This window comes from Sphaerodactylus townsendi, unplaced genomic scaffold, assembly GCF_021028975.2.
Source record: "Sphaerodactylus townsendi isolate TG3544 unplaced genomic scaffold, MPM_Stown_v2.3 scaffold_25, whole genome shotgun sequence".
In the NCBI taxonomy this organism is placed as follows: Eukaryota; Metazoa; Chordata; class Lepidosauria; order Squamata; family Sphaerodactylidae; genus Sphaerodactylus; species Sphaerodactylus townsendi.
In genome coordinates, this window is record NW_025950418.1 from 423,587 (window position 1) to 492,295 (window position 68,709).

Sequence of the window (68,709 nt, forward strand, 5' to 3'; positions counted from 1 at the left end):
TCAAATTTCATCATAGAACGGGCAATAGAAGAAAATGTGCTGTACAGTTTCGAAGCTGCCCAGCTTACGGGGGCCAGCAGGGTAATTAATGCAACTTGAGAAGACAAAGGAAGGGTCTGTTCACATAGGGAGTGATGGTCAAAAGGGTTTATCTCCTTTTCCCATCCGGCCTGTTTTTACAAAGGGATTTGTGGGAAGAACGTGGCTGCCCATAAAGACTGAAGCAGGCATGGTTGAGATTCCAGGAGATTCCAGGAAGCACTTGGTCTGAAGAACGGTGGCCAGCCCGCTAGGACAGTGATGGCAAACCTTTTCGAGACCGAGTGCCCAAACTGCAACCCAAAACCCACTTATTTGTCGCAAAGTGCCAACATGGCAATTTAACCTGAATACTGAGGTTTTAGTTTAGAAAAAACGGTTGGCTCCAAGGCACGCGTTAGTAAGCTTGGTGAAGCAACCGTGCCATACTTTAAATGGGTGAATCGCGACCCTAGGAGGCAAACCCCATTGCCAGCAACCGAGCTTACTCCCAGGTAAAGGATCATGCCCAGGCTAGCCTAGATGTGTGTTTGTTTGTGTGTGTGTGTGGGGGTGTGATTCCCCCACACACACATGATGAACTTTGTGCACGTGTGCCCACAGAAAGGGTTCTGAGTGCCACCTCTGGCACCCGTGCCACTGCTGCGCTAGGAGAAGTCAGGAGCAGAGTCTAGAATCCCTGAGTTTTTTTGCCAATCTCTCTAACATCACAGATATAAATCTGTGGTCTTTTGCTGCTCAACTGTATTTATCCATTACCATTGTTTGCCTGTATTTTTTTAAAAAAACTCAGTTTCAGGGAAAAAAGAATATAATTTGAGTCTGTAATCTTAGAAAAGCTTACTTTGGCTCATGCTCATCAAAGTATTCGAGAGAAGCTGGGGGGACCTGTTAATTTAGAATGTCCCTTAACAAGTGAGGTTTTAAGAATTACTTCCCCGCCCCACCCCCTCCTAAAGGTTGGTTGAATAAAAGGAATTCTAATGCAGTTGAAGAGCATCTTATTGCAGACCTGCCGTTGCAATGCAGTGGCGTAGGAGGTTAAGAGCTCGTGTATCTAATCTGGAGGAACCGGGTTTGATTCCCAGCTCTGCCGCCTGAGCTGTGGAGGCTTATCTGGGGAATTCAGATTAGCCTGTGCACTCCCACACACGCCAGCTGGGTGACCTTGGGCCAGGGGCGTAACGAGGCAGCCCTGGGCAAACTGTAGCCCTGGGCAAAACCTGAGTTGGATGCCCCCCCCCCCCATGGGCGGCCACTCCACCACAACCAATTTTTTTTTTGCACCAGGACATTGGTGCCTACAAGGGGTGACGTTTTTAGACATATCAGCACCAAAATTTCAGAATATCATCAGGAGACTGTCCTTATTCTACCCCCCAAGTTTGGTGAGGTTTGGTTCAAGGAGTCCAAAGTTATGGACTCCCAAAAGGGGTGCCCCATCCCCAATTGTTTCCCATGGGAGCTAGTAGGAGATGGGGCTACAGTTTTGAGGGTCCTTAACTTTGGCCCCCCTGAACCAAACTGCACCTAACCTGGGGGGTATCATCAGGGCAGTCTCCTGATGAGATCCTGAAAGTTTTGAGACTGTGCCTTCAGAAGTGTGCCCCCCCTCCCCAGCCTGCAACCCCCATGGACAGCAATGCAGAAAACTCAATGCAGAACAAAGATTCTTGGGCAAATTTCTGGGATGTTCCTGCAGGGGGCGTATTTTTGGATGTATCGGCACCAAAATTTCAGGGTATCATCTGGAAACTGTCCTTATGGGTCCCCCAAAGTTTGGGGCAGTTTGGTTTAGGGGGTCCAAAGTTATGGACCCTCAAAGGGAGTACCCCATCCCACATTCTTTGCTAAGGAGATGGGGGCTACCCTTTTGAGGGTCCATAACTTTGGACCCCCTGAACCAAACTGCACCAAACCTTGAGGGTGCCATCATGACAGTCTCCAGATGATACTCCCTGCCCTCCCTGCAAGAACATCCTGAAATTTGCCCAAGAATCTTTGTTCTGCATTGAGTTTTCTGCATTGCTGTCCATGGGGGTTGCAGGCTGGGGGGGAGGGGCATTTCTGAAGGCACAGTCTCAAAACTTTCAGGGTCTCATCAGGAGACTGCCCTAATGATTCCCCCCAAGTTTGGTGCAGTTTGGTTCAGGGGGGCCAAAGTTATGGACCCTCACAACTGTAGCCCCCATCTCCTATTAGCTCCCATTGGGAACAATGGGGGATAGGGGCACCCCCTTTGGGAGTCCATAACTTTGGACTCCCTGAACCAAACTTCACCAAACCTGGGGGGTAGCATAAGGACAGTCTCCTGATGATACGCTGAAATTTTGGTGCCGCTAGCCTAAAAACTGCGCCCCCTGCAGGCCATAAATGGAAAACCACTAAAAATACCCCAAAACGAACCCAGCATTTTGATGCCCCCCCACAAGGTGATGCCCTGGGCAGCTGCCCACCTCGCCCAATGGGCATTACGCCAGTGCCTTGGGCTAGTCACAGCTTCTCGGAACTCTCTCAGCCCCACCCACCTCACAGGGTGTTTGTTGTGAAGGGGGAAGGGCAAGGAGATTGTAAGCCCCTTTGAGTCTCCTGCAGGAGAGAAAAAGGGGATATAAATCCAAACTCCTCCTCCTCCTCCTCCTCCTCCTCCTCCTCCTCCTCCTCCTCTTCTTCTTCTTCTTCTTCTTCTTCTTCTTCTTCTTCTTCTTCTTCTTCTTCTTCTTCTTCTTCTTCTTCTTCTTCTTCTTCTTCTTCTTCTTCTTCTTCTTCTTCTTCTTCTTCTTCTTCTTCTTCTTAATGGCTTGCTGGTGGTAGTAAACTGCTTTTAGGTCGTTCAGGGGTCCTGAACCTCTTTCAGCCTAAGAAGGCCTGTGGAATTCTGATCCAGGGACACAAAATGGCTGCTGCGGAAGAAGCACAAAATGGCTGCCGTGAGAGGCAGAGGCCTCAGAGGTCCCATGTAGTTTGACAGCACATTGTGTTACCTTCAGTTACACAGCTGAGATCTGTGTCCTACGGGGGCAGCTGCAGCTGAAACAGAGTTTTGTCGGTTTTTAAACTGTACAGCCAACTGGAAGCCCTACTTGGCAAAAACTTCAGCTGGCTTAACCACTTGATAAAGACATTTTGCAGGCATCATTGGGTTCCACCTAGAGGGTACCTCAATAGATAAACTGGAAGAGGTTGACTCTTTTTTGTGGGTGCAGAGATAGAGGCCTGTGCTAGCTTAATCCATTATTTTCTGTAGTAAAAACAAAAGGCAATAGGGGTTGCTTTACCACAAGGGTCATCAGTGGCTACTAGCCATGGTGAATAAATATCCTTAGATGTCATCACAGGTACCTGCAGACAGTGCTGCTACCCATATGTAGTGTCAAGCCGCTGAAGACAGTTGAGCATGGGATGCCATTTTGGTGTAAGAGGGAGGATAGTGGTGTGCCGTTCTGTTGTCAGTCTTATACGTGGTGTTGTCTGGTTGTCTCTGTGTTTCCGTCTGGTCCAGAACCAGGTGGGAGCTCATCCCTGGACTTGTTTGAACTGTCCAGATCCAGGTGAGAGCTGGTAAATGGGCTCTACTATTTAGTAATGGTTAATAGCAGGTTAAGTAAGGGTAAGGGACAGTAGACTTGTGCAGGCAGCTGCTGTTCCTGAGTATTTTTCCAGTCATGGTGATGCTGGTGACCACATTATACTAGTGGGCTATTGTCTCTTACTTCAGATTCTACGCCAGGGGTGTCGAACTTGCGGCCCTCCAGATGTTCATAAACTACAATTCCCATCAGTCCCTCCCAACATGAGCATTGGCTATAGTGGCAAGGGCTGATGGGAATTGTAGTTCATGAACATCTGGAGGGGCGCAAGTTCGACACCTGTATTCTACGCCATTCACAGGTAAAATAGCAGCCATCCAGGTCTTAATTTCTGGGTGAAAGGGCTGACCGCATGTGTATCACCGAAGCTTGACTGGGGGAGGGGGGGCAACGAAATCCAACTATGCCCACCCCCCATCCCCTGATATTCTGTGATGCATTAGAAGAGGTTGGGCAGGTGGTGTTACTGTAGCCGCTAGGTGTCAAACTCGCGCCCCTCCAGATGTTACGGACTACATTTCCCATCATCCCCTGCCAGCATCATGCTGGCAGGGGATGATAAATAGTCCATGTCTGGAAACGCAGTTTGTTACCTGTCTTGTAACCTATGCAGGATTATGGCCTCCTGGATTATGGCCTCCAGGATTATGGTCAATGTGCTATCCTGTACTCTTCTGGTTTTGAGAGTGTGTATTCAGTTCTGGAAGTGAGTGACTGGATTGACACCCCTCATTCCTTCCCCTCCCCCTCCCTCCGCTAGGGTGGGTGGGCCATGTCCAGATGTTGGGCCACCTCCCCTTCCCTCCCCTCCCTTGCATGCCACCCCTCACTCCCTCCCCTTCCCTTGCATGCCAAAAAAACCTGAAACTACTGGAAAATACTAAAAATATGAAACGTACCTGATAAAATTACCCTTGATGTTTGGAATGTCATGAATTCATTAAAATATACATACTGGAAAAATACTGAAAATATAAAACGTACGGCATAAAAAATACCCTTAAGTATTGCAAATTAATGAATTCATAAAAATAAAGATCCTTTAAAAACACTGAGAATACTAAAACATAGTGAAAATACAAAAGTTACCTGATAAAAATACCGTGAGAGTTTCAAATGTAATGAATTCATAAACACTATTAACTATTTACAAACGGTAGGAAGAGTTTCTGTCGCAGGATAAAACATTAAAAGGCAAATAATCACCACCCCTAGCTTTGTGGTCTACGTAGCCATACTAATAACTTGTTCAGCATGCAGTTTTCATTTCTCCCTCAGATTGAGTGCTCAAAACTTCCCTGTAAACAATATTCTTGGTTTTTCTCTCTGGTTGAAGGATGACTAAGCTGTCAGGTGAACTAACTCTGGAGCACTCTGAATGTCCCTCTCATTGTTATCACCCCCAACAAAGTATATCTGAAGAAATGACGGCTGCTGCTGGGGTCCCATCATGAGGCTTCCTATCCTGTGGTAGACCTGTCCCTGCACTTTGAATGTTGGCATGAAATTGCTCTCTTTCACCTCTCGGGCTCCAAAAGACATCATTTGGAAGCATCCATTGTATTTCCGGGAAGCAGAAAGGAAGTGTTCTGCCATTGGATGCTGATGAGTGAGAAGGCTGTGAAGAGGTTCAGGGTAGGGTTGAATGGCAGGGAGCTGAACTTTACCGCCACTGCAGCACATTCCTGGGGACTCACCCCGCCACTTCAGAGCATGACACCAAGCACAGGGTGATCGAAGTCCGAGAGCAATAACCTTGTCTCCACAGTAATCAATGTGAGAGCCGTATTCAAAACCCGACAAATATTTTTTTAGTCCAAGTGATAATTTGGTTTGTAATCTTTTTTAAATTGTATTTGGCTGTAGCGGTCTGGTTAACGTGAGAGTTGTTAGAAGAATACATTTTTCACAGCCTGTCTGTGAACTTCGGGGTGACTTTCAGCATACTTTTTCACAGCCTCTCTATGAACATCCGGGTTGGTTTTCACATATTTTGCAGCAGCTTCCCTTATTTGTCTTTTTTAAATCGAATCTGTAATCTGCATTTAATCCCTCTCCTCCTTTTAGAGGTTCCAACAGAAGGAACAAGTTTGTATGCGTTGAGGAGGTCGGTGGTAGAATCCAATTGGGCCACCAATGGCTCAATTGTGCTTGCTGTTTGGTGGGCATTATCAGAACTTGTCAATTCGACAAATGGAAGAAGAACGTCAAAGTGCCTTTCATTAAAATCTCCTGTGAAACGAATCATTTTTACTCCCCGTACTGCATCCTGAAACTTGGCAAGTAGGCTTTTGACTGTCACCTTTAGAATGTTCGCGCAGATGGCCAGAGTTCAGCAGAAAAATGCGTAATAACTCGAGTAAAACTGAATATTTTGAAAAATCCTTTCTTAGCGAGCACCTAAACCATATAACGAACCGGTGTGCCAAAATTTCAACTTTGCAGGTTCGGTGGTTTTTTAGTTCTTTGCATGAGTCAGTCAGTGGTATTTAGCGTTTATAGATATAGATATAAGACAATGTGTGCTTTAAAAAATAATTACAGTTCTGTTCTTTTCTTTCAACAATAATATTAGGTTTTTCTCCTGGTTTGGATTTTCTGCTACTTTCAGAGCTGCACTGAAGACCCTTTAGTTTACACTTCAAAAATCTTGCTCAAAAAAGAACAAGGCATTAAGCTGTTGGTAGAGAAGATGGAGTTGGGGAGCATGGAGGAAATGGAGTTCCGTGCCAGACTCCCATTAGATGAGGAAATAGATCAGATTACTTTCCTGAAGGTAGGACATGCTTTGTCTAACAGATAATATGTAAGACTTGAGTAAAAGCCTTAGAGTGATGTAAAGACTGAGTAAAAGTTTTAGGTAACTCTTCCGGAGGAATCCCCTGGGTTTGGTGTAGTGGTGTTTAAATGCTAGGGAAAGGTGATTGAAAAGGACTTAGCCAAGATACAATTGCTTGATTAACACCGCTTGCAGCTAGCTCGCAGATGTAATACACACCAATGGTTGTGAGCTCTCAGTGGCATGGTCAGCTTTTATTTCAAGTCTGGGACTCTTTAGTTTGGAGAGGAGACGTCGAGGGGGAATATGATTGAAGTCTATAAAATTATGCATGGGGTAGAAAATGTTGACAGAGAGATTTTTTTTTCTCTTTCTCACAATACTAGAACCAGGGGGCATACATTGAAAATGCTGGGGGGAAGAATAAGGACTAATAAAAGGAAACACTTCTTCCAAGTAACGTGTGATTGGTGTTTGGAATATGTTGCCACAGGAGGTGGTGATGGCCACTAACCTGGATAGCTGTAAAAGGGGCTTGGACAGATTTATGGAGGAGAAGTCGATTTATGGCTACCAATCTTGATCCTCTTTGATCTAAGATTGCAAATGCCTTAGCAGTCCAGGTGCTCGGGAGCAACAGCCGCAGAAGGCCATTGCTTTCACCTCCTGCATGTGAGCTCCCAAAGGCACCTGGTGGGCCACTGCAAGTAGCAGAGTGCTGGACTAGATGGACTCTGGTCTGATCCAGCTGGCTTGTTCTTATGTTCTTATGTTCTTAAGTCACCATGGCAGTTCTCAGAATATTTGTACTTAAAAAAAGCCCAAAATCATTGTTTACGTGGTGCTCCCGAGTGCCTAAGATATTTAAGTCATTGATTGTACATTAATTAATTTGGTGTTGCGATTAATGCCGATAAGTTAACTTACTTTTTTCAAAAATATTGTAGTTACTTGTGTGTGTTTTTTCATACAGCACTACCTGCAGGAGATGGTGAGAACTCTCCAAGAAGCTCCTCCTGGAGAGAAGTGAGTAGTGGAGCGCGACAGGGTTCTGTCTTGGTCCCAGTGCTATCCAATATTTTTATCAGTGACTTGGATAATGAAATAGAGGGCATGTGAATAAAATTTGCAGATGATACCAAATTAGGAGGTGTAGCTAATACCCAGGAGGACAGGGGCAGGATTCAAAATTATCTGGACTGATTAGAGAGCTGGGCCAAAACTAACAAAATGAATTTCAGCAGAGATAAATATAAGATTCTACTCTTAGGCAGAAAACATGAAATGCAGATATAGGATGGGTGGCAACACTGCACATGAAAGGGATCTGGAGGTCTCAGTAGACCACAAATGGAACATGAGTCAGCAATGTAATGCATCAATAAGTCTATAGTGTCTAGATTGAGGGAATTGTACCACTCTACTCTGCATTGGTCAAACCTCACCTAGAGTATGGTGTTCAGTTCTGGGCACCAAATGTGAGGAGGAGGAGGAGGAGGAGGAGGAGGAGGAGGAGGAGGAGGAGGAGGAGGAGGAGGAGGAGGAGGAGGAGGAGGAGGAGGAGGAGGAGGAGGAGGAGGAGGAGGAGGAGGAGGAGGAGGAGGAGGAGGAGGAGGAGAAGGAGAAGGAGAAGGAGAAGGAGAAGGAGAAGAAGAAGAAGAAGAAGAAGAAGAAGAAGAAGAAGAAGAAGAAGAAGAAGAAGAAGAAGAAGAAGAAGAAGAAGAGGAGGAGGAGGAGGAGGAGGAGTTTGGATTCATATCCCCCCTTTCTCTCCTATAGGAGACCCAAAGGGGCTTACAATCTCGGTGGAATTCACTGCCTCGGAGAGTGGTGGAATCTCCTTCTTTGGAGGTTTTTAAACACAGGCTGGATGAACGTATGTCGAGAATGCTTTGATTGTGTGTTCTTGCATTGCAGGGGGTTGGACTTGATGGCCCTTGTGGTCTCTTGCAACTCCATGATTGTGGTCTCTTCCAACTCCAACAGCCGCAGAAGGCCATTGCTTTCACCTCCTGCATGTGAGCTCCCAAAGGCACCTGGTGGGCCACTGCGAGTAGCAGAGAGCTGGACTAGATGGACTCTGGTCTGATCCAGCTGGCTTGTTCTTATGTTCTTATGTTCCTTTGATTCTATGATTGAGCTGCAAGTGGAAGCATCTTTCAGAGTTGCCCTTTCAAAGGCTTCCTTTTCCACAAAACGGTTGGGTTCACTCTTTATCCCTTGTTCCAAATTGAAACCAAATCAAACTGCACGTCACACTCGTCTACTTTTTCATCTTCCCTCTAACTTTTCTCCCCTTTTTGCCTGCACTGTGAGGGAAACCACATCGTCAGCCCTCCAGAACAGCAGCTGGCAGGATAGAGGGAGACCTCTGAGGCCTGGTGGGTAAACCTAGCCCTCCAGAACTTACAGTTCCCAAGCCAACCACTACACACCCTTTTGCACCCCTTTCCCCCAGGCCTGCCTGTATGCAGAGGGCTTATGTATGCAGAGGAGCAGCAGTGGCGTAGGTGCACTCTTATCTGGAGGAACCGGGTTTGATTCCCAGCTCTGCCGCCTGAGCTGTGGAGGCTTCTCTGGGGAATTCAGATTAGCCTGTACACTCCCACACATGGCAGCTGGGTGACCTTGGGCTAGTCACAGCTTTTCGAAGCTCTCTCAGCCTCACCCACCTCACAGGGTGTTTGTTGTGAGGGGGGAAGGTCAAGGAGATTGTAAGCCCCTTTGAGTCTCCTGTAGGAGAGAAAGGGGGGATATAAATCCAAACTCCTCCTCTTCCTCCTCCTCCTCCTCCTCCTCCTCCTCCTCTTCTTCTTCTTCTTCTTCTTCTTCTTCTTCTTCTTCTTCTTCTTCTTCTTCATCATTCCCTGTCCAAGGCACAGGGAAACAGCGGCCCCTAGTGGAGCAACCCTGTCAGTGCCTCAGTGGCTGATCACTCTGTGGGAGAAAAGGCCTCTGCTGTGAGAGAAAGTCACTGAGCGACAGCAGTGGTACCTCAGTCTTTCTGCAGTTGATAGGATGGCATCTCTGAATAATTAGTTGCCTGCCAGGCCTGTGCATGCACACTCCTTTCCAGGTGCAAATGAGAACTGATGTTGTTCCAGATGTTAACTAGTCAGCCCTTTCCCCAGGAAAGTCTCCTTCACTGCTGGCCTCCTGGTAGCCTACAAGACTATATTTGAGGGGAAAGGAACTTTCTCATGCTTCACTCGATTCTTTTTAGTGTTATTTTTTTTAGTAGGCTGCCCAAGGAAAGGCAGGATACAGTAGTGAACTCAAGCAGAGACTAGCAACAATATTCTAGATTGGGGTGTTGTGTGGTTTCCGGGCTGTACGGCCGTGTTCTAGCAGCATTCTCTCCTGACGTTTTGCCTGCATCTGTGGCTGGCATTCCTACCATCAGATCCTCTGGAGATGCCAGCCACAGATGCAGGCGAAACGTCAGGAGAGAATGCTGCTAGAACACGGCCATGCAGCCCAGAAACCACACAGCACCCCAGCGATTCCGGCCATGAAAGCCTTCGACAATACAATGTTCTAGATTGTGTTCAGGGTACCTCTTATAGAATCACAAAGTTGGAAGAGACCCCAAGGGCCATCAAGTCCAACCCCCCCCCTGCCATGCAGGAAGACACAATCAAAGCACTCCTGACGGCCATCCAGCCTCTGTTTAAAAACTTCCAAAGAAGGAGACTCGACCACCCTCCCAAGGCAGCGTATTCCACTGTCGAACAGCACTTATTGTCAGGAGGTTTTTCCTAATGTTTAGGTGGTATCTCTTGAATCCATTCCTCCCTGCCCTCGTCTCTGGAGCTGTGTCATCCCTCTTAAACTCGGCCCCAGGCGGAAACTGCAACGTAAAGTGTGAATTATGGTGGGGATGAGAAGCAATTTAATCCTAGATATTTTGTTGTCATTTCCCATGTGCGGGGCAAGATTTCTGCTTCCTTTCTCTATCATCCTTTCCCCTAACTGCTCCGTCACATTTACTGAGGGTTTCTTACACTCTAACTCAGGGGTGGGCAATTATTTTTTCCATGGGGCCGCATAAGAAACAGAAAATATTGTGGAGGGCCAGGCCAAAAGGCAGGGGGGTGAGGCGCTTTTGAAAGCCCCGCAGAAGCCGGCAGCCAAGGCAACCGGCTTCTGCAGGGCTTTCAAAGGCGCCTTGCTCCCCAGCACGGCAGGGGGGCCAGTCAGGGTCATCCGGCGGGCCGGATGTGGCCCCCGGGCTGTATAATGCCCAGGTCTGCTCTAACTACACACACTAACCGTTTCCCCCACACTTATGACAGACCCTCTCCTACGCCTTTGTTGATTCTGTTCTCAGAGTCAAGGAGGACCACCAAGGAGAGGTAGAAGAAGATGAGGAAACTGAGCAGAAATCTAATGCAGCGGAAGAGAAGTCTGATAAAGATGGCAGTGGTGAGGAAACAGGCAAAGAGAGTGACGATGAAGACAATGTGGGTTATGAACCAAATGAGACCAATCATGATTCAGATAGGGCGATTGCTGTGGAGCCAGTTCTTGAGAACTTTGGAGAGTCCCTGGACTTTAATATCTGGAAGAAAATGTTGGAGGGTATGTAACTCAGGAAAATCCATTAATTTTTTCCCGCTGGACAGTAAAGTGCTGTTGGTAATGGGTACCCTTTGGTTTATTTCAGATGCTGCTCCCAAGAGTAAAAGCGCTGGCGAACTTAAGAGAGCAAAGGCCAATGATCAAACCGCTGACGATGTGAAAGTTAAAAAAGCCCGCGTTGAGACGCGTGGAGCGGTTCCTAACCCTGACGTGATTGAGTTGGGACTTGCAGTGTTCCCCCTCCTGTCAAAATTGTGGGAACACAAAAAGATTGTTTACGAAAGCATCAAATTTGCACAAAAAAAGAAGAAAGAACTCGATGATATAAACCAGAAATTATATCTTTTTAGGAAGTTTATAAATCATGAATTATAAACCAGCTAATGTCTATTTAGATCATACCATGCATGCTGCACAGGTGTGGGGTGGCTTATCAGGAAACTATATGGTGTCAAACAAGTGACTCTGGTGTAGTTACTTAACCGGCCAAGGGGATCACCAAGGAAAGCTAGAAAATTAAATTGAAAATAAAATTTTTGCATTCTTTACTCGAGGACTCCCTTTGAGGATTTTTTTTTTGGTTTTTATAATTCCATTTAAAGGTGATTGAATTTTTTTGATGTTATGCCTCACCCAACCCCAGCTTGCTCTGATTCACCGCCTCCCTCCCCACCGCTGAACTCACATGGTCCCAATCGCCACCCGGCCCACCTTGCCTGGCTCATTGATCCACTGCCTCCTGCTGTCCCCGCTCTGCACTCGTACAGCCCTGGCTCACTGCTTTGTTTGTCCACTGCCTCCCTACACCCCCGCCTCAGCTGAATTCCCCCTCCAGCAGCAGAGAACTGGCAGCAATTTTGGGGGGGGGGTGTCCAGTGCTCAAGGCAAGCTTCAGGCGCTGTTTTGCAGCTGTACACCACTAAATCTTGCAGTTGCAATTCAGCAGGGTTTGCAACACAGAGGTATTCCACCAGACATGTGGTTGATGTCTACCGCCCCCCCTTTTCCGGTCAGGTTTTCCTGTTTAGGTTTTACCCTTAGTTTTTTCCCCTCTGATGGAGTCATGTATATATTAAATTGATTAATATGGGACCCAGGTGTTAATGAATGTGAGACCCTGTCAGTGGCGGGATCCAAAAATTTTAATCACAGGTTCCAACGGTGGTGGGATTCAAACAGTGGTGCCGCCGCACACCAGTGGCATTCCTGCCTAGGTACAGGGGGTACCCTATGTCCCCGGGCACCCCCCATTTGGTCACGTGGGGGGCGCCAACATTTCAGGGTCGTTCGTGTGTTTTTAAATTTTTAAGTGTTTTTTCACGTTTCAGCCTGCAGGGGGCGCATTTTTAAGGCTATCTGCACCAAACTTTCAGGGTACCATCCAGAGACTATCCTAATGATACCACCCAAATTTGGTGATGTTTGGTTCAGGGGCAGCAAAGTTATGGACTCCCAAAGGGGGTGCCCCCATCCCCATTGTTTTCAATGGGAGCTAACCTGAGATGGGGGCTACCCATTTGAGGGACCATAACTTTGGTCCCCCTGAACATAACTTCACCAAACTTGGGTGGCATCATAAGAATAGTTAACAGATGATACCCTGAAAATTTGGTGTCACTAGCTTTAAAAATGCACCCCTTCCAGGCACTCCAAGAAATTTGCCCAAGATTCTTTGTTTTGCAGTGACTTTGCTCCATTGTCGCCAATGGGGAATTTCTGAGTGTGTAGACAGGCTGCACATTTTTGAAGATAGAGGCACCAGACTTTCAGGGTGGCTCTAGGAGGGTCTCCTGGTAATAGCATCCAGGTTTGGAGACCTTTGCCTCTGGGGGTTCAATTTTATGGGCCCCCAAAAGGCTTATTTTGTTTCCCCACTCCTGCACATGAAAGCCTGTGGGCTGAGTTCTCTCAGAACTCTCTCAACTCCCCACCCACTCCAGAAGTAAAGCTCACTAAGCTTGGATGCTATTACTCAAGGCTTCTTGGAGCCACCTTGAAAGTCTGGCGCCTCTATCTTCAAAAATGTGCAGTCTGCCTCAAAAATTCCCCATTAGCTACAATGGAGCAAAGTCACTGCAAAACAAAGAATCTTGGGGTGCCTGGAAGGGGTGTATTTTTAAAGCTAGTGACACCAAATTTTCAGGGTATCATCTGTTAACTATTCGTATGATGCCACCCAAGTTTGGTGAAGTTATGTTCAGGGGGACCAAAGTTATGGTCCCTCAAATGGGTAGCCCCCATCTCAGGTTAGTTCCCATTGAAAACAATGGGGATGGGGCATTCCATTTGGGGATCCATAACTTTGCTGCCCCTGAACGAAACATCGCCAAACTCGGGTGGTATCATCAGGGCAGTCTCTGGTTGATCTCCCCTGAGAGATCATCATGGTGCCTTGAAAACTTTAAAAATCGCTCTCACGAGCTGAAAAAAAACACCAAAAATATCCCCAAACCCAAATGCACCTTGCATTCGCATTTTGTTCATATTTGGGCAGGACATGAATCCAGGACCATTTTTGTCCGATATGTACTTTAAATTTGCCCAGATTCCAGCCAAATCTGCTTGTTTGTTTCCATCCTGAATCTTTAACCCTCAAAAGTGATGCTGTTGTTTCAGGGTGGGGGAGAATCCACCCCCAAACAGCATCACTTTCCAATTTTTGTTGTTTTTTAACTCCGGGGACCCCAGATTACTCCTTTTTAAAGAAGCTAGATTTAAAGAAGGAATCTACGAGCTCCCTCGAATTTAAACACCATTGAAAGTGATTAACTGTTTGGGGGGTGGAATTCCACTAGGTGTTTTGTGAGAGATTGATGCTTGACATTAGTTTGGTATTGAAATGTTTTGCTGGGGGGTGATTTGTGAAGGAGGTTTACATGCTTAATACCCACTTGCACTGGCTTGGAGTTGTTTTCCTCCAGGCTAACAACCTACCTCATAGGGTTGTTGTGATTAGGAAATTAGGAAAAGAGTTGGTGGGGTATGTATGTTTTGATGGGAGTGGGAGGTGTTTTGTAAGCTGATACAAAAAATCATTGTTTGGTCATGGTGGGGGAGGGTGGCCGCCCATACGGCGGGTGGGGGGGCCCGCCAAACTCAGGTTTTGTCCCGAGTAGCCCGGTTTGCCCTAGGTACGCCCCTGCACGCCTGCACGCATACCTCCAGTCGGTCGATCCCCATTGGGCAGGGAGGTTGCTTTAGTAACCCCTTCTTGGCACTCAGAAAAAATTAGTAACCACTTCTAGAGAACTGGTGAGAACTGGTTGGATCCCACCTCTGGACCCTGTGAAAGTCCTCTCTGATATATTTTATTCAGTGGTTCTCAAACGTTTTCAGGCTGCCACCTCCTTGGCTCCCAGGCCATACCCCTAGTGACTATGAAGAACAGGAAGAGTAGTAGTTGTAGTTGGGATTGATATCTCCTTTCCCTTCTGGTTGGTGTGGGTTTTCGGGGCTGTGTGGCCGTGGTCTGGTAGATCATGTTTTCCCAGAAAACCCACACCAACTAGTTAAATCCAGTTGTGAAAGCCTTCGACAATCCTTTCCCTTCCTCTCCCCACAACAACCTTGTGAGGTAGGTGGGGCTGAAAGAGCTCTGAAGAACTGTCTGTGACTAGCCCAAGGTCACGCAGCTGGAATGTAGGAGTGCGGAAACACAGATAAGCCTCTGCCACTCCGGTGGAGGAGTGGGGAATCAAACCGCGTTCTCCAGATGAGAGTCCACCTGCTCTTAACCACTACACAATGCTGAACACACCCCTTTCTCTTGGTATTTGGTCTACTGCAAATTCAAAACATCTTTTCACACTGTGAACACATGTACGTATTTCTCAAATAAAGAAGGGCTTAGTAAAAATAAAGCAATTTATTGTGCTGTTTTAGCAATATATGAAAGGGCATCTCACCCATTATGTCTTCACAGTTTTAACGGGATAGATCAGGGGCCTGCAACCTGTGGCTCTCCAGATGTTCATGAACTACAATTCCCATCAGCCCCTGCCAGCATGGCCAATTGGGGAATTGTAGTTCATGAATATCTAGAGAGCCACAGGTTGCAGAGCCCTGGGATAGATGAACATGGCACAGGGATATCATCTTCTCAAAGTCAGGTTGAAAGGCACTAAGAAGCAGCTCCGCAACCTGTAACACAAACTAAAGTTGTCTGTCTGTGGCAGGAATAATTAAGTAGAAAATGAAGCTGTGAGCCTCAAAATTGGCCCTCTGCTTCAAGAAAATTATGGGAATTGGAGTGCCAAAAATGAAAGGAACTGTAATATTCTGGCCAGGTTATAAGGACAAACAGCCATCCCCTTGCTACTTCCAATTGTTGTCTGCTTTTGGCCAGCATAACTTATCAAAAAGCCTCAAACTTGGCCACAGCTGCAAGTTCACGGGGAGCTTTGCAGAACCCAAAATGAAAGAAAGTGTACTATCCTGGCACCGATAATCTCCCAACCCCCCTCAGCTACTTGAAACAGATAGAGTCATGTGAAGTCAGAAAAGGCAAGCAGCACAGAAAGGGGTGGTGGGAAATATCCTCTTCCAAAACAAGAGAGGCTCACCAATTCCTCTGGCCTCTCGTTGCCCCGTGTAGTGAGTGAAGTAGTTGTTACCCTCCCCACCCACCTGGGCAAGTCGCTGCTTGATAGTCGCTCAGCCTCTCCACCGAGCCTACCTCGCAGGGTTGTTGTGAAAAATGAAACGAAAAAAAGAAGAGCATGACGGAAGCTGCTTGGGATGCCCACGGGGAGAAAGGTTCATGGTGCATCGTGCATCTCATTTTATCTACAGCTCACCACCTTACTCTGTTGGTGGTGCTCCCTCAAGTATGAGATGTAAAAGCACAATGCAAAGCAACAAGATCGGCCAAGACCCAATTACTCGCCCAACAACAAGGGAAAATGTATATTATTATAATTTTTAAAAGTGAAACTTTAGGTGAACGTCATCAGTAAAGTGCATCGAAAATACATCAATGAGACGATTCATTCATCAACTAAAGTACATGAAGCATACATCAACGGGAATAGTCCATTCATAAATATATCAGGTTCTACAATAGCAATGATATTCTGAAGACATAAATGTTTCGCTATTGCTTCAAAATTATGTATACAAGAAATCCTTCAGGACTACACCACGCACTAAATGAATCACAGGTGAAAAAAGATGCAAATTGCATTCCAATATAGCAAACAAGTTGCAGGTAGCTGCGTCTCAAGTATAGCGGGAGGCGGGCCAGCCGGTTCGGAACCGAAAGTACTTCCATAAAATATCGCGAGAGCAAAAGAGCTGCTCGGTTGGCTGGTGGTGGGAGCTAGGGCGGAGCCTTTGATTTTTTAAAAAGGTGGACGGAAGGAAAGTGGTTGCAATTGCGGGCGTCACTTGGGGAGCATCTTTTGGGCTTGTCCCGAAGTGGGTTGAAGTGGAGAGTCCCGGGGGGCTTTTGGCTCGAGCAGAAGTTCCGGCCAGGAGAGCTCACCTCCCTCCCCTCCGGCCCCCATGGCGTCCAGCTTAGCAGAGGACCTGCTGTGCCCCATCTGCCTGGCCCTCTTCCAGGAGCCTCACATGCTGCGCTGCGGCCACAACTTCTGCCTGGCCTGCCTGCGCGGCGCCGTCGCCGCCGGCCAGGAGGAGGGTTCGTGCCCCGAGTGCCGCAGCCCCTTCCAGCTGCCGGAGCTGCAGCGCAACCGAGCGCTGGGCAACCTGGCCAGGAAGGTCCGCCGCTGGAGAGGGGACGCGCCGGAGCCCCTCCTGCCGCCGGGCAGCAGCAGCAGCCTCCCCGACGCCTGGCACTTCTGCGAGGCCCACGACGAGCCGCTGAAGCTCTTCTGCACCCAGGACGAGGCGCCCATCTGCGTCATCTGCCGGGACCTCCCCGAGCACCGCGGCCACCACTTCTTGCCCACCCAGAACGCCGCGCAGGCGGCTCAGGTGGGAGGCGGGCGGTGGGGGCGCGCCGTCGGGGACGGGGGTGGGGAAGGTCTGACTCCCTACGAAGACATTTCCCCCCACACTGAACGCTGGACACCCTCCTGGCTGCAGCCGTACTGACCTACACGTGTCCCTTCCCCGATCGCTGGAAACGACGGCTAATCAGCCCCGCTGGCTACAATATGGGCTGGTTTATTTTTCCTTACAACAATTAGGAAAGTTTTTTTAGGAAGAGGATGGGGCTGGGCGGGGCTTTTGCCCAGTGAGGCTTCTGGCTAGCTGCTGGAGTTTTGATTGACGGTGCAGTTTTTTGTAAATGTTTGGCCACCCCCCCCCCCCCCCCCCCGGCAGTGGCGTACCTAGGCAAACTGGAGCCCTGGGCAAAACCTGAGTTTGATGCCCCATCTCAACAAACCCCATGGGCGGCCACTCTCTCCCACTGTGACTAAACAATGACTTTTTCTTTCCACCAGGTCATCTCAAAGTCACCATCACATCATAGAACATCCCCCAACTCACAAATCTGAACACAGCAATGGGCCATGCCACACAGCAGAAATATTTTTTGAAAACATTTTCAAAATGCTTTCAAAATGTTTTATTATTGCTATGAAAACATTTTATGGTGTTGTATCCAGTCCCCCCAGTTGGGGGAAACAGCATCACTTTCAATGTTATTTAAACTGGGGACCCCCAATTCTCCCTTTAAGGTGGATTTAAAAGGAGAATCTGGGCTTCCTAGTTTAAACAAGTGATGCTGGAATCCACCCCCAAACTGCATTATTTTCAATGGTGGTTAAACTAAGGAGCCCAGATTCTCATTTTAAATCCACCTTAAAGGAAGAATCTGGGCTCCCCAGTTTAAACCACTTTGAAAGTGATGCTATTTTGGGGTGGATTCTCCCCCACCCTGAAACAGCATCACTTTCAATGTTTAAACTGGGGACCTCAGATTCTCCCTTCAAATCCATGCTGAAGGGGGTGGAATTAATAATAATAATAACCTTTATTAAGCATTGAGAGAATGAAAGAAAGAAAACAAGCATTGGCAGGAAGGGGGTGGATTTAAAAGGAGAATCTGGGGAAATTTAGGGGGTGCCTGCTGTCAGGGGTGCAATTATTAAGATAGCGGCACTAAAATTTCAGAGTATCTTCGGGAGACCCTACTGATGATACCACCCAGGTTTGGTGAAGTTTGGTTCAGGGGGTCCAAAGTTGTGGACCCTCAAAAGTGTAGCCCCCATCTCCTATTAGCTCCCATTGGAAAAAAATGGGGGATGGCGGCACTCCCTTTGGGAGTCCATAACTTTGGACTCCCTAAACCAAACCTCACCAAACCTGGGTGGTATCATCAGGAGAGTCTCCCAAAAAATCCCTGAAAGTTTGGTGCTGCTAGCCAAAAAGCAGCGTACTCTGCAGGCCACAAACGGCAAAACACTGAAAATGCAAAAAATCCCACAAACCAACCTGCCGTTTTTGTGCCCCCCACAGGGGGGCGCCCTGGGCAACTGCCCACTTTGCCCAATGGGAGGAATGCCTCTGACCCCAGGACAAGGATCTGCACTCTATGGTTTAAATTAAGCCATGGCAATTGTTTTGCGGCTAGTATAAAATGGCCAATCTAGTGTTTCTGGATGTTTTGGGACTGGTGTACAATTGCCAGTGTTTCTGGATAGGTTAATACAAGCCATTGGTCATTTCATACCGGATATTTGAGGGAGTTTCCATGTTTGAAGATCCGTGGTTGGTGTTGACATCAGGTCATACAAGATATAAATTTTTCTCCTTTTAGATAAAAATAACTTGTAAAGGAGTATTTCTGGATGTGTCTTTAGTAATAATTTTTTGTATTTATGACTACAGAAGAACGCCCAGTAGGCCAAAACACATATGGTTCTATATTGCTATGAGCGTATCATCTACTTTGAGTTGTGTGTCACAGTTTATACTGAGGTTTCAGTATGTAGCCTGCAATCCAAACCCTGTGTTTTATTGTCTACACTGTATTTTATTGTCTATACTACAGCATATAATATTTTATTATAGATTTTGTACATTCCAGCTCAACCTTTGAGACTTCCTGTAGTTTTTTAGCTGAACCCCTCCCCCCAATTGTTTGTTGTGGTTTCATATTTGGAGAATTCTGCAAGCATTCTGCAATTTTATGGTTTTGAGACCTTTTCTTTAAAAGGCAGCATTCTGTGTCCTAAATACCTGTGGGTTGAGCATTGGACTCTCACGGAGGTTTCTGACGGTCACATGCATTTCTGTGCTTCACAGGGAAAATTGAAAGCATGCCTGAAACACCTGGAGAAGAATCTGAAGGAGGTGGCTGAGGATGAAAGTGATCAGTTGAAGGAAATTGAGGCCCTGAAGGTAAAAGGGGAGAGGAGGTTTGTTTGGGGCAAAGACAGTTCAGCACCAAGTGATGACATTCCCAGGAAGGTTCTATAGCTTCCTCTTAGACCAGGGCCCCCCACCTTTCTGAGCCGCCAAGCACATTTGGAATTCTGACAAGGCGTGGTGGATGCGGCAAAAAAAATGGCTGCCACATAATAGCGGCTGAAGGAGGTGGAGCCAACCACATGATGAGTGCCAAAGCTTTAACCTCAGTCACACAAGTGATAGCAGCTACTGCCAAAGCTACTGCACAGCCAATCAAATCTCCAGTAATGAATCAGAACCCCTGCTAAGCTAAAACTCTACCTGGCTCCTTCCTCCTCCTAAAAACAATTGGTGGCTGCCAGAAAAGGTATCAGCAGGCATTGGGCCGCCCGTGCCCACTATATCGGAGACCCCTGTTTTAGACACACTCCAAAGTACATTTCAGGAAACATGTATGTAAAAGAATTTTTGCTGGGATTGCACTTCAGTATCTCAGCTTAGATAGTGAGAATGCTTCTAAGTAATAATTATGTACAGTGATATTTTGTACCAAGGACCACATTTTAAGAATTATAAGAACATAAGAACTAGCCTGCTGGATCAGACCAGAGTCCATCTAGTCCAGCATTCTGCTACTCGCAGTGGCCCCCCAGGTGCCTTTGGGAGCTCACATGCAGGATGTGAAAGCAATGGCCTTCTGCTGCTGCTGCTCCTGAGCACCTGGTCTGCTAAGGCATTTGCAGTCTCAGATCAAGGAGGATCAAGATTGGTAGCCATAGATTGACTTCTCCTCCATAAATCTGTCCAAGCCCTTTTTAAAGCTATCCAGGTTAGTGGCCATCACCACCTCCTATGGCAGCATATTCCAAACACCAATCACATGTTGCGTGAAGAAGTGTTTCCTTTTATTAGTCCTAATTCTTCCCCCCAGCATTTTCAATGAATCCCCCCATGGCATGATTTTGTGTCCTCCCATGCAGCTGGAACACATGGGGTTATATCCTGAACTAGCGGGGCCCGGCCACGCATTGCTGTGGCTTATTGTGGTGAAATGGGAAAGGAATAGTAGCAGCAAATCAATTGCAGAGTCCAGCAGTATGTGCTCATGCAAACACGCAGCCTGATACTGTGCGATGTCATTGATGTGTGTGCCCGCATTCCTTGGGGGGGGGGGGGAATGGAAAGGAACCCCTCCCACACATCTAGGCTGGCTGGTCATGATCCTTCACCTGGGAGTAAGTTTGGTTGGTGGCAATGGGTGTCGCTTCTGAGGAAACCCTCTGAGGGGCGCAACACAGCCATTCAAAGTATGTCATGGTTGCTGTACCGAGCTTACTCCTGAGTAATGCATGCCTGGTTTTCTTAACTGGTTTTGAGAAGTGTGGAAGTGTGAGACTGGATTGAGACTCTCTTGGTGTCCTTCCCACCCTACTGCCCAGCCATCTCTCTTCCTCAGCTGACAGAGGTGGTCTCTGGGTTGGTGTTGAAGACTATGGTTGTTATGAGGAATAGGCTGTTGGGACTAGATAAACCTCAGGTCTGATCCAGCATGGCTCTTATGTTATAACTTTTGATAGACAATGCATTCTTTTTTTAAAAAAAATCATTATATCTCTGTACTTTTCCTTCAACAATAATCTTAGTTTTTTTTCCCTGGTTTGGATTTTCTGCTACTTTCAGAACTGCACTGAAGGTCTTTTAGTTTCCATTTCCAAAGAGTTTGAGGTTCTCCACCAAATCTTGCTCAAGAAAGAACAAGGCTTTAAGCTGTTGGTAGAGAAGATGAGCGGGGAGAACATGGAGAAAATGGAGGATTCCTTAGACTCCCTGAAAGAAGAAGTGTCTTCACGTACGGAGACCATTGCCAAAGTCAAAGCTGCATTAGAAGCAACAGATGATGTTGCATTCCTGAAGGTAGGACATGCTTTGTCTAACAGATAATGTGGAAGACTTGAGTAAAAGTTTTAGAGTGATGTAAAGACTGAGTAAAAGTTTTAGGTAAACCTTCCGGAGGAATCCCCTGTTTTTAGTGTGGTAGTGTTTAGATGCTCGGGAAAGGTGATTGAAAAGGCCTTAGCCAAGATGCTTGCAACTAACTCTCAGATGTAACACACACCAGTGGTTGCAAGCTCTGAGTGGCATGGTCAGCATTGATTTCAAGTCATCATGGCAGTTTGAGATATTCTATTTGTGCTTTTTTTTAAAAAAGAATCATTGTTTACATGGTGCTCCCAAGTGCCTAAGATATTTAAGTCAGTGATTGTACATGAATTCATTTAGTGTTGTGATTAATATGGATAAGCTAACTCACTTTTTCAAAAATACTGTAGTTACTTGTTTGGTTTTTTCCCACACAGGACCTCAAGGAGCTGATGAAGCTGTAAGTTGGAACAATTTTCAGAGTTGCCGTTTCAAACCCTTCGTCTTCCTTGTTCCCAAGTGGAACCAAATCAAACTGCATATCCACTCATCTATTTTTTCATGGCACACTCATCTACTCACCTCTTCCTTTTGTCCCTTTTTGCCTGTACTGTGAGGCAAACCAGGTCGTCATCCCTCCAGAACAGCAGCTGGTAGGATAGAGGGAGGCCTCTGAGGCCTGTGGGCAAACCTAGTGTTAAATTTTTAGTAGGCTGTCCAAGGAAAGGCAGAATATAGCAGTGAACCCAAGCAGAGCCTTGCAACAATATTCTAGATTGTGTTCAGGGTACTTCTTACAGAATCACAGAGTTGAAAGAGACCACAAGGGCCATCAAGTCCAACTCCCCTGCCATGCAGGAAGACACAACCAAAGTACTCCTGACAGATGGCAAAGCAGCCTCTGATTTAAAACCTCCAAAGAAAGAAACTCCACCACCCTTCGAGGTAGCATATTCCACTGTTAAACAGCCCCTATTGTCGGGAACTTCTTCCTAATGTATAGATGTAATCTCTTGCATCCATTTTTCCTTGTCCTCATCTCTGGAGCCACAGAAAACAAGCTTGCTCCAACTTTAATGTGACATATCTCTTAAATTCGGCCTCATTTGGAAACTGCAGCATAAAGTGTGAGTTATCGAGGGGATAAGATTTAATCCTAGATATTTTGTTGCCATTTCCGGCTTACGTGGCAATATTTCTGTTTCCTTTCTCAATCATCCCTTCCCCCAACTGCTCCATCCCATTTTTCTGAGGGTCTCTTCCAATCCTTTTCCTACACTTCTGACAGACCTTTGCTATATCTTTGTTGATTCTGTTCTCAGAGTCAAGGAGGATTTCCTAGAAGAGGATGAGGAAACTGAGGAGGAATCTGACGATGAAGCAGAAGAGAAGTCTGATGATGGAGCAGAAGAGAAGTCTGATGATGAAGCAGAAGAGAAGTCTGTTGAAGATGGCAGTGGTGAGGAAATAGGCGAAGAGAGTGACTGGGAAGATGACGAGGATTATGAACCAAATGAGACCAGTCTTGATTTTGATAGGGTGATTCCTGTGGAGCTAGCTCTTGAGAACTTTGGAGAGTCTTTGGACTTTAAGATCTGGGAAACAATGTTGGAGGATATTGAACTCAGGAAAATAAATTAATTCTTTCCCCAGGACAGTAAAGTGCTGTTGGTAATGAGAAAACTAAATCCTTGTGTCAAACCAGTGACTTTGGTTTTGTTCCCTAACCTGCCAAAAGGATCACCAAAGAAAGCTAGAATATTAAATTGAAAATACAGTTTTTGCATGCTTTACTCAAGAACTCTCTTTGAGGATTTTTGTTTTATTTTTTGTAACCCCATTTAAGGGTAATGGCGTTATATTTTTAATGTTATGCAGGGAAAGCCAATAGAAAGTCTTCAATGGGAGTTAAATGTCTACAGCTGGTCTTAAAAGTCTTCTATTGGTGATGGTGTCCTCTATGTAGTTAAAAATGTTACAGGCACTAAGGAAAAACTCTGTGGGTCTGCATAACATTTTTTTTATTTCAAAAAGTTAAATAAAGTATCAGATGCGAAACAAACTGTTCATGGGTACTTTGTTTCAAGGTTCTCACTGCCATTTTGGCCTTGCCTCAGCCCTCTGAGGGGGGGTAGGAGCCTGATAAATATGCGTGCCTTTTCTCTACAGAATTATGGCACGATTTTCAATATGGCTCATTTTAAAACACAAGTCTATAGTATTGACATGTAGAGAAGCAACTGAACAGTACTTTAAAGAATTGTAACATTCCTTTGGATAATAGAAATCCTTTTGGAAAGGAAGGCTGTGATTAAATTCTTTGCAGTTCTAGACCAAGGAAATGAATTATAAGTTTTAGTTTTCTGGCAATACTGGACAGCCTGTCTCACCATTCATGCAGAAATATGCAGTCCATTGACTTTACTGGGTCTAGTTGTGTTTAAGTCCGCACTGGATTGGGGGCCTTCCTTCCTGCCTCCATGTAGGTAATCATGAAAGCTAGGAAATGTGGAGACAAGGAAGAGGGTTACATTGAAACGTAGTGATATTAATCTTCTCTTACTGCTTGTCCGTTTCATGAAACAGTCGGGCTACAACTGGGATCATAGCAGCTACAGATAAAGCTGGAAAGGGCTTTATAGGCCATTTATTGCCGCCGCCCCCCATTCTCTGTGCATGTAGATTTGGAGAGGTCTTGGGAGAGTGCAGGGAATAGTGTCTCATTACCTCTGAGCTACTCTCTCCAAACTCAACCCTCTGCAGTCCCAACTCCGAAAGCTCCAGGAGCACATCCCCTGCCATGAAAACTAGGCATGGGCCTTTTCTTCCTCTGTGGTTTTCATTGGTTCTGACACTGATAATGCTCCTATTTCTTTTCCACATGTGCTTTGCTCCCTATGGAGGCTGCTTCAGTTTTTAAGTACCTTTTCTCCGATTTTTAGAGCAGTACTTTTATACAATTTTTTTAAAAAAAACTGATTCTGAGCTAGCTTCACCCCTCTTGTGACGTCCTCCATTCAGGGTTTTTTCCCCTGCCCACTGACATCCACACTCATATCCAGCCTCCCCCCACCCCACGCTCAATCACATCTTTTCCACCTGCCTTCCCCCTCTTTTCCACTCTATGCTTTCCCCCTCCCCTTTTTAATTGAAAGAACTCCTGATTGAGTCTTAATGAAAACCCGATAAGTGTTGTTCTTATTTTTCAAAAGATTAACAGCTTGTTCAAAATCATGGCCTGTTTACCAAACCCCTCTGCTGCCTGCTCTCTCACCTTCCTCCTCTTCTTCGCCCCACAAATCCCTATGCTAATTTTTGAATTAACAGAATTAGTGATGGACTGCTAACGAAGACCTAATTGGCAGCACTCTGGGTTGTGAACAGTTTTAAAGTGTGTGCGCACCCCCCTGCTCTGCTACTGATCCCCCTGTTCCTTCCGCTGACAAATTGGTTTTTTTTAAATGTTGTCTCCAGAACCAACAGTGCCACCATGGAAGGAATACTGCTGACTGGGTTATTCATGGGGCTAAACTCTGAAGATTTTTTTTCATTGTTGCTTCACAATATGCAAGATGAGCTTATTTCTAGCAGTGGTCTCCTCCTGGTACTTGTGCGGCAGACATGTTGCCAAAATATAATGTGTTGGCAGAACAAGGACCAGGTGCTACAAGGAGAGTCATGTGACTGTTCTTTGAGGACATGACAAAATTCAGAATACGTGCAGTGGGGGGATCCAAAAATTTTAGTACCAGGTGCAGTGGGGGATCCAAAAATTTTAGTACCAAAAATTTTAGTACCAAGGTGGTGGGATTCAAACTGTGGCATAGTGCCAATGGGGCTGGGCGGGGCACGACGGGGGCGTGGCCGGGCATTCCTGGGAGGGGCTGTGGCAAGGACGCAGCTGCTGCGCCGGTCCTTGGGCAGGAAACGAATGCACACAGGTGCAGGCTGCCACACACGCCGGTGCACCTCCTGCTAGACTGCTTCAAGTTCTGCGCGCTACTGCTGAGAGGAGGGGCGTAACTAAGGCAAAAATCACATGGCAAAATCACCAATTAGTAACCCCCTCTCGGCACACACAAATAATTAGTAACCTACTCTCGGGAACCTGTGAGAACCTGCTGGATCCCACCTCTGAATACGTGCATCCTTTGGATCTCACAGTTGCCATACAGACAATGTAGATCCACATCACAACATTAAATGGTACTAATGCTCTTACAATGTTCCTGGCTGGCTGAATCACCTCTGGTTTTACTTTTAAAAGTAGGAGTGAAAATGGGACTCCACCCTAGCTATATGGGAAGTGATGCCAGAACAGGTAGCAATGGTGCCTACAACCTACAACTTTGGGAAAAGCTGCTTCCACTGCCCCAATAGAGCGTCCGTGGCTCTTGCTGTAGCAGGAGGCCTCCCCTCTGCATTGCCTACTGCACATCAGGGTGACTAGCTGGAAGTGATATCATGCATCAAAGGGATACTCTGGCAGTCCCCCCCTCACAAAAAAAAATTCTCTGGTTTATCATAGAGGCTTGAGGGAATTACAAGGGTGCTTAAGTGATGTGTGATGTTACTTCTGGGCATCTGTCCAGAAGGGATGTTATGGTGTCAGATGGTTAGAATATATCTGGGAACAAGAGACACTTGATATTTTCGATATACTAACCAAAAATAAGACATGGCAAGATAAACAGAATGAAATTTTGAAGATATGGATAATATACGTGGACTGGATGAAAGAAGCTCGAGTCAATGAAGAAATATCGGAGAAGAGGCTACAGAGAATGAACTTACTGCTGTTTGTGTGACAAAGCTATGAAGAAGAAGTAATGGGGGGAGGGAGAAAAGGGGGGGAAAGTATTGTTTGAAAATGTATGAAGAAGGAAATTACTATAAACTGTAAAATTCAAATGATACAATAAAAAAAACATTTGCAGAGCCAGGATCCCAACAGGGTGCCTATGAAAAAGGAGAGAGTTCTCCCTGAGCACCCCATGCAGCATCTATTGCAATTCCGTGGGACCTATAAGACATAGCTGTTCCACCAGTCATATGGGTTGAGGCAGCTACCCTGTTACATCAGAACGGCCCTCTCCCTTTCCTCTTTTTTCTCCTTTTCCCGTTGCCCATCTCTCTTATTTATTCATTTTCCTTTCCCTTTCCCCCCTTCCCTTCCCTTTGCTTTCCCTTCCTTCCCTTATTCCCCTCCTGGTTAGTTCCTCTGCTAACTCTGTTCTGCTTCCCAGGTGGTTATTTAGGTGCCCTGCACCCGGCCAAAGCAGAATGTAAGGCTCATTCCGCACATGCAGAATAATGCACTTTCAAACTGCTTTCAGTGCTCTTTGAAGCTGTGCGAAATGGCAAAATCCACTTGCACACAGTTGTGAAAGTGGTTTGAAAACGCATTATTTTGCGTGTGCGGAAGGGGCCCAAGACTCACTGACTCAGTTAACAGTTCAATACTTAAAAGCTTTAATTGTAACAACGTTGACAGACCCTGACTCCTCCCGGGTCTAACTAAATAAAGGTCACTTTGTTGCAGAAACTTTCTGGAGGCTGGAACTTATTGTAAATACTGTGAGTCTATAACATCTATGACTGTTTAACTTAAATAGTGTGAGCCTATAACTTCTTTGACTGTCGAACTTAAATAGTGTGAGCCTATAACATCTATGACTGTTTAACTTAAATAGTGTGAGCCTATAACATCTTTGACTGTCGAACTTAAATACTGTCAGCCTATAACATCTTTGACTGTCTAACTTAAATAGTGTGAGCCTATAACATCTTTGACTGTTTAACTTAAATAGTGTGAGTGTAAGGAATTCCATAGAGCAGAAATAAAAGGCTTTTTGGTTGAAAGACCGTTTATTCAGACATCTTAGAAAGCTCACGTACACGACGTGACAGGAATGGAGTCTCCCGCCAGAACCACAGGTTATAACCTTCTCCGTCCCATCCCCCTCCCGGTTTCCCCCAATCCCATTCTCATGGGAACGGAATTCTCATCTCTCTCTGTGCGATAAGGCCTCTACCAGAGTAGTTGCTGCGGATTCTGGCCCATCGCCCGAGTCCTGGAATTCAGTCAAGGCCAAGCGGCTGTGCTGAGAATCAACACCACTGAAACCTTTACACTCTGCTTCCCCTAAGAAAAACTTCTCCCCCCCTGGTTTGTGCGGGAAAGTACGATGGAAAGCGGAAATAAGGGAGGGGGCGTTAATATTTTCCGAATACACCCATTGATTATAACCAGAGGAATACCCCACCCAGGAAACCAAGTATTGCAAGCGATTGCGGTTAAAGCGAGAATCCAGGATGGCGTCAATTTCATAATGCTTGTGGCCATCAATTATAGTCGGCGGGGGTATCTCCGGAGGGTCATGCCAGGCATCGGAAGCGGGAGTCTCCTTGAGCAAACTGGAATGAAAGACAGGATGGATATTACTTAGGGAATTAGGCAGATCCAACCGGGCAGTAACATCATTAATCACTTTTGTAATTCTAAAAGGTCCCACGAATTTTTTGCCCAGTTTGGCGAGAATTTGTAATACGTCTCTGAGATTCTTGGTAGACAAATAGACCCAAGCCCCAACACGCAAAGGAAAATCAGAACGATGTTTATCCGCCTGGAACTTTTGAGAGTCTTTAGCTTGCTGCAAGGCAGTCTGGACCGTTTTCCACCCCTCAGCCAGAGATGAAATCCACTGCTGGAATTCTGGAGGATGCAGCGCCTCCGTGGGTAGTTGGGGCAATGGTGGGAAGGAACGGCCAGACACAATTTCAAAGGGGTTTTTTTGTGTGCTACTATGAATGGCATTGTTGTACGCATATTCTGCAAATGGAATTAAATCGCACCAGTTGTCTTGGTGATAATTGGTATAACAACGTAAATACTGTTCCAGAGTTCTGTTCGTCCTCTCTGACTCACCGTCACTTTGAACGTGGTAGGGGGCGGCAACCGCCGGGGTGGCCCCCAACAAGTCCAGGAAAGCTGTCCAGAATTTGGAAATGAATTGGGGCCCGCGGTCGGACACCACCTTGACGGGGGAGGAGTGTAGACGATATATATGTTGGATGAACAGCCGCACCAATTTGGGAGCGGAGGGGATGGAGGTGCAGGGGATGAAATGGGCTTGTTTGGAGAACAGGTCCACCACCACCCACAAAACTGTGTTTCCCTGGCTCTCTGGTAAATCCGTAATGAAATCCATTGAAATAACTTCCCAGGGGCGGGAGGCAACCGGGAGAGGTTTTAAAAGTCCATGGGGTTTTCCCGGAATGGATTTAGCCTCCGCACAAACAGAGCACCCCTTAATATAAGCCTCAATGTCTTTGCGCATGGCGCACCACCAGAACTGGTGACGGGCCAAATGCAGCGTTTTAAGGAAGCCAAAATGTCCAGCCGACCGGGCATCATGGCAAGCTTCAAGAACCTGCTTGCGGAGGGGGGGAGGCACATACCAACAATTTCCCCGCTTCCACACACCATCCACCAAGCGCAGCTGGGAGTCGCCTTCCTCCGCTGGTAGTTCGCGGAGCCCCGCCTCCTCGAGTTCCCGCAGGAAGGGGGAGACAATGCTGGGAATGGGCGACGGAGGAGGAGCGGAGGTCTGAGACCGAGTGACGACCAGCCCCAGCTGGGAGGGGGAGAGCACAGTGCGTGGGATGTCTCGTAACGAAGATCCACCCCCCTCCCCGGGAAGGCGAGACAGCGCATCAGCCAGTTTATTGGTTTTTCCGGGGAAAAAATGAACAGTGAAAGAGAAACGGGAGAAAAAATCAGCCCAACGTAGTTGTTTTGCAGACATTTTGAGGGGGGTGGAGAGGGCGGCCAAGTTCTTGTGATCCGACCAAACTTGGAAGGGGTGTTTGGCCCCCTCAAGCCAGTGGCGCCAAGTGCAAAGGGCTACCTTGATAGCAGCAGTCTCTTTATCCCCTACGGTCCAGTTGAGTTCTGGGCCGGAGAACTTTTTGGATAAATAAGCACACGGAACAAGCCTACCATCTTTATTTCTCTGCAATAGGGCTGCGCCAAGCGCCTTGTCCGACGCATCCACGTGAACTACGAAAGGAAGGTCTGGGTCGGGGTGTTTCAAGACAGGTTCGGTAGTAAAAGCTGATTTCAAAAGCTGGAATGCTGTTTGACAGTTCTGAGACCAAGGGAGGGGAGCCCCGGGTTTGGCAGCCTGTGAATCCTTGCCTTTGGTACGTAAAAGGTCTGTAAGTGGAAGGGCCAGTTCAGCAAATTGGGGTATAAAATCACGATAAAAATTAGCAAAACCAAGGAAAGATTGAAGTTCTTTCCGGCTGGTGGGGGCAGGCCATTGGAGAACTGCCTCAATTTTTGCAGGATCCATTTTTAAACCCTCGGATGAGATCCTGTAGCCCAAATAGTCTATGGAGGATTGGTGAAAACAACATTTGGACAGTTTCGCGAAGAGGGAGTTGTCCAGTAAGCGTTGTAATACTTCTCGAACCAAAGCCTCATGCTCTTCCATGGTTTGCGAATAAATTAATACATCATCCAAGTACACGACTACCCCTTTATATAATAAGTCATGCAAAACCTCACTGATGAGGGCCATGAACGCGCCGGGTGCCCCAGCTAATCCGAATGGCATTATTAAGTATTCATACTGTCCAAATTTAGTATTAAATGCTGTCAAATGTTCGTAGCCTTCTGCGATTCTGACTCTGTAGTACGCTTCTCTCAAATCCAGCTTAGTAAAAATCCGCCCCTTGCCCAGCGCATCTAAGAGATCCTTGATTAAGGGCAAAGGGTATTTGTTGGACATAGAAACAGCATTTAATCCACGGTAATCAGTACAAAGTCTTAAGGACCCATCCTTTTTCTTTACAAACAGGACAGGGGCGGCGTGTGTATGTTTGGTGGCCCGTCATTATACATCCAGCTGAACAAGGTTTTATCTAAGAAGGCCCGGAGCTCCTTCTCCTCGCTGGGGCTCATACGATAGATTCTACCCTTGGGTAGTTGAGCTCCGGGCTGTAATATGATTTTGCAGTCAGTATCCCTATGGGGGGGTAATTGATCACATTCCTGTTCCTGAAACACTCTGGCTAAATCTTGGTAGGCTTGTGGAATGTCTGCGGAATTAAAAGTCATTGGGGTGTGCACAGCAGAAGAAACCATAGGCTTAGTGTCATTGGGTGGTGGTTTTTCCCCCCATTTCATATGCTCTCCACAGGGGGGATCAGTGAATTCTAGAATCCGCTCTTTCCAAATAATATTTGGTTCATGTAATAATAACCATGGCATGCCCAGGACAATGGAGTGTTTGGCCACTGGAGCAAGTATGAAACTAATCTTCTCCCAATGGTCAGCGCAATGGAGAAGTACAGGTTGCGTTTTGAATCAAGCCGGGCCCTCGGCTCCGAGCGGACTGCCGTCCATTTGTGTGAACGGGATGGGCTTTACTAGGGGGATTCGGTCTAAACCGAGCTCTTCAGCCACCTGGGGCCGCATTAAACAATGGGAGCAGCCGGAATCAACTAGGGCTGAGGCTAGAATACGTGTATGCTTAGCAGGGTTGGCCAGAATAGCTTGAACAGTAATGGGGGCGCTGCCTTCACTCACCGCATCTGGAGTAGGACCCATATCCATGGATGCTGATGAGAGACAAACTGCTACTTCCCCCTCCTCGGCGTCATTTTCGGCAACAGCTTTAGACGAACCCGTCGGTGGAGGGCCGGACCTCCGTGGAGGTTTGGCAGAGGGGGCGCGTGGGGTCGGAGCGGTGGATTTCTGTTTCTTCGGGCAGTTGGCAGCTAGATGACCGGGCCCCCCACAATAGAGGCACAATCCCAAAGCGTCGGCCCAGTACCGGAGAGTGTGGTTTCGGTGGAGACAGTTGGAAGGGCAACTTAACTTGCGAGTAGCAGAGGTGAAGTTGTAGTAGTGGCGGTTTTCGAGCGAGTAGCGCCCTCCGGAGTGGCGTAATCAGGCAGTGAACGCCGCTACTTGCGATCCCAATTCGATCCATTCAGCGACGGTGCGCGGGATGCGGATGAGAAGCACTGTTTCTCGAAGTTTGGTATCGATAGCGTCAAAGAAGTACTCACATTTCATGCGTTCAGGCCATTCAGGCGGAAGTCTAGCAGCCGCCGCACGAAACCCACGAGCAAATTCTGCAAAAGAACGGTTGCCCTGCTGGATGGATTTTATGGTACGAATGGCTTCATTTTCAGCATCTGGATCTTGGAAGCGGGCCCGTAAGGCTTGAAGGAAGCCAGCCACTGTGCGAGTATCATCGGCTTGCAGTTCAAAAAGAGTCACAAACCAGTCAGCAGCTACTCCATCCAGGACAGAACCAATGTCCCGTATTTTTTCACGCTCAGAGCGATATAAGTCATCAAACTCCTCCATATGTGCATCGAGTTGCAGGATGAAATAGGGGAGCTTAGAAGCGGTCCCGTCGAAACGGGCAGGGATCGGGGGTCTGTAGTATCCTCTCTCCACGGCTCTTGGAGCCCGCTGGGGCTGTGGTTGCACAGGCTGGGGCGGCGGAGCGGGAAGAGCGGGAATCGGTTGAGGTGGAGGCACGGGGCCTTGCGCCGCTGTCCCCCCTCCGAAAGCGGGTCCTTGGTTAGTGACAGGTGCGGGAGCAGTGGGTCCTCGAAGCGTCGCCCCATGGGAGGGGAGGTGGTGGTGGGCGCTCGGGTAACGGTGTAAGTACCAATTCGGGTTCGAGGAATCATATCCCGCTGCCTCTTCAGATCCTGTTCCAAGGCAGCCAATTCTCTCTCTTTGCGAGTCAAGGCATCTTGATGCGCATGTAAGGCCGCTTTTTCACGCTCCAGTTTCGCTTGTTCGTCTCGGTGAATGGCTGCAGTCAGCTCACTCTGCGTTCGGATGGCCTTAATGCCTTCGCGCTGGCATTCCAGGTCCATCTTAGAGTGCTCCAGGACCTTATCATGGATCGATAAGTCCTGCAGATACTGCCGTTGCAACGCGTCTTTGGCTCGGTCCAGTTCGAGTTCTACCTCCTTGCGCTGTTGTTCACGGTCTCTTTGCAGGCATTCGCGGTCCTTTTGCAATTGTTCTCGTTCTTCCTCCCAGAGCCGGCGTTCACGGTCCCATGCTTCTTTGGCATCTCGCAGTCTGGCCACTTCATCTTCCCAACTCTCTTTGGACGGGAGGGGAAATAAGTCCGGATGGGGAGTCAGGCTGTCATCGGATTCCTCCTCTCCGCAGGGCAACTCCTCGAGTCCACCGACGGCTCCAAGAGGCGCCTCTTGCACATCAGCTACCCCCCGTCCGGGAGCTGGAAACCCCGATTGGGAGCCGGAACGGAAACCCCTCCCAATCACCGATCCCGATCTCGACAAAGTCCCAGTATCGACTGCGGTCTTGGGACGGGCCCCGGTGCTATGCCACTGTGGGTCCTTGGGAGCATCATCGAAATACGAATCAAGGAACCGTTCGATTGACTCTTGCGTCGCCGCATGAAGAGTGGTCAGGCCTATTTCTTCAGTGACAGGTTGCATCTGGGGTTTGTAATCCACACGAAAACGGGTAGAGAACCGATCCACAGGCGCACGATCCATAGACAGCGCCCCAAACGACTCATGCAAATCCACAGGATCGTTTCCCCGTCCCTCATCCCAACGAAGTAAGGGAAGACTCGTGTGGAAACGAGGACGGGAGAGAGTTACCAGCGAGACCCGTTCTCCCGCTGGCTCCTCCGAATCAGGAAGGGAAGGCTCGGAACCCTCTATGGGGGCCACCGCGCCTTCCACAGTTTCAGGAATATTCAATCTCTGCATGCCGAAACACCAGAGATCCACTGAGATTTAGGAGAATGATGAAGAAGATTCCTGTCACAATGTAAGGAATTCCATAGAGCAGAAATAAAAGGCTTTTTGGTTGAAAGTGGGGGGTGGGGGGGGGGGGTTGGGGTTGGGGGGGGGGGGGGGGGGGGGGTGGGGGGCGGGGGGGGTGGGGGGGGGGGGGGGTGGGGGGGGGGGGGGGTGGGGGGGGGGGGGGGTGGGGGGGGGGGGGGGTGGGGGGGGGGGGGGGTGGGGGGGGGGGGGGGTGGGGGGGGGGGGGGGTGGGGGGGGGGGGGGGTGGGGGGGGGGGGGGGTGGGGGGGGGGGGGGGTGGGGGGGGGGGGGGGTGGGGGGGGGGGGGGGTGGGGGGGGGGGGGGGTGGGGGGGGGGGGGGGTGGGGGGGGGGGGGGGTGGGGGGGGGGGGGGGTGGGGGGGGGGGGGGGTGGGGGGGGGGGGGGGTGGGGGGGGGGGGGGGTGGGGGGGGGGGGGGGTGGGGGGGGGGGGGGGTGGGGGGGGGGGGGGGTGGGGGGGGGGGGGGGTGGGGGGGGGGGGGGGTGGGGGGGGGGGGGGGTGGGGGGGGGGGGGGGTGGGGGGGGGGGGGGGTGGGGGGGGGGGGGGGTGGGGGGGGGGGGGGGTGGGGGGGGGGGGGGGTGGGGGGGGGGGGGGGTGGGGGGGGGGGGGGGTGGGGGGGGGGGGGGGTGGGGGGGGGGGGGGGTGGGGGGGGGGGGGGGTGGGGGGGGGGGGGGGTGGGGGGGGGGGGGGGTGGGGGGGGGGGGGGGTGGGGGGGGGGGGGGGTGGGGGGGGGGGGGGGTGGGGGGGGGGGGGGGTGGGGGGGGGGGGGGGTGGGGGGGGGGGGGGGTGGGGGGGGGGGGGGGTGGGGGGGGGGGGGGGTGGGGGGGGGGGGGGGTGGGGGGGGGGGGGGGTGGGGGGGGGGGGGGGTGGGGGGGGGGGGGGGTGGGGGGGGGGGGGGGTGGGGGGGGGGGGGGGTGGGGGGGGGGGGGGGTGGGGGGGGGGGGGGGTGGGGGGGGGGGGGGGTGGGGGGGGGGGGGGGTGGGGGGGGGGGGGGGTGGGGGGGGGGGGGGGTGGGGGGGGGGGGGGGTGGGGGGGGGGGGGGGTGGGGGGGGGGGGGGGTGGGGGGGGGGGGGGGTGGGGGGGGGGGGGGGTGGGGGGGGGGGGGGGTGGGGGGGGGGGGGGGTGGGGGGGGGGGGGGGTGGGGGGGGGGGGGGGTGGGGGGGGGGGGGGGTGGGGGGGGGGGGGGGTGGGGGGGGGGGGGGGTGGGGGGGGGGGGGGGTGGGGGGGGGGGGGGGTGGGGGGGGGGGGGGGTGGGGGGGGGGGGGGGTGGGGGGGGGGGGGGGTGGGGGGGGGGGGGGGTGGGGGGGGGGGGGGGTGGGGGGGGGGGGGGGTGGGGGGGGGGGGGGGTGGGGGGGGGGGGGGGTGGGGGGGGGGGGGGGTGGGGGGGGGGGGGGGTGGGGGGGGGGGGGGGTGGGGGGGGGGGGGGGTGGGGGGGGGGGGGGGTGGGGGGGGGGGGGGGTGGGGGGGGGGGGGGGTGGGGGGGGGGGGGGGTGGGGGGGGGGGGGGGTGGGGGGGGGGGGGGGTGGGGGGGGGGGGGGGTGGGGGGGGGGGGGGGTGGGGGGGGGGGGGGGTGGGGGGGGGGGGGGGTGGGGGGGGGGGGGGGTGGGGGGGGGGGGGGGTGGGGGGGGGGGGGGGTGGGGGGGGGGGGGGGTGGGGGGGGGGGGGGGTGGGGGGGGGGGGGGGTGGGGGGGGGGGGGGGTGGGGGGGGGGGGGGGTGGGGGGGGGGGGGGGTGGGGGGGGGGGGGGGTGGGGGGGGGGGGGGGTGGGGGGGGGGGGGGGTGGGGGGGGGGGGGGGTGGGGGGGGGGGGGGGTGGGGGGGGGGGGGGGTGGGGGGGGGGGGGGGTGGGGGGGGGGGGGGGTGGGGGGGGGGGGGGGTGGGGGGGGGGGGGGGTGGGGGGGGGGGGGGGTGGGGGGGGGGGGGGGTGGGGGGGGGGGGGGGTGGGGGGGGGGGGGGGTGGGGGGGGGGGGGGGTGGGGGGGGGGGGGGGTGGGGGGGGGGGGGGGTGGGGGGGGGGGGGGGTGGGGGGGGGGGGGGGTGGGGGGGGGGGGGGGTGGGGGGGGGGGGGGGTGGGGGGGGGGGGGGGTGGGGGGGGGGGGGGGTGGGGGGGGGGGGGGGTGGGGGGGGGGGGGGGTGGGGGGGGGGGGGGGTGGGGGGGGGGGGGGGTGGGGGGGGGGGGGGGTGGGGGGGGGGGGGGGTGGGGGGGGGGGGGGGTGGGGGGGGGGGGGGGTGGGGGGGGGGGGGGGTGGGGGGGGGGGGGGGTGGGGGGGGGGGGGGGTGGGGGGGGGGGGGGGTGGGGGGGGGGGGGGGTGGGGGGGGGGGGGGGTGGGGGGGGGGGGGGGTGGGGGGGGGGGGGGGTGGGGGGGGGGGGGGGTGGGGGGGGGGGGGGGTGGGGGGGGGGGGGGGTGGGGGGGGGGGGGGGTGGGGGGGGGGGGGGGTGGGGGGGGGGGGGGGTGGGGGGGGGGGGGGGTGGGGGGGGGGGGGGGTGGGGGGGGGGGGGGGTGGGGGGGGGGGGGGGTGGGGGGGGGGGGGGGTGGGGGGGGGGGGGGGTGGGGGGGGGGGGGGGTGGGGGGGGGGGGGGGTGGGGGGGGGGGGGGGTGGGGGGGGGGGGGGGTGGGGGGGGGGGGGGGTGGGGGGGGGGGGGGGTGGGGGGGGGGGGGGGTGGGGGGGGGGGGGGGTGGGGGGGGGGGGGGGTGGGGGGGGGGGGGGGTGGGGGGGGGGGGGGGTGGGGGGGGGGGGGGGTGGGGGGGGGGGGGGGTGGGGGGGGGGGGGGGTGGGGGGGGGGGGGGGTGGGGGGGGGGGGGGGTGGGGGGGGGGGGGGGTGGGGGGGGGGGGGGGTGGGGGGGGGGGGGGGTGGGGGGGGGGGGGGGTGGGGGGGGGGGGGGGTGGGGGGGGGGGGGGGTGGGGGGGGGGGGGGGTGGGGGGGGGGGGGGGTGGGGGGGGGGGGGGGTGGGGGGGGGGGGGGGTGGGGGGGGGGGGGGGTGGGGGGGGGGGGGGGTGGGGGGGGGGGGGGGTGGGGGGGGGGGGGGGTGGGGGGGGGGGGGGGTGGGGGGGGGGGGGGGTGGGGGGGGGGGGGGGTGGGGGGGGGGGGGGGTGGGGGGGGGGGGGGGTGGGGGGGGGGGGGGGTGGGGGGGGGGGGGGGTGGGGGGGGGGGGGGGTGGGGGGGGGGGGGGGTGGGGGGGGGGGGGGGTGGGGGGGGGGGGGGGTGGGGGGGGGGGGGGGTGGGGGGGGGGGGGGGTGGGGGGGGGGGGGGGTGGGGGGGGGGGGGGGTGGGGGGGGGGGGGGGTGGGGGGGGGGGGGGGTGGGGGGGGGGGGGGGTGGGGGGGGGGGGGGGTGGGGGGGGGGGGGGGTGGGGGGGGGGGGGGGTGGGGGGGGGGGGGGGTGGGGGGGGGGGGGGGTGGGGGGGGGGGGGGGTGGGGGGGGGGGGGGGTGGGGGGGGGGGGGGGTGGGGGGGGGGGGGGGTGGGGGGGGGGGGGGGTGGGGGGGGGGGGGGGTGGGGGGGGGGGGGGGTGGGGGGGGGGGGGGGTGGGGGGGGGGGGGGGTGGGGGGGGGGGGGGGTGGGGGGGGGGGGGGGTGGGGGGGGGGGGGGGTGGGGGGGGGGGGGGGTGGGGGGGGGGGGGGGTGGGGGGGGGGGGGGGTGGGGGGGGGGGGGGGTGGGGGGGGGGGGGGGTGGGGGGGGGGGGGGGTGGGGGGGGGGGGGGGTGGGGGGGGGGGGGGGTGGGGGGGGGGGGGGGTGGGGGGGGGGGGGGGTGGGGGGGGGGGGGGGTGGGGGGGGGGGGGGGTGGGGGGGGGGGGGGGTGGGGGGGGGGGGGGGTGGGGGGGGGGGGGGGTGGGGGGGGGGGGGGGTGGGGGGGGGGGGGGGTGGGGGGGGGGGGGGGTGGGGGGGGGGGGGGGTGGGGGGGGGGGGGGGTGGGGGGGGGGGGGGGTGGGGGGGGGGGGGGGTGGGGGGGGGGGGGGGTGGGGGGGGGGGGGGGTGGGGGGGGGGGGGGGTGGGGGGGGGGGGGGGTGGGGGGGGGGGGGGGTGGGGGGGGGGGGGGGTGGGGGGGGGGGGGGGTGGGGGGGGGGGGGGGTGGGGGGGGGGGGGGGTGGGGGGGGGGGGGGGTGGGGGGGGGGGGGGGTGGGGGGGGGGGGGGGTGGGGGGGGGGGGGGGTGGGGGGGGGGGGGGGTGGGGGGGGGGGGGGGTGGGGGGGGGGGGGGGTGGGGGGGGGGGGGGGTGGGGGGGGGGGGGGGTGGGGGGGGGGGGGGGTGGGGGGGGGGGGGGGTGGGGGGGGGGGGGGGTGGGGGGGGGGGGGGGTGGGGGGGGGGGGGGGTGGGGGGGGGGGGGGGTGGGGGGGGGGGGGGGTGGGGGGGGGGGGGGGTGGGGGGGGGGGGGGGTGGGGGGGGGGGGGGGTGGGGGGGGGGGGGGGTGGGGGGGGGGGGGGGTGGGGGGGGGGGGGGGTGGGGGGGGGGGGGGGTGGGGGGGGGGGGGGGTGGGGGGGGGGGGGGGTGGGGGGGGGGGGGGGTGGGGGGGGGGGGGGGTGGGGGGGGGGGGGGGTGGGGGGGGGGGGGGGTGGGGGGGGGGGGGGGTGGGGGGGGGGGGGGGTGGGGGGGGGGGGGGGTGGGGGGGGGGGGGGGTGGGGGGGGGGGGGGGTGGGGGGGGGGGGGGGTGGGGGGGGGGGGGGGTGGGGGGGGGGGGGGGTGGGGGGGGGGGGGGGTGGGGGGGGGGGGGGGTGGGGGGGGGGGGGGGTGGGGGGGGGGGGGGGTGGGGGGGGGGGGGGGTGGGGGGGGGGGGGGGTGGGGGGGGGGGGGGGTGGGGGGGGGGGGGGGTGGGGGGGGGGGGGGGTGGGGGGGGGGGGGGGTGGGGGGGGGGGGGGGTGGGGGGGGGGGGGGGTGGGGGGGGGGGGGGGTGGGGGGGGGGGGGGGTGGGGGGGGGGGGGGGTGGGGGGGGGGGGGGGTGGGGGGGGGGGGGGGTGGGGGGGGGGGGGGGTGGGGGGGGGGGGGGGTGGGGGGGGGGGGGGGTGGGGGGGGGGGGGGGTGGGGGGGGGGGGGGGTGGGGGGGGGGGGGGGTGGGGGGGGGGGGGGGTGGGGGGGGGGGGGGGTGGGGGGGGGGGGGGGTGGGGGGGGGGGGGGGTGGGGGGGGGGGGGGGTGGGGGGGGGGGGGGGTGGGGGGGGGGGGGGGTGGGGGGGGGGGGGGGTGGGGGGGGGGGGGGGTGGGGGGGGGGGGGGGTGGGGGGGGGGGGGGGTGGGGGGGGGGGGGGGTGGGGGGGGGGGGGGGTGGGGGGGGGGGGGGGTGGGGGGGGGGGGGGGTGGGGGGGGGGGGGGGTGGGGGGGGGGGGGGGTGGGGGGGGGGGGGGGTGGGGGGGGGGGGGGGTGGGGGGGGGGGGGGGTGGGGGGGGGGGGGGGTGGGGGGGGGGGGGGGTGGGGGGGGGGGGGGGTGGGGGGGGGGGGGGGTGGGGGGGGGGGGGGGTGGGGGGGGGGGGGGGTGGGGGGGGGGGGGGGTGGGGGGGGGGGGGGGTGGGGGGGGGGGGGGGTGGGGGGGGGGGGGGGTGGGGGGGGGGGGGGGTGGGGGGGGGGGGGGGTGGGGGGGGGGGGGGGTGGGGGGGGGGGGGGGTGGGGGGGGGGGGGGGTGGGGGGGGGGGGGGGTGGGGGGGGGGGGGGGTGGGGGGGGGGGGGGGTGGGGGGGGGGGGGGGTGGGGGGGGGGGGGGGTGGGGGGGGGGGGGGGTGGGGGGGGGGGGGGGTGGGGGGGGGGGGGGGTGGGGGGGGGGGGGGGTGGGGGGGGGGGGGGGTGGGGGGGGGGGGGGGTGGGGGGGGGGGGGGGTGGGGGGGGGGGGGGGTGGGGGGGGGGGGGGGTGGGGGGGGGGGGGGGTGGGGGGGGGGGGGGGTGGGGGGGGGGGGGGGTGGGGGGGGGGGGGGGTGGGGGGGGGGGGGGGTGGGGGGGGGGGGGGGTGGGGGGGGGGGGGGGTGGGGGGGGGGGGGGGTGGGGGGGGGGGGGGGTGGGGGGGGGGGGGGGTGGGGGGGGGGGGGGGTGGGGGGGGGGGGGGGTGGGGGGGGGGGGGGGTGGGGGGGGGGGGGGGTGGGGGGGGGGGGGGGTGGGGGGGGGGGGGGGTGGGGGGGGGGGGGGGTGGGGGGGGGGGGGGGTGGGGGGGGGGGGGGGTGGGGGGGGGGGGGGGTGGGGGGGGGGGGGGGTGGGGGGGGGGGGGGGTGGGGGGGGGGGGGGGTGGGGGGGGGGGGGGGTGGGGGGGGGGGGGGGTGGGGGGGGGGGGGGGTGGGGGGGGGGGGGGGTGGGGGGGGGGGGGGGTGGGGGGGGGGGGGGGTGGGGGGGGGGGGGGGTGGGGGGGGGGGGGGGTGGGGGGGGGGGGGGGTGGGGGGGGGGGGGGGTGGGGGGGGGGGGGGGTGGGGGGGGGGGGGGGTGGGGGGGGGGGGGGGTGGGGGGGGGGGGGGGTGGGGGGGGGGGGGGGTGGGGGGGGGGGGGGGTGGGGGGGGGGGGGGGTGGGGGGGGGGGGGGGTGGGGGGGGGGGGGGGTGGGGGGGGGGGGGGGTGGGGGGGGGGGGGGGTGGGGGGGGGGGGGGGTGGGGGGGGGGGGGGGTGGGGGGGGGGGGGGGTGGGGGGGGGGGGGGGTGGGGGGGGGGGGGGGTGGGGGGGGGGGGGGGTGGGGGGGGGGGGGGGTGGGGGGGGGGGGGGGTGGGGGGGGGGGGGGGTGGGGGGGGGGGGGGGTGGGGGGGGGGGGGGGTGGGGGGGGGGGGGGGTGGGGGGGGGGGGGGGTGGGGGGGGGGGGGGGTGGGGGGGGGGGGGGGTGGGGGGGGGGGGGGGTGGGGGGGGGGGGGGGTGGGGGGGGGGGGGGGTGGGGGGGGGGGGGGGTGGGGGGGGGGGGGGGTGGGGGGGGGGGGGGGTGGGGGGGGGGGGGGGTGGGGGGGGGGGGGGGTGGGGGGGGGGGGGGGTGGGGGGGGGGGGGGGTGGGGGGGGGGGGGGGTGGGGGGGGGGGGGGGTGGGGGGGGGGGGGGGTGGGGGGGGGGGGGGGTGGGGGGGGGGGGGGGTGGGGGGGGGGGGGGGTGGGGGGGGGGGGGGGTGGGGGGGGGGGGGGGTGGGGGGGGGGGGGGGTGGGGGGGGGGGGGGGTGGGGGGGGGGGGGGGTGGGGGGGGGGGGGGGTGGGGGGGGGGGGGGGTGGGGGGGGGGGGGGGTGGGGGGGGGGGGGGGTGGGGGGGGGGGGGGGTGGGGGGGGGGGGGGGTGGGGGGGGGGGGGGGTGGGGGGGGGGGGGGGTGGGGGGGGGGGGGGGTGGGGGGGGGGGGGGGTGGGGGGGGGGGGGGGTGGGGGGGGGGGGGGGTGGGGGGGGGGGGGGGTGGGGGGGGGGGGGGGTGGGGGGGGGGGGGGGTGGGGGGGGGGGGGGGTGGGGGGGGGGGGGGGTGGGGGGGGGGGGGGGTGGGGGGGGGGGGGGGTGGGGGGGGGGGGGGGTGGGGGGGGGGGGGGGTGGGGGGGGGGGGGGGTGGGGGGGGGGGGGGGTGGGGGGGGGGGGGGGTGGGGGGGGGGGGGGGTGGGGGGGGGGGGGGGTGGGGGGGGGGGGGGGTGGGGGGGGGGGGGGGTGGGGGGGGGGGGGGGTGGGGGGGGGGGGGGGTGGGGGGGGGGGGGGGTGGGGGGGGGGGGGGGTGGGGGGGGGGGGGGGTGGGGGGGGGGGGGGGTGGGGGGGGGGGGGGGTGGGGGGGGGGGGGGGTGGGGGGGGGGGGGGGTGGGGGGGGGGGGGGGTGGGGGGGGGGGGGGGTGGGGGGGGGGGGGGGTGGGGGGGGGGGGGGGTGGGGGGGGGGGGGGGTGGGGGGGGGGGGGGGTGGGGGGGGGGGGGGGTGGGGGGGGGGGGGGGTGGGGGGGGGGGGGGGTGGGGGGGGGGGGGGGTGGGGGGGGGGGGGGGTGGGGGGGGGGGGGGGTGGGGGGGGGGGGGGGTGGGGGGGGGGGGGGGTGGGGGGGGGGGGGGGTGGGGGGGGGGGGGGGTGGGGGGGGGGGGGGGTGGGGGGGGGGGGGGGTGGGGGGGGGGGGGGGTGGGGGGGGGGGGGGGTGGGGGGGGGGGGGGGTGGGGGGGGGGGGGGGTGGGGGGGGGGGGGGGTGGGGGGGGGGGGGGGTGGGGGGGGGGGGGGGTGGGGGGGGGGGGGGGTGGGGGGGGGGGGGGGTGGGGGGGGGGGGGGGTGGGGGGGGGGGGGGGTGGGGGGGGGGGGGGGTGGGGGGGGGGGGGGGTGGGGGGGGGGGGGGGTGGGGGGGGGGGGGGGTGGGGGGGGGGGGGGGTGGGGGGGGGGGGGGGTGGGGGGGGGGGGGGGTGGGGGGGGGGGGGGGTGGGGGGGGGGGGGGGTGGGGGGGGGGGGGGGTGGGGGGGGGGGGGGGTGGGGGGGGGGGGGGGTGGGGGGGGGGGGGGGTGGGGGGGGGGGGGGGTGGGGGGGGGGGGGGGTGGGGGGGGGGGGGGGTGGGGGGGGGGGGGGGTGGGGGGGGGGGGGGGTGGGGGGGGGGGGGGGTGGGGGGGGGGGGGGGTGGGGGGGGGGGGGGGTGGGGGGGGGGGGGGGTGGGGGGGGGGGGGGGTGGGGGGGGGGGGGGGTGGGGGGGGGGGGGGGTGGGGGGGGGGGGGGGTGGGGGGGGGGGGGGGTGGGGGGGGGGGGGGGTGGGGGGGGGGGGGGGTGGGGGGGGGGGGGGGTGGGGGGGGGGGGGGGTGGGGGGGGGGGGGGGTGGGGGGGGGGGGGGGTGGGGGGGGGGGGGGGTGGGGGGGGGGGGGGGTGGGGGGGGGGGGGGGTGGGGGGGGGGGGGGGTGGGGGGGGGGGGGGGTGGGGGGGGGGGGGGGTGGGGGGGGGGGGGGGTGGGGGGGGGGGGGGGTGGGGGGGGGGGGGGGTGGGGGGGGGGGGGGGTGGGGGGGGGGGGGGGTGGGGGGGGGGGGGGGTGGGGGGGGGGGGGGGTGGGGGGGGGGGGGGGTGGGGGGGGGGGGGGGTGGGGGGGGGGGGGGGTGGGGGGGGGGGGGGGTGGGGGGGGGGGGGGGTGGGGGGGGGGGGGGGTGGGGGGGGGGGGGGGTGGGGGGGGGGGGGGGTGGGGGGGGGGGGGGGTGGGGGGGGGGGGGGGTGGGGGGGGGGGGGGGTGGGGGGGGGGGGGGGTGGGGGGGGGGGGGGGTGGGGGGGGGGGGGGGTGGGGGGGGGGGGGGGTGGGGGGGGGGGGGGGTGGGGGGGGGGGGGGGTGGGGGGGGGGGGGGGTGGGGGGGGGGGGGGGTGGGGGGGGGGGGGGGTGGGGGGGGGGGGGGGTGGGGGGGGGGGGGGGTGGGGGGGGGGGGGGGTGGGGGGGGGGGGGGGTGGGGGGGGGGGGGGGTGGGGGGGGGGGGGGGTGGGGGGGGGGGGGGGTGGGGGGGGGGGGGGGTGGGGGGGGGGGGGGGTGGGGGGGGGGGGGGGTGGGGGGGGGGGGGGGTGGGGGGGGGGGGGGGTGGGGGGGGGGGGGGGTGGGGGGGGGGGGGGGTGGGGGGGGGGGGGGGTGGGGGGGGGGGGGGGTGGGGGGGGGGGGGGGTGGGGGGGGGGGGGGGTGGGGGGGGGGGGGGGTGGGGGGGGGGGGGGGTGGGGGGGGGGGGGGGTGGGGGGGGGGGGGGGTGGGGGGGGGGGGGGGTGGGGGGGGGGGGGGGTGGGGGGGGGGGGGGGTGGGGGGGGGGGGGGGTGGGGGGGGGGGGGGGTGGGGGGGGGGGGGGGTGGGGGGGGGGGGGGGTGGGGGGGGGGGGGGGTGGGGGGGGGGGGGGGTGGGGGGGGGGGGGGGTGGGGGGGGGGGGGGGTGGGGGGGGGGGGGGGTGGGGGGGGGGGGGGGTGGGGGGGGGGGGGGGTGGGGGGGGGGGGGGGTGGGGGGGGGGGGGGGTGGGGGGGGGGGGGGGTGGGGGGGGGGGGGGGTGGGGGGGGGGGGGGGTGGGGGGGGGGGGGGGTGGGGGGGGGGGGGGGTGGGGGGGGGGGGGGGTGGGGGGGGGGGGGGGTGGGGGGGGGGGGGGGTGGGGGGGGGGGGGGGTGGGGGGGGGGGGGGGTGGGGGGGGGGGGGGGTGGGGGGGGGGGGGGGTGGGGGGGGGGGGGGGTGGGGGGGGGGGGGGGTGGGGGGGGGGGGGGGTGGGGGGGGGGGGGGGTGGGGGGGGGGGGGGGTGGGGGGGGGGGGGGGTGGGGGGGGGGGGGGGTGGGGGGGGGGGGGGGTGGGGGGGGGGGGGGGTGGGGGGGGGGGGGGGTGGGGGGGGGGGGGGGTGGGGGGGGGGGGGGGTGGGGGGGGGGGGGGGTGGGGGGGGGGGGGGGTGGGGGGGGGGGGGGGTGGGGGGGGGGGGGGGTGGGGGGGGGGGGGGGTGGGGGGGGGGGGGGGTGGGGGGGGGGGGGGGTGGGGGGGGGGGGGGGTGGGGGGGGGGGGGGGTGGGGGGGGGGGGGGGTGGGGGGGGGGGGGGGTGGGGGGGGGGGGGGGTGGGGGGGGGGGGGGGTGGGGGGGGGGGGGGGTGGGGGGGGGGGGGGGTGGGGGGGGGGGGGGGTGGGGGGGGGGGGGGGTGGGGGGGGGGGGGGGTGGGGGGGGGGGGGGGTGGGGGGGGGGGGGGGTGGGGGGGGGGGGGGGTGGGGGGGGGGGGGGGTGGGGGGGGGGGGGGGTGGGGGGGGGGGGGGGTGGGGGGGGGGGGGGGTGGGGGGGGGGGGGGGTGGGGGGGGGGGGGGGTGGGGGGGGGGGGGGGTGGGGGGGGGGGGGGGTGGGGGGGGGGGGGGGTGGGGGGGGGGGGGGGTGGGGGGGGGGGGGGGTGGGGGGGGGGGGGGGTGGGGGGGGGGGGGGGTGGGGGGGGGGGGGGGTGGGGGGGGGGGGGGGTGGGGGGGGGGGGGGGTGGGGGGGGGGGGGGGTGGGGGGGGGGGGGGGTGGGGGGGGGGGGGGGTGGGGGGGGGGGGGGGTGGGGGGGGGGGGGGGTGGGGGGGGGGGGGGGTGGGGGGGGGGGGGGGTGGGGGGGGGGGGGGGTGGGGGGGGGGGGGGGTGGGGGGGGGGGGGGGTGGGGGGGGGGGGGGGTGGGGGGGGGGGGGGGTGGGGGGGGGGGGGGGTGGGGGGGGGGGGGGGTGGGGGGGGGGGGGGGTGGGGGGGGGGGGGGGTGGGGGGGGGGGGGGGTGGGGGGGGGGGGGGGTGGGGGGGGGGGGGGGTGGGGGGGGGGGGGGGTGGGGGGGGGGGGGGGTGGGGGGGGGGGGGGGTGGGGGGGGGGGGGGGTGGGGGGGGGGGGGGGTGGGGGGGGGGGGGGGTGGGGGGGGGGGGGGGTGGGGGGGGGGGGGGGTGGGGGGGGGGGGGGGTGGGGGGGGGGGGGGGTGGGGGGGGGGGGGGGTGGGGGGGGGGGGGGGTGGGGGGGGGGGGGGGTGGGGGGGGGGGGGGGTGGGGGGGGGGGGGGGTGGGGGGGGGGGGGGGTGGGGGGGGGGGGGGGTGGGGGGGGGGGGGGGTGGGGGGGGGGGGGGGTGGGGGGGGGGGGGGGTGGGGGGGGGGGGGGGTGGGGGGGGGGGGGGGTGGGGGGGGGGGGGGGTGGGGGGGGGGGGGGGTGGGGGGGGGGGGGGGTGGGGGGGGGGGGGGGTGGGGGGGGGGGGGGGTGGGGGGGGGGGGGGGTGGGGGGGGGGGGGGGTGGGGGGGGGGGGGGGTGGGGGGGGGGGGGGGTGGGGGGGGGGGGGGGTGGGGGGGGGGGGGGGTGGGGGGGGGGGGGGGTGGGGGGGGGGGGGGGTGGGGGGGGGGGGGGGTGGGGGGGGGGGGGGGTGGGGGGGGGGGGGGGTGGGGGGGGGGGGGGGTGGGGGGGGGGGGGGGTGGGGGGGGGGGGGGGTGGGGGGGGGGGGGGGTGGGGGGGGGGGGGGGTGGGGGGGGGGGGGGGTGGGGGGGGGGGGGGGTGGGGGGGGGGGGGGGTGGGGGGGGGGGGGGGTGGGGGGGGGGGGGGGTGGGGGGGGGGGGGGGTGGGGGGGGGGGGGGGTGGGGGGGGGGGGGGGTGGGGGGGGGGGGGGGTGGGGGGGGGGGGGGGTGGGGGGGGGGGGGGGTGGGGGGGGGGGGGGGTGGGGGGGGGGGGGGGTGGGGGGGGGGGGGGGTGGGGGGGGGGGGGGGTGGGGGGGGGGGGGGGTGGGGGGGGGGGGGGGTGGGGGGGGGGGGGGGTGGGGGGGGGGGGGGGTGGGGGGGGGGGGGGGTGGGGGGGGGGGGGGGTGGGGGGGGGGGGGGGTGGGGGGGGGGGGGGGTGGGGGGGGGGGGGGGTGGGGGGGGGGGGGGGTGGGGGGGGGGGGGGGTGGGGGGGGGGGGGGGTGGGGGGGGGGGGGGGTGGGGGGGGGGGGGGGTGGGGGGGGGGGGGGGTGGGGGGGGGGGGGGGTGGGGGGGGGGGGGGGTGGGGGGGGGGGGGGGTGGGGGGGGGGGGGGGTGGGGGGGGGGGGGGGTGGGGGGGGGGGGGGGTGGGGGGGGGGGGGGGTGGGGGGGGGGGGGGGTGGGGGGGGGGGGGGGTGGGGGGGGGGGGGGGTGGGGGGGGGGGGGGGTGGGGGGGGGGGGGGGTGGGGGGGGGGGGGGGTGGGGGGGGGGGGGGGTGGGGGGGGGGGGGGGTGGGGGGGGGGGGGGGTGGGGGGGGGGGGGGGTGGGGGGGGGGGGGGGTGGGGGGGGGGGGGGGTGGGGGGGGGGGGGGGTGGGGGGGGGGGGGGGTGGGGGGGGGGGGGGGTGGGGGGGGGGGGGGGTGGGGGGGGGGGGGGGTGGGGGGGGGGGGGGGTGGGGGGGGGGGGGGGTGGGGGGGGGGGGGGGTGGGGGGGGGGGGGGGTGGGGGGGGGGGGGGGTGGGGGGGGGGGGGGGTGGGGGGGGGGGGGGGTGGGGGGGGGGGGGGGTGGGGGGGGGGGGGGGTGGGGGGGGGGGGGGGTGGGGGGGGGGGGGGGTGGGGGGGGGGGGGGGTGGGGGGGGGGGGGGGTGGGGGGGGGGGGGGGTGGGGGGGGGGGGGGGTGGGGGGGGGGGGGGGTGGGGGGGGGGGGGGGTGGGGGGGGGGGGGGGTGGGGGGGGGGGGGGGTGGGGGGGGGGGGGGGTGGGGGGGGGGGGGGGTGGGGGGGGGGGGGGGTGGGGGGGGGGGGGGGTGGGGGGGGGGGGGGGTGGGGGGGGGGGGGGGTGGGGGGGGGGGGGGGTGGGGGGGGGGGGGGGTGGGGGGGGGGGGGGGTGGGGGGGGGGGGGGGTGGGGGGGGGGGGGGGTGGGGGGGGGGGGGGGTGGGGGGGGGGGGGGGTGGGGGGGGGGGGGGGTGGGGGGGGGGGGGGGTGGGGGGGGGGGGGGGTGGGGGGGGGGGGGGGTGGGGGGGGGGGGGGGTGGGGGGGGGGGGGGGTGGGGGGGGGGGGGGGTGGGGGGGGGGGGGGGTGGGGGGGGGGGGGGGTGGGGGGGGGGGGGGGTGGGGGGGGGGGGGGGTGGGGGGGGGGGGGGGTGGGGGGGGGGGGGGGTGGGGGGGGGGGGGGGTGGGGGGGGGGGGGGGTGGGGGGGGGGGGGGGTGGGGGGGGGGGGGGGTGGGGGGGGGGGGGGGTGGGGGGGGGGGGGGGTGGGGGGGGGGGGGGGTGGGGGGGGGGGGGGGTGGGGGGGGGGGGGGGTGGGGGGGGGGGGGGGTGGGGGGGGGGGGGGGTGGGGGGGGGGGGGGGTGGGGGGGGGGGGGGGTGGGGGGGGGGGGGGGTGGGGGGGGGGGGGGGTGGGGGGGGGGGGGGGTGGGGGGGGGGGGGGGTGGGGGGGGGGGGGGGTGGGGGGGGGGGGGGGTGGGGGGGGGGGGGGGTGGGGGGGGGGGGGGGTGGGGGGGGGGGGGGGTGGGGGGGGGGGGGGGTGGGGGGGGGGGGGGGTGGGGGGGGGGGGGGGTGGGGGGGGGGGGGGGTGGGGGGGGGGGGGGGTGGGGGGGGGGGGGGGTGGGGGGGGGGGGGGGTGGGGGGGGGGGGGGGTGGGGGGGGGGGGGGGTGGGGGGGGGGGGGGGTGGGGGGGGGGGGGGGTGGGGGGGGGGGGGGGTGGGGGGGGGGGGGGGTGGGGGGGGGGGGGGGTGGGGGGGGGGGGGGGTGGGGGGGGGGGGGGGTGGGGGGGGGGGGGGGTGGGGGGGGGGGGGGGTGGGGGGGGGGGGGGGTGGGGGGGGGGGGGGGTGGGGGGGGGGGGGGGTGGGGGGGGGGGGGGGTGGGGGGGGGGGGGGGTGGGGGGGGGGGGGGGTGGGGGGGGGGGGGGGTGGGGGGGGGGGGGGGTGGGGGGGGGGGGGGGTGGGGGGGGGGGGGGGTGGGGGGGGGGGGGGGTGGGGGGGGGGGGGGGTGGGGGGGGGGGGGGGTGGGGGGGGGGGGGGGTGGGGGGGGGGGGGGGTGGGGGGGGGGGGGGGTGGGGGGGGGGGGGGGTGGGGGGGGGGGGGGGTGGGGGGGGGGGGGGGTGGGGGGGGGGGGGGGTGGGGGGGGGGGGGGGTGGGGGGGGGGGGGGGTGGGGGGGGGGGGGGGTGGGGGGGGGGGGGGGTGGGGGGGGGGGGGGGTGGGGGGGGGGGGGGGTGGGGGGGGGGGGGGGTGGGGGGGGGGGGGGGTGGGGGGGGGGGGGGGTGGGGGGGGGGGGGGGTGGGGGGGGGGGGGGGTGGGGGGGGGGGGGGGTGGGGGGGGGGGGGGGTGGGGGGGGGGGGGGGTGGGGGGGGGGGGGGGTGGGGGGGGGGGGGGGTGGGGGGGGGGGGGGGTGGGGGGGGGGGGGGGTGGGGGGGGGGGGGGGTGGGGGGGGGGGGGGGTGGGGGGGGGGGGGGGTGGGGGGGGGGGGGGGTGGGGGGGGGGGGGGGTGGGGGGGGGGGGGGGTGGGGGGGGGGGGGGGTGGGGGGGGGGGGGGGTGGGGGGGGGGGGGGGTGGGGGGGGGGGGGGGTGGGGGGGGGGGGGGGTGGGGGGGGGGGGGGGTGGGGGGGGGGGGGGGTGGGGGGGGGGGGGGGTGGGGGGGGGGGGGGGTGGGGGGGGGGGGGGGTGGGGGGGGGGGGGGGTGGGGGGGGGGGGGGGTGGGGGGGGGGGGGGGTGGGGGGGGGGGGGGGTGGGGGGGGGGGGGGGTGGGGGGGGGGGGGGGTGGGGGGGGGGGGGGGTGGGGGGGGGGGGGGGTGGGGGGGGGGGGGGGTGGGGGGGGGGGGGGGTGGGGGGGGGGGGGGGTGGGGGGGGGGGGGGGTGGGGGGGGGGGGGGGTGGGGGGGGGGGGGGGTGGGGGGGGGGGGGGGTGGGGGGGGGGGGGGGTGGGGGGGGGGGGGGGTGGGGGGGGGGGGGGGTGGGGGGGGGGGGGGGTGGGGGGGGGGGGGGGTGGGGGGGGGGGGGGGTGGGGGGGGGGGGGGGTGGGGGGGGGGGGGGGTGGGGGGGGGGGGGGGTGGGGGGGGGGGGGGGTGGGGGGGGGGGGGGGTGGGGGGGGGGGGGGGTGGGGGGGGGGGGGGGTGGGGGGGGGGGGGGGTGGGGGGGGGGGGGGGTGGGGGGGGGGGGGGGTGGGGGGGGGGGGGGGTGGGGGGGGGGGGGGGTGGGGGGGGGGGGGGGTGGGGGGGGGGGGGGGTGGGGGGGGGGGGGGGTGGGGGGGGGGGGGGGTGGGGGGGGGGGGGGGTGGGGGGGGGGGGGGGTGGGGGGGGGGGGGGGTGGGGGGGGGGGGGGGTGGGGGGGGGGGGGGGTGGGGGGGGGGGGGGGTGGGGGGGGGGGGGGGTGGGGGGGGGGGGGGGTGGGGGGGGGGGGGGGTGGGGGGGGGGGGGGGTGGGGGGGGGGGGGGGTGGGGGGGGGGGGGGGTGGGGGGGGGGGGGGGTGGGGGGGGGGGGGGGTGGGGGGGGGGGGGGGTGGGGGGGGGGGGGGGTGGGGGGGGGGGGGGGTGGGGGGGGGGGGGGGTGGGGGGGGGGGGGGGTGGGGGGGGGGGGGGGTGGGGGGGGGGGGGGGTGGGGGGGGGGGGGGGTGGGGGGGGGGGGGGGTGGGGGGGGGGGGGGGTGGGGGGGGGGGGGGGTGGGGGGGGGGGGGGGTGGGGGGGGGGGGGGGTGGGGGGGGGGGGGGGTGGGGGGGGGGGGGGGTGGGGGGGGGGGGGGGTGGGGGGGGGGGGGGGTGGGGGGGGGGGGGGGTGGGGGGGGGGGGGGGTGGGGGGGGGGGGGGGTGGGGGGGGGGGGGGGTGGGGGGGGGGGGGGGTGGGGGGGGGGGGGGGTGGGGGGGGGGGGGGGTGGGGGGGGGGGGGGGTGGGGGGGGGGGGGGGTGGGGGGGGGGGGGGGTGGGGGGGGGGGGGGGTGGGGGGGGGGGGGGGTGGGGGGGGGGGGGGGTGGGGGGGGGGGGGGGTGGGGGGGGGGGGGGGTGGGGGGGGGGGGGGGTGGGGGGGGGGGGGGGTGGGGGGGGGGGGGGGTGGGGGGGGGGGGGGGTGGGGGGGGGGGGGGGTGGGGGGGGGGGGGGGTGGGGGGGGGGGGGGGTGGGGGGGGGGGGGGGTGGGGGGGGGGGGGGGTGGGGGGGGGGGGGGGTGGGGGGGGGGGGGGGTGGGGGGGGGGGGGGGTGGGGGGGGGGGGGGGTGGGGGGGGGGGGGGGTGGGGGGGGGGGGGGGTGGGGGGGGGGGGGGGTGGGGGGGGGGGGGGGTGGGGGGGGGGGGGGGTGGGGGGGGGGGGGGGTGGGGGGGGGGGGGGGTGGGGGGGGGGGGGGGTGGGGGGGGGGGGGGGTGGGGGGGGGGGGGGGTGGGGGGGGGGGGGGGTGGGGGGGGGGGGGGGTGGGGGGGGGGGGGGGTGGGGGGGGGGGGGGGTGGGGGGGGGGGGGGGTGGGGGGGGGGGGGGGTGGGGGGGGGGGGGGGTGGGGGGGGGGGGGGGTGGGGGGGGGGGGGGGTGGGGGGGGGGGGGGGTGGGGGGGGGGGGGGGTGGGGGGGGGGGGGGGTGGGGGGGGGGGGGGGTGGGGGGGGGGGGGGGTGGGGGGGGGGGGGGGTGGGGGGGGGGGGGGGTGGGGGGGGGGGGGGGTGGGGGGGGGGGGGGGTGGGGGGGGGGGGGGGTGGGGGGGGGGGGGGGTGGGGGGGGGGGGGGGTGGGGGGGGGGGGGGGTGGGGGGGGGGGGGGGTGGGGGGGGGGGGGGGTGGGGGGGGGGGGGGGTGGGGGGGGGGGGGGGTGGGGGGGGGGGGGGGTGGGGGGGGGGGGGGGTGGGGGGGGGGGGGGGTGGGGGGGGGGGGGGGTGGGGGGGGGGGGGGGTGGGGGGGGGGGGGGGTGGGGGGGGGGGGGGGTGGGGGGGGGGGGGGGTGGGGGGGGGGGGGGGTGGGGGGGGGGGGGGGTGGGGGGGGGGGGGGGTGGGGGGGGGGGGGGGTGGGGGGGGGGGGGGGTGGGGGGGGGGGGGGGTGGGGGGGGGGGGGGGTGGGGGGGGGGGGGGGTGGGGGGGGGGGGGGGTGGGGGGGGGGGGGGGTGGGGGGGGGGGGGGGTGGGGGGGGGGGGGGGTGGGGGGGGGGGGGGGTGGGGGGGGGGGGGGGTGGGGGGGGGGGGGGGTGGGGGGGGGGGGGGGTGGGGGGGGGGGGGGGTGGGGGGGGGGGGGGGTGGGGGGGGGGGGGGGTGGGGGGGGGGGGGGGTGGGGGGGGGGGGGGGTGGGGGGGGGGGGGGGTGGGGGGGGGGGGGGGTGGGGGGGGGGGGGGGTGGGGGGGGGGGGGGGTGGGGGGGGGGGGGGGTGGGGGGGGGGGGGGGTGGGGGGGGGGGGGGGTGGGGGGGGGGGGGGGTGGGGGGGGGGGGGGGTGGGGGGGGGGGGGGGTGGGGGGGGGGGGGGGTGGGGGGGGGGGGGGGTGGGGGGGGGGGGGGGTGGGGGGGGGGGGGGGTGGGGGGGGGGGGGGGTGGGGGGGGGGGGGGGTGGGGGGGGGGGGGGGTGGGGGGGGGGGGGGGTGGGGGGGGGGGGGGGTGGGGGGGGGGGGGGGTGGGGGGGGGGGGGGGTGGGGGGGGGGGGGGGTGGGGGGGGGGGGGGGTGGGGGGGGGGGGGGGTGGGGGGGGGGGGGGGTGGGGGGGGGGGGGGGTGGGGGGGGGGGGGGGTGGGGGGGGGGGGGGGTGGGGGGGGGGGGGGGTGGGGGGGGGGGGGGGTGGGGGGGGGGGGGGGTGGGGGGGGGGGGGGGTGGGGGGGGGGGGGGGTGGGGGGGGGGGGGGGTGGGGGGGGGGGGGGGTGGGGGGGGGGGGGGGTGGGGGGGGGGGGGGGTGGGGGGGGGGGGGGGTGGGGGGGGGGGGGGGTGGGGGGGGGGGGGGGTGGGGGGGGGGGGGGGTGGGGGGGGGGGGGGGTGGGGGGGGGGGGGGGTGGGGGGGGGGGGGGGTGGGGGGGGGGGGGGGTGGGGGGGGGGGGGGGTGGGGGGGGGGGGGGGTGGGGGGGGGGGGGGGTGGGGGGGGGGGGGGGTGGGGGGGGGGGGGGGTGGGGGGGGGGGGGGGTGGGGGGGGGGGGGGGTGGGGGGGGGGGGGGGTGGGGGGGGGGGGGGGTGGGGGGGGGGGGGGGTGGGGGGGGGGGGGGGTGGGGGGGGGGGGGGGTGGGGGGGGGGGGGGGTGGGGGGGGGGGGGGGTGGGGGGGGGGGGGGGTGGGGGGGGGGGGGGGTGGGGGGGGGGGGGGGTGGGGGGGGGGGGGGGTGGGGGGGGGGGGGGGTGGGGGGGGGGGGGGGTGGGGGGGGGGGGGGGTGGGGGGGGGGGGGGGTGGGGGGGGGGGGGGGTGGGGGGGGGGGGGGGTGGGGGGGGGGGGGGGTGGGGGGGGGGGGGGGTGGGGGGGGGGGGGGGTGGGGGGGGGGGGGGGTGGGGGGGGGGGGGGGTGGGGGGGGGGGGGGGTGGGGGGGGGGGGGGGTGGGGGGGGGGGGGGGTGGGGGGGGGGGGGGGTGGGGGGGGGGGGGGGTGGGGGGGGGGGGGGGTGGGGGGGGGGGGGGGTGGGGGGGGGGGGGGGTGGGGGGGGGGGGGGGTGGGGGGGGGGGGGGGTGGGGGGGGGGGGGGGTGGGGGGGGGGGGGGGTGGGGGGGGGGGGGGGTGGGGGGGGGGGGGGGTGGGGGGGGGGGGGGGTGGGGGGGGGGGGGGGTGGGGGGGGGGGGGGGTGGGGGGGGGGGGGGGTGGGGGGGGGGGGGGGTGGGGGGGGGGGGGGGTGGGGGGGGGGGGGGGTGGGGGGGGGGGGGGGTGGGGGGGGGGGGGGGTGGGGGGGGGGGGGGGTGGGGGGGGGGGGGGGTGGGGGGGGGGGGGGGTGGGGGGGGGGGGGGGTGGGGGGGGGGGGGGGTGGGGGGGGGGGGGGGTGGGGGGGGGGGGGGGTGGGGGGGGGGGGGGGTGGGGGGGGGGGGGGGTGGGGGGGGGGGGGGGTGGGGGGGGGGGGGGGTGGGGGGGGGGGGGGGTGGGGGGGGGGGGGGGTGGGGGGGGGGGGGGGTGGGGGGGGGGGGGGGTGGGGGGGGGGGGGGGTGGGGGGGGGGGGGGGTGGGGGGGGGGGGGGGTGGGGGGGGGGGGGGGTGGGGGGGGGGGGGGGTGGGGGGGGGGGGGGGTGGGGGGGGGGGGGGGTGGGGGGGGGGGGGGGTGGGGGGGGGGGGGGGTGGGGGGGGGGGGGGGTGGGGGGGGGGGGGGGTGGGGGGGGGGGGGGGTGGGGGGGGGGGGGGGTGGGGGGGGGGGGGGGTGGGGGGGGGGGGGGGTGGGGGGGGGGGGGGGTGGGGGGGGGGGGGGGTGGGGGGGGGGGGGGGTGGGGGGGGGGGGGGGTGGGGGGGGGGGGGGGTGGGGGGGGGGGGGGGTGGGGGGGGGGGGGGGTGGGGGGGGGGGGGGGTGGGGGGGGGGGGGGGTGGGGGGGGGGGGGGGTGGGGGGGGGGGGGGGTGGGGGGGGGGGGGGGTGGGGGGGGGGGGGGGTGGGGGGGGGGGGGGGTGGGGGGGGGGGGGGGTGGGGGGGGGGGGGGGTGGGGGGGGGGGGGGGTGGGGGGGGGGGGGGGTGGGGGGGGGGGGGGGTGGGGGGGGGGGGGGGTGGGGGGGGGGGGGGGTGGGGGGGGGGGGGGGTGGGGGGGGGGGGGGGTGGGGGGGGGGGGGGGTGGGGGGGGGGGGGGGTGGGGGGGGGGGGGGGTGGGGGGGGGGGGGGGTGGGGGGGGGGGGGGGTGGGGGGGGGGGGGGGTGGGGGGGGGGGGGGGTGGGGGGGGGGGGGGGTGGGGGGGGGGGGGGGTGGGGGGGGGGGGGGGTGGGGGGGGACCCCCAACAGCACAATCCTATTTTTCCGAGAGTCTCTTCCCACTCCTTTTCCTACACTTATGACAAACCTCCTGCTACACCTTTGTTGATTCTGTTCCCAGAGTCAGGAAGGATCACCAAGAAGAGGTAGAAGAAGATGACGAAACTGAGGGGAAATCTGATGAAGAAGCAGAAAAGAAGTCTGATAAAGATGGCAGTGGTGAGGAACAAGGCGAAGAGAGTGACTGTGAAGACAACGAGGATTGTAAACCAAATGAGACCAATCGTGATTTTTATAGGGTGGTTCCTGCAGAGCCAGTTCTTCAGGACTTTAAAGAATCACTGGACTTTAAGTCCTGGAAAAAAATGTTGGAGCGTATCAAACCCAGGAAAATTCATTAATTTTTTTCCCCCTGGACAGTAAAGGGCTGTTGATAATGGGTACCTTTTTGTTTATAGCAAACTATATCCTAGTGTCAAACAGGTGACTCTGGTGCTGCCAAGAGGATCACCAAGGAAAGCTAGAAAATTAAATTTACTCAAGGACTCCCTTTGAAAAGTCCTTTGCTTTACTCAAGGATTCCCTTTGAGGATTTTTGTTTCGGTTTTTTGTAACCCCGTTTAAGGGTAATTGAGCTTTATTTTCAATGTTATGCAGGGAAAGTCAATAGAAAGTCATCATTGGGAGTTAGATGTCTACAACTGGTTTTGATAGTCTTCTATTGGCGATGGTGTCTTCTATGCAGTTAAAATGTTACAGGCACTAAGGGAAGACTCTGTGGGTCTGCATAACATTTTTTTCTTTCAAAATGTTAAATAAAGTATCACATGTGAAACAAACTGTCCATGAGTACTTTGTTTCAAGGACCCCTTCCGCACACGCAAAATAATGCGTTTTCAAACCACTTTCACAACTGTTTGAAAGTGGATTTTGCTATTCCGCACAGCTTCAAAGAGCACTGAAAGCAGTTTGAAAGTGCATTATTCTGCATGTGTGGAATGAGCCAAGGTTCTCACTGTCAGTTTGGCCTTGCCTAGGAGCCGGATAAATATGCGTGCATTTTCTCTACAGAATTATTGCACCCTTTTCAATTTGGCTCATTTTAAAACACAAGTCTGAAGTGTTGACATGTAGAGAAGCAACTGAATAGTTAGTACTTTAAAGAATCGTAACATTCCTTTGGATAGGATGAATCCTTTTGGAAAGGAAAACTGATTAAATTCTTTGCAGTTCTAAACCAAGGAAATAAAGAGTGGTACATTGAAATAGCAATATCAACCTTCTACTTGTCCATTGGATGAAACAGGTGGGCTACTACTGGGATCATAGCAGCTACAAATAAGGCCAGTAGTTGGAAGGGCCTTTATAGGCCATTTATTGCCACCCCCCTTGTTCTGTGCATTTAGATTTGCAATGACCATTCAAACACCAATTCACTGGGGTCACCAACTTCTGCACATTCTCTTGAATGTAGCCCCCATCTCCTATTAGCTCCCATTGGAAACAATGGGGGATGGGGCACCCCCTTTGGGAGTCCATAAGTTTGGACCCCCTGAACCAAGCTTCACCTAACTTGGGTAGTATCATCAGGAGAGTCTCCTAAAGATATCCTGAAATGTTGATGCTGCTTGCCTAAAAACTGCGCCCCCTGCAGGCCAAAAACTGAAAAAACACTTAAAAAATACAAAAAACACAAACAAACATGGGGGGGAGCAAAACTCAGTTTTTGCACTGGGCTCCATTTTCCCTAGCCACGCCTCTGGTTCCCTAGCTACGCCCCCAAAAACTCCCTGAAATTTTGGTGTTGCTACTAGCCTAAAAACTGTGCCCCCTGCAGGCCAAAAACTGAACAACATGAAAAATACAAAAATACGCGTGCCTGGTGCAATGCACCCCAAGGTCCCCTTGTAACTCTGCCCCTGGCTGCAATGCAACAGGGTCTTGGGCAATTTGGCTGAGAAGGTCTGCAGCGACAAAACCGGCTGGGCGCCCCTGCCAGGGAGCAGAGCTAGGCAGCGGCACTTCTGCGAGGCCCACAACGAGCCGCTGAAGCTCTTCTGCACCCAGGACGTGGAGCCCATTTGTGTCATCTGTTGGGACCTTCCTGATCACTGCAGTCACAACTTCTTGCCCACCAAGAACGCTGCACCGTCGGAAGAGGGAGGAATGGAAGAGGGAGGAAGAGGCTGGAGTGTAGTAAGGAGTGCAATAGGCCAGGACTGTCTTTGCATTGCATACCCAAAGCTACTGCAATGCTTTTATCTCAGGCTCAGTCTGCAAGGCGCTAAACAGTCTGCAAAAGTTCCCATGGCCCCAGAATTTTTCATCAGTCTTCACGTTTAAAAAATAGAAGGAGGTGGGAGGAATACTGTAGACCAGTGTTTTCCAACCTTTTCAATGTCACGGTACCCTTGACCTCACTCTTCATATCCCATGGTACTCCGAGGGTAAAGGGAAGCATGGGGGGCGCGGGTGGGTAGGAAGTGGCTGCTGACCTTGCTGCAGGCCCTGCCCCCTGGGCCAGCTCCATACCCTTGCTGGTGCCGGTGGGAGACACTGTAAAAGTGAGGGGGGCCGGTAGCATTGCCGTGGTACCCCTGGGACATGCTCACGGCACCTCAGGGTACAATGGAACCCTGGTTGGAAATCGCTGCTGTAGACGCTGGTGCTAAATTCTGTGCATTTTCTATAGTAGTTCAGGGTTACCACTAGGGTTTCCCCCCAAGAGTCTTGTCCCTTTAAGAGACGCTGAATGCAATGTTATTTTCCAAGTGGTGATATTGTCCTCCAGGCCATGAAAAGCTTAAACTGCCCCTTTCAACATGTTAAGTTTCTGTTAAAGGGGCAGGGCGCCTTTTTCTCCCGGCTGTTGGCAACCCTCATTGCACGTGAACACTCAGCATTGATTTCAGCACAAGGCTTTTGTAACTAATGGGTGCAAAGGATAGTTTGCAATTATGTTCACTTTGAGCCTCAGCAAACTGGGGGACGGGAGTCCAAGAATGGTGTTTCTGTGTCCCTTGACACTTGGTCAGTAAAGTACTCCTCATTCTTTCAAGATAAAAATGTGTCACGTTTTCTTGGGGCAGCAATCAAAAGAGAAAAGAAGATGGATCTGCACAGCACTTCCTTTCTATATGTAAAGGTATGGGGTGAAGCCCTGCTTTTGCTCTCCGGTAATTGCAAATGAGAGGGAGAGAGAATGTGGAGGATGCGAACATAAGCATGCTCCCGTTTTTCTCTTTTAAAAAAGATCTGCTAGGAAATTGTACTTTTAAAAAGTGCTTTTGACCAAGCTGGAATCCAGTTTTAGGTGTGCTTTTAAAAACAAACAAACAAACTTGAAAGCTGTTTTTCCAAACTGTTTTATACCCCTTCTGGAGTGAGAGAAGGTGCTTTAGAAATATTAAACAAATATTTTTTTATGCATCTAAACCAGTGGTGGGATCCAAAAATTTTAGTAACAGGTTCCCATGATGGTGGGATTCAAACTGTGGCGTAGCGCCAATGGGGCTGGGCGGGGCACGACGGGCGGGGCCGGGCATTCCGGGGGCGGGGCAGTGGCAAGGATGCAGGCGCTGCGCCAGTCCTTGGGCGGGAAACGAATGCACGCAGGTGCAGGCTGCCACGCACGCTGGTGCACCTCCTGCTAGACTGCTTCAAGTTCTGTGCGCTACTGCTGAGAGGAGGGGCGTAACTAAGGCCAAAATCATGTGGCAAAATCACCAAAGTAACCCCCTCTCGGCACACACAAATAATTAGTAACCTACTCTCGGGAACCTGTGAGAACCTGCTGGATCCCACCTCTGATCTAAACCTTTTCCAGTATTGGCATCTCTCATAACAGTTCCTGTTCCCATAGGCCAAGTTCCCCTGTTTCCTGACATTTCCAGTCCCTGTTATTTCACCCATTTTTTTCTAACCTTTTCCTTCCTCTTTCCTCAGTGTCCAAGACTGGGCTGCTCCGTCCCCTCCAAAGGGCTTTCCTGCAGTCCAGGGAGCCTAGAAAGTTTTTTAAAAAACCCTTTAAATCCTCCATAAGGGAAAGCAGAGATCTCCAAAGCTGGGCCCGCCAGCGCAAGGGGGTTGAACGGGCAGCGGAAGCTGACTAAGGTCAGCTCCACCCCTGGGAACACCCCGACCCCACCAGCGTGATGTCAAGCCCTGGATCTTTGACTCAATAAGACTCTGTAACTGTGGAGCAGCAGTGGCGTAGGAGGTTAAGAGCTCGTGTATCTAATCTGGAGGAACCGGGTTTGATTCCCCGCTCTGCCGCCTGAGCTGTGGAGGCTTATCTGGGGAATTCAGATTAGCCTGTACACTCCCACACATGCCAGCTGGGTGACCTTGGGCTAGTCACAGCTTCTCGGAGCTCTCTCAGCCCCACCCACCTCACAGGGTGTTTGTTGTGAGGGGGGAAGGGCAAGGAGATTGTAAGCCCCTTTGAGTCTACTGCAGGAGAGAAAGGGGAGATCTTCTTCTTCTTCTTCTTCTTCTTCTTCTTCTTCTTCTTCTTCTTCTTCTTCTTCTTCTTCTTCTTCTTCTTCTTCTTCTTCTTAACTATTAGTTCAAAAGGTTTTATTGGCAAACATCAGTGACCAGCAAAAGAGAAGCCAATTCTGAAATAGGTTGTGGTGGGTTTTCCGGGCTGTGTGGCTGTGGTCTGGTGGATCTTGTTCCTAACGTTTTGTCTGCATCTGTGACTGGCATCTTCAGAGGTGTACACTATATACACTATAACAGACTTCCCTCTGTGATACACCTCTGAAGGTGCCAGCCACAGATGCAGGCGAAACATTAGGAATAAGATCCACCAGACCACGGCCACACAGCCCGGAAAACCCACCACAATCAGTTGAATCCAGCCGTGAAAGACTTCAACAATACAATTCTGAAATTGTCTTTTCCAAACCGCTCTATATCAAACCCCAGCAACTCACTCCCCCTCCCATCTTCCCGCGCTTTCCCAAACTACAAAGCAAAGACAGAGAAAGTGTGAGACAGCTCCAAGGCCAGGCAAAGTGCGATAAGGCGGCCATCTGGCCCGGACACCCCTACCTGGTTCTCTAGGCAGAGTGAAAGTAACTTTCCATCCCGACTCTCCCCTCCCCCTCCCAAGGCTGCAGACTGAAGTCCCTTGGACTGGAAGCGCCAGCAGAGTTGGGAGCTGTGGCCAGACACTCGTGGGTTTCTCTGCTACACAGCGAAAACTGAAAACATACCTTAAGCCTCTGGAGGAGTTTTGTGAAGATGGCAACTAAGGATGGAACTGATCAGCAGAAGGAAATTGCAACACTGAAGGTAAAACAAAAACCTTAAAAACCAGAGAAATTTGGGGCAAAGACAATTCAGCAGCAAGGGATGGGATTCCCCGGCTTTCCCCGCAGACAGAGGAGTAAATTGCAAGGGAATTGGTGTTGAAAAACATTTGTCATGGTTCCGTTTTTATACTTGATGCTATCCCACAAGAGAGAGGAATAATCACTCATGGGCTAAACCAGGGGTCTGCAACCTGCGTCTCTCCAGATGTTCATGGACTCCAATTCCCATTGGGCCCTGCCAGCATGGCCAATTAGCCATGCTGGCAGGGGCTGATGGGATTTGTAGTCCATGAACATCTGGAGAGCTGCAGGTTGCAGACCCCTGGGCGAAACCTTTACATCTGCATGTGTGCTTCCAAACACTTGCAGGAAATGAACATTGCTGACTTCTTTCCTGAGATTTTTAAATAGCCCGATGATACAAATAGGCTCAACCTGGGGAGGCCAACGTAGCCAGCTTTTTTCAGATCTCAGAAGTTAAGCAGGGTCAGCCCTGGTTTGTATGTGGATGGGAGACCATCAAGGAAGTCCCAACGGTACAGTGAAGGGGGGAAGGCAGAGGTAAACAACCTGTGAAATCTCTTGCCCTGAAAACCCATAGGTGGTGGGATTCAGTGGTGGGATTCAGCAGGTTTGCACCACTTCAGCAGAACCGGGTGATGATGATGATGGTGATGATGATGATACCTTTAATGGCATATATATAAATTATACAATGGAAATTAAAATTGGCTGGTAAAAAAAGTTTAAAAAAAAACAAGCATCATGAGAGCTGGAATATTAAGCCACTGAATTGGGATTGAGTCTGCTAAGCATTTGGGAACGTTCAGTGATGACAACACCCAAGAATCTAGCAGTTTGTTCGATGGTAACGGTTGAGTTGCTGTCTAACAAGAACAAAGTTTTGTAGTGTTGCCTAGATCAGCTAAGAGAGGATTAAGTAGCCTTTCCCGCTCTACAGCATATAAAGGGCAATCTAATAGAACATGATGGACGGTTTCTTCAAGACCAGGATTGCAGGTGCAAGATCTATCAGAGGATGGAAGATGGTTGTTAAAATGGTGCTTGTAAACAACCAGCTATTAAATTATTTGAATCCTACCACTGTTTTCAACCCATAGGTTGCCATAGGTCAGCTGTGACTTGACAGCAATAAAGAAAGAAGCACATGTAGTGATCCAAACCCTTTCTGAACGATCCCACCCAATCACTCTGTGTCATGAGTCTGTTTCAAAGGGTGTGAAATATATGCCATTAAAGTCCAAATACAATGAGAAGCAAGCCTTTATTGGCATAGACAACAGTACAACAATAATTAAAAAACGGATTAAAAAGCATATACAATACTGGAAATAAATGTTAGGTCGAAGGAAATCTATTGGCGTTTAGTAATTTCCAGGAGAAAGTCTGCCACTATCATACAGAGAGAAGGATCAGGGTTGTCCAACAAGTAGTGTAATCTAATTAAATTGGGGAGATGGGGTAAATGTAAAGGAGTGAGATTCACATACTGGGATCTGATTTCCTTGAATCTGAGACAGTGTAGTAATTGGTGGGCCAGAGATTCAACTGAGCCATCGTTACATGGGCACAATCTTTTAGCCTTATCTTGCTTATTAAATCTGCCATGAAAAGTCCAAATAAAATCTCAAAGCTTCACTTAATTGGACATTTCAATTGTGTATTCTTTTTTTTTAATTCTACTCTTGATAGCGTACAATGTTTTCTTTCTCATCCCTGGTAATTCTTCATTTCCTGGTGGTTTGGATGTTCCCCCACTTGCAGAACTTTGCTGAAGACCTCTTGGATCACATTTCCGAAGAGGTTCTCTACCAGATCTTGCACAAGAAAGAAGACATTAAGGGGCTGGTAGAAAAGGTTAAGGGGGGGGGGGGATATAGAGGTACAGCTTACCAGCCACCTCTCAACGTGGGTTAGAATTTTGGAGGCACACACGACTCAGAGGCAAAAAAAGAATTTTAAACATTTTTTGAAGTTTATTGAACGCAGCACTTATTCAACAAACTATAGTACACTGGCATAAAGCACATGTAATCAATTGCATAAGAGCCAGTAACATCAAAATAACAGAACCAAATAAAATCAGTATATAAAACATATCCATGCTAGCATAGCTGTCAGCTCCAACAAGCAGAAAAATTATAATCAAAAAGCTCTAGCAAGCAAAACTGACATGATAATAATGTCTGCAACTACAGGCGGGAAAAGGATTAACTGGTACACTATTGGGAGAAGAGGCTACAGAGAATGAACTTACTGCTGTTTGTGTGACAAAACTATGAAGAAGAAGTAATGGGGGGAGGGAGAAAAGGGGGAAAAAGTATCGTTTGAAAATGTATGAAGAAGGAAAATAATATAAACTGTAAAATTCAAATGATACAATAAAAAAATTAAAAAAAACTGGTACAATATTAAAAGACAATTGTAGCAAAAAAAAAACACTACAGGTCAGGTGATCTAAGCAAACCAATCAAGGGTTGGTGCCAATTAGCAGGGACGGTTGGTGAGATTCATCATTGTTATCAGATGCTGGACTTGAAAGGGTTTATTGAAGTTTCGACCCCGCAGCCTGGCTGTGACCTTCAGCTAACTGCTACTCGGTATCAGGGTGGAAGAGCTGGGAGGAATCCAAAGATAGGCAATTATTTTATTATTATTATTATTATTATTTATTCCACTTTTATACCGCCCTCCCCCAAAGGGCGGTATATTTTGAGAACCATTTCATGGAAAAACTTACAACCAAAATGGTTTCAGTTAAGCTACCGTGTTTCCCCGAAAATAAGACAGTGTCTTATATTAATTTTTGCTCCCAAAGATGCGCTATGTCTTATTTTCAGGGGATGTCTTATTTTTCTGTGTTCTGTTCGTCGGGCATGCTTCCAAACAAAAACTTTGCTACATCTTACTTTCGGGGGATGCCTTATATTTCGCACTTCAGCAAAACCTCTACTACGTCTTATTTTCAGGGAATGTCTGATATTCGGGGAAACAGGGTAATATAGACAATTTCTCCACAGGGAAACATGAAGGATATGGATGACTCCTTAACCGCTCTGCAAGAAGACACATATTTCCATACTGAGACCACTGTGAAGGTCACAGTGGAAAAAACAGACCGTGTTGTCTTTCTTAAGGTGAGATTTGTGTTCAAAAATTACTGAGAAGGTTTGTTTCCAAAGGACAATCCACAGAACTCTGGGGGAGAAACCCCATTGGTCAAAACAGTATGACATAGAGGATTTTTGGCCACAAGTGGGATAGAAGGAAGTGGTGTCTGGGAAGAGAAGATGGCACAAAAAGTGCTTCACCAAGTAACAATGGGTGGATCTAATATATTATGCCTGCTGCTCCATTTTCACGTATAGCCCAGTCCTAAGGCCCTGACAATGTCACATTGCTGCTAGTCAGTATGGAGAAATCCTAAACCATAAAATACTAAGAGATGGAACATCGTGACAATTAACCATCAACAAACCCCCGTGCAGAACTCACTGGGGACAAAGCTCTTTGAGTCCTGCATGGGGATTGGCCAATTTTCCCACGCTTTCTTCCTGTCCCCTCCCCCCAGCAACACCTACCTTTCCCCACTCTTGTTAAAGCCGGTCTGGTGAGGCGCCTGACAACCCAGCTGGCCGCCCGACCACTGCCTGGTCTGCGAGGTGCTACCAGGCTCGAGATGCCCCTGCCAGCCCTGTGATGCTAATGCCAGGCCCAAGACACATCTGCCAGCCCCGTGATGCCCCTGCCGCTGCTGTCCAAAAGCACATCAATAGTTTATATCATTGTGGGGAGTGGGGGATGTTTCCTAGAGCCCATTGCATCCCCCCTCCCCCTCCCAGCTTGGGCTTTTACTGCTAGTGTTCCTATATTTCTTGTTCACATTCTTGCATTCTTGTTGGGCTTCTATTATTTCTGACATCGTTGCAAAAAGTAATAATAATTGGAGTCATGAGACAGTGTTAGACATGTGGTGGACATCATTGAGTACTTAAATCAACATATTGGAAAACAATCAGTACTCATGTTTACTGATGTTGAGGAGGCTCAAAATAAAGAATAGGGAAGAAATAATGGTAGGAAGGATTATTAAGCGCAATTGGTTTGTATATCTACAGTTGACGGAGAGATGGAAGATAGATATGAAGAATTATCAGTTTGCTGATAGAAGTCAGCAAGGGGGAAAAATACCGTCAGAAGGATGCTCATTTGATTAAATTTATGGATAAGTGGTTGATGGATTTTTACGCTCAACTAGAAATAATAAAATAAGTTCTAATCCAGTGGTGGCGAACCTATGGCACGGGTGCCAGAGGTGGCACTCAGAGCCCTCTCTGTGGGCACGTGCAAACAGAGTGCCCCCCCCACACACCTAGGCTGGCCTGGGCCGCTGGGTTTGATTATTAGCATTAAACCTAAGACCTAGGTTTGGGGAAGCAGTGTTGGTAACCCTGTTAAGCGCTGTTAAACCTCACTGATTTTTCATGCAAAGAACAAAAGCATGATCCTTTACCTGGGAGTAAGCTTGGTTGATGGCAATGGGGCTTGCTTCTGAGTAAACCCTCCTAGGGTCATGATTCACCCATTGGAAGAGTTGCACGGTTGCTTCAAAGCAAAGCCACTGACTACCACCAAGCTTAATCCTGAATAATGCACGCCTCGGAGCCAACCGTTTTTCCTAAACTAAAACCTCAATATTCAGGTTAAATTGCCGTGTTGGCACTTTGCAATAAATAAGTGGGTTTTGGGTTGCAATTTGGGCACTCGGTCTTGAAAAGGTTCGCCATCACTGTAATCCATTGGGAGGAAAATATTGGTCCTACAATGAGCTTAGAAGAATGGGAAAGGGCTTGGAACTATGTAATGAGATTTTCCATCTGGGTAAGACTTAAAGAAAATGTTGACATATTTAACTAATTCGTTGTTCTAATAGTTGTATTGATAAATTCTGTGCATCAACCTGTGTGAGGTGCAGTGGTGTAGTGGTTAAGAGCAGATGGGGATAGGAAGTGAAAGGAGTTTGCAAGCCCCTTTGAGTCTCCTTGCAGGAGAGAAAGTGGGTATAAATCCAAACTCTTCCTCTTGAAAGTGTCACAGGAAAATGTTGTAAATCTATTAAAATCTGACTCTTTCATGCAGGGCTTCAAGGAGCTGATGGAACGGTAAGTCTTTTGTGGAAGTATCCTACACTTGCACCCATTGTTTCCGTCTCAAGACCTTCTTCCTTACTTAAATCTTTCAGCCAGTACCCTTTTTGTCCTCAACTGAAAAAGGCTCTGATTGCATCTCACATTTATCCTTTCTTCTCTTACCTTCCCCTTCCTCTTTTTCTCTGCATTGTTGAAACTGTGGGGTATGGTCCAGCCATAGGGAAATGCATTTGGAAGTCAAAACTGGAGTAGCAACTATGCTGGCAGTGGGATCGTGCCACATTCAGAGCCCTTTCACCCAACCAGCAGCAGTGGCGTAGGAGGTTAAGAGCTCGTGTATCTAATCTGGAGGAACCGGGTTTGATTCCCAGCTCTGCCACCTGAGCTGTGGAGGCTTATCTGGGGAATTCAGATTAGCCTGTGCACTCCCACACACGCCAGCTGGGTGACCTTGGGCTAGTCACAGCTTCTCGGAGCTCTCTCAGTCCCACCCACCTCATAGGGCAGTGGTGGCGAACCTTTGGCACTCCAGATGTTATGGACTACAATTCCCATCAGCCCCTTCCAGCATGGCCAATTGGCCATGTTGGAAGGGGCTGATGGGAATTGTAGTGCATAACATCTGGAGTGCCAAAGGTTCGCCACCACGGCCATAGGGTGTTTGTTGTGAGGGGGGAAGGGCAAGGAGATTGTAAGCCCCTTTGAGTCTCCTCAGGAGAGAAAGGGGGGATATAAATCCAAACTCTTCTTCTTCTTCTTCTTCAACCACCAGATTTAGGGTTGCACAGCAAGTTCCTAGTGAGGACTACAGAGGTGGATTGCCACCCACCCATCAGTTACAATTATTGACTTCAAGCTTGTCACTGATCAGCCCCATCTTACAGCTGAGCAATACCCTTTATTCACAGTAACTGACAGGATGCGTATAATACAGAAAGATATATCTCTGGTAACGTAATATATATATTGTTCACAGAGCCAAGGAGGGTCACCCAGCAGTGGAAGATTATATTGATGACAAAGAAGATGAAAATAGCATTGAAGAAGATGAGAATGGTTATGAAGATGAAAATTGTTATGAAGATGATGGAATCAGTGATGAAGATTATTATTAATTCAGTGATGCTTACCTTCTCGACTCTGGAGTGATACCTGTAGCTAAAGACCCCAAGATTTTAAAAGGTTGTTTGCACTTGGAGAACTGGAAAAAAACCCAGCTGGAATGTGTCATTCCAACCAAAGAACTAATTCAGAAATTTCCAGCTGGCTAGACCAGTGTTTCATAAGATTTACTGGCCTGTAATTTCCTTATTGTCCTCTATACAAATTTTTAAAGATCAGTGTAACCTTTGCTGCCCCCTAGTTTTATGGTACAGTGGCTGATTTTAGTGCCAAATTATATATACAGATTAGTAGATCAACAATATTTGTGTTCTCTAAGAACCCTGGTTTTTAATTTCCCCAGTGATTTACTGATTTTTAATTTCCCCAGTGGGCCTAGAACTTCATCTCTTGTCACCTCAATTTGATCCAGTTCTTCCAACTTCTTTACTCAAAAATATATAATGGGTTTGGCCTAGGTACATGCTCCACCCTTTCCACAGTTAACACAGATAAACCTACTATCTCCTTTCATTCCTTTAAGAATCCTTTTATTCCTTGTTTATTCAAAGGCTCAACTGCCTTTCTGACTGATTTCTTTCACTGCATACACTGAAATAAATTCTTATTGTCTTAGCAATATTGGTTCATTCATCTATTTTCTCCTCCCCTCGTCCTCAGTTTCTGAAGAGATTTTTAAAATTGTTTTCTCTCTGACATAATGAACTAACAAGGTGATGTTGAGACAGAGATACAAAGAAACAGAATGGATTGGATCAGCTTTTTCAATTTCAACTAGTACATGCAGTGTTAGCATTCAGGCAGAGACACAAAGAATCAGGGTTGAGTGGATCAGCTTTGTTAATTTCGTATCGAACTAGTGATGTGATATTAGGGCTGAGGGCGATTTTGACGCCGAGGGCAATTGCATCAGTAATAGAACCCTGAGACACGGGGGAATTCAAAAGAGTAGTAGGAGTAATCACTACATGTAATCATGGTTTGCTGCAATAACGATTGTCTCTGTGTGTGTGTGTGTGGGGGGGAGGCTACATGTTTCTGTTCCTCCTGGTCCCGGAGTTGTTTTCTAAGCTTCCATTCTCAGCTTGCGTAGCCATATTCTCTGTCCTCACCAAAAAAAAATCTCGCAGGTATGTGGGGAGAAAAGGGAGGTCTGGGTAGAATGGATTTCACAGAAAACATTACCAAGACACAAGGTTTGACCACTGGGAAAATCTGTGGTTAGCTGTGCATGGAGAAAAGGCCACTGTGATGTGTCCAGCTATATGATATCAAAAATTAACCTAAGATAGGTCCTGGAACTGAAACAAAATTTCTCACATTCAAAACTGGGTAATACGTTCTGAACCCAAATTTGCCTTTTCTGAAGAATATTCACAAATATAAAGTTGACTCAGTCGATTTGTTGCACTTTTCCTTTCCAAATTGACCTCAGCAATTTTCCTCAGTTTCTGTTATGCTTGTTTATCCTTTGTGGGAGAACAACAACTACTCTTATTATTTCCTTCAGATGCTACATTCTACAAGTGAGAAGAAAACCTCCACCTCTGTAGATTGTGCGTAAGAGAAAGAAATTTGGGGCAACCTCACAAGTTTTTATTGGCCGTGATCCTCCTAACTGCAAAATCAGAGATGTATTCGTGCATCAGAACCATTAAGAAGTGGGAGGCAAGTGAGGTTCATAGTTTTAAATAGCCCCAGAGGATGCATCTAATGATCACCACCATTTTGATGGAAGAGAGTTCTTAGACTAGGTTATATGCCTTAAATTAGTCTTTCCAGATAAATTCATGGATCTCACCATTCTTCCAGCAGCCACCGGGCTTAGCTTGGCCAATTGGCCCCTCGCTGGCAAGGGACTGGATGGGAATCGTGGTAGGGTCCATGAACACCTGGAGGACTCCTGAGCTTCTGACACCTCCATGCCTAGGTCAAAACTAGAAATAATGCTGGATCTTCCCACTATTATTTTTTTTTAAAAGGTAAACAATCATGGAGAGTGAGGCCTTTTCCTCATGCTGCTTCCCTGATGTGAATTCGCTTTATCTCCTCTGCTTTTGGGGGGGATATTGAGATTGGCAAAATAGCACAGTGAAAAGTGTTCAACCCTCCTCTCTTCTTTCACTTCCATGCTACAGCCCAGGTCAGCCCTCCCCTCCCCCCCCCCCCCCGGATATTTTCATTTGAAAACAAACACTGATTTCCATCTGCAGATTTTGTGAAATCACGTTTGTTCCTCAGCTAAGCATCATGGGAACTAAAATAACTCAATGCCTCATTTAAGCTGCATTCACCATTACTTCGCGAGGACACCAAGATATCAAAACCATCTCTTTAGCCAGTTGACTGAGAGATGGGGTTTGTGGCTTTAATTCCAAGAGGGTGACAGGCCTTTCTTGCATAGCAGTTCTTGAGAAATGTAAAAATATGAAGCAAATTTCTGATTCTTACTCAGGAACTGGAACATGAAAGTGATTCGGTTTTCAGGAGATTTATTTGCCCTCAACACGGAGCTGCACGTAGCACTGGAATACTTGCACTGTTAGTCCCTCTGATGTAAATAAATAATACAAATACAAATAATACAAATACAAATAATACAAATAATACAAATGTTTCTATGTTCAGGAAAAATGCAGTCCCAGAGCTAAACCGGAGCTTAGGAGCAGAGAAGAGGCTTCCTTTGTACAGCAGACTGGGGCTTCCCACTTATGGCAGGAGCTCTTCCTTCCAGTGGCCCAATTCCAGTGCCAGTAGTCATCCATCACTGCTTTGAGACATGACAGTAGAGAAGGCCTTGGCAGCGACTACCAGCTACGACACTCATGGGGAAATCCAGAAAGTGACATATTAGATGCCAGGGTTGTGCAGTGGTCAGAAGCATTGGTAAGAGCTCCAATCTGGGAAACCTGGTTTGATTCCCCTATTTCCTCACATGAGTGGCATAAGACTCTAATCCAAGGAACCTGGATTTGATTCCTTCTCACTTCCTTCCACATGAGCAACAAAGACGGCATGATCTGGAGAACCGGATTTGATTCCCTCACAGCTCTTCCACATAAAGCTCTTCCTGTTTGATAACCGTATCACAGTCACAGAGTCGCCATCTTCTCTCAGAATCTCTCTCAGCCCCACCTTACTCCACAAGGTGCTTGCTGTGGGGACGGGGGGGGGGGGGGGGGCCGCGGCGCGGGGAGATAAGGTGATTATAAGCAGCTTTGAGATCCCTTATGGCGAGTAGAGAAAGCTTCTTGGTATTTAAAACCAACTCTTCTTCCCTCTTTTCTAGGAATCTCCAAATCTATGGCTTTCCAAGTGGAATTACTACAGCTACCTTGTGTAAGTCACTTTCACTAGGGCGCTTTCCCCACTCACCATGATCCTCTCTATGTTGCGCTACAGTTTCAGCTGCCACAGGTATCCTCCTGGCGCGTCGGCTGCCCCCATCACTTATCCCGCCAGCCTGCGCCTGGGCGCTGGGTCATCAAAAGGCGGCGAAGCATAAGAGCTTCAGAGAGATGTTACAGAAGCTGAGGGCGCGACAGAAAGGCAGCGGCCGTATGCTGCGTTAGCGCTTGTCGGGCAGCCTCTGTCATGGGAGTCGCCGGAGACTCCCCGCTACTTGAGGAGAGATATATACGCTAGAGAGCTTAAGGTAAGTGGGGAAAGGCCCTAGGTCTCCTGCAGAAGTGACATAGGGCAGACATCACACCCCAAATATCACTGCCCCCCAAACCACTCTGTATAACTAACTTTACTGCAGGGTAGAAAATGCTGACAGAGAGAAATTTTCCTCTTCTCACAATACTAGAACCAGGGGCATTCATTGAAAATGCTGGGGAAGAATTAGGACTAATAAAGGAAACTTTTTTCACGTAACGCATTAGATTGGTATTTGGAATATGCTGCCACAGTGAGGTGGTGATGCCAACTAACTCCTGATAGCTTTAAAAAAGGGCTTTGAGCAGATTTCTAGATGGAGGAGAAGTTTCACATCTCT

The 68,709-nt window shown here is 60.1% G+C and overlaps 2 protein-coding genes across 5 annotated transcripts in view; both read left to right on the top strand.

The window, feature by feature from the left end:
• LOC125425287 (nuclear factor 7, brain-like) overlaps positions 1–11,537 on the top strand; it is a 32,336-nt gene extending 20,799 nt beyond the window's left edge. Inside the window, exons 6-7 of one of the 2 annotated variants that reach the window (XM_048482884.1) lie at positions 10,804–10,989; positions 11,075–11,537. In XM_048482884.1, the coding sequence (XP_048338841.1) occupies positions 10,804–10,989; positions 11,075–11,364 (476 nt within the window). In that variant the 3' untranslated portion in view covers positions 11,365–11,537. Of the gene's footprint in view, positions 1–10,738; positions 10,990–11,074 lie in introns of both variants that reach the window. The other variant, XM_048482885.1, reaches the window with a different exon arrangement.
• A 4,793-nt stretch (positions 11,538–16,330) lies between these two features.
• On the top strand, positions 16,331–53,934 carry LOC125425288 (nuclear factor 7, brain-like). 3 transcript variants are annotated; one of them, XM_048482889.1, is made up of 6 exons: positions 16,331–16,923; positions 19,204–19,299; positions 20,989–21,222; positions 21,666–21,688; positions 22,551–22,630; positions 53,282–53,934. In XM_048482889.1, exons 1-6 carry the CDS (start codon positions 16,492–16,494, stop codon positions 53,494–53,496), a joined length of 1,080 nt encoding a protein of 359 aa, XP_048338846.1. In that variant the 5' UTR covers positions 16,331–16,491; the 3' UTR covers positions 53,497–53,934. The 3 variants fall into 3 exon arrangements, with proteins under 3 accessions (XP_048338846.1, XP_048338847.1, XP_048338845.1); XM_048482890.1 differs by lacking the exon at positions 22,551–22,630 and having other exon boundaries at positions 53,217–53,934; XM_048482888.1 differs by lacking the exon at positions 53,282–53,934 and having other exon boundaries at positions 22,551–23,290.
• The last annotated feature ends 14,775 nt before the right edge of the window (positions 53,935–68,709 follow it).

Bases quoted from the DNA above. Each gene is read 5' to 3' on its own strand.
- LOC125425288 (XM_048482888.1), top strand. From the start codon at position 16,492: ATGGCGTCCAGCTTAGCAGAGGACCTGCTGTGCCCCATCTGCCTGGCC. The intron at 16,924-19,203 runs GTGGGAGGCGGG...TGTGCTTCACAG, and splicing joins ACGCCGCGCAGGCGGCTCAG to GGAAAATTGAAAGCATGCCT. The intron at 19,300-20,988 runs GTAAAAGGGGAG...TGCTACTTTCAG, and splicing joins AGGAAATTGAGGCCCTGAAG to AACTGCACTGAAGGTCTTTT.